This window comes from Orcinus orca, chromosome 18 (assembly GCF_937001465.1).
Source record: "Orcinus orca chromosome 18, mOrcOrc1.1, whole genome shotgun sequence".
In the NCBI taxonomy this organism is placed as follows: domain Eukaryota; kingdom Metazoa; phylum Chordata; class Mammalia; order Artiodactyla; family Delphinidae; genus Orcinus; species Orcinus orca.
Genome location: NC_064576.1, coordinates 19745661 through 19817749, shown reverse-complemented (window position 1 = coordinate 19817749; position 72089 = coordinate 19745661).

Sequence of the window (72089 nt, the reverse complement as noted above, 5' to 3'; positions counted from 1 at the left end):
AGGCCTGTTTCAGGTTTGATGGTAAAGGAGAAAGCAGAATACAGAAGTTGGGCAGTATGTATCAGTAGACCAGGAACAAATAAGCACTAGATGGCCTGGTGGTAGGCAGTATGGCTTGCCAGTTTATCTGAACTTCTCTTTAGATTTCTCCCTGCATACACCTGAACTGACCAACAAATACGATACCTTTCTTTTTGAGGGGCTAAGGAGCATTTGAGAGCTGTACCAACTTACTTGTATCCTAATCTGGTCTTTGAATTGTTTGTTTGCTGTTCAGTGGGAAATTTAGGAGAAATCAGTCTCAGCTCTGGTCATTGTTTTGGCTAATCTTGCATCTAGATGATACTTTTGCAGTCTTCCCTACTCAACAAGTCAGTTTGGAATACATAAATCCAAATTATTACTTAAAGCTCTGAATTGTTTCCTTGTATTTCACCTACATCATTACTATACATGTGGCAAAAATTTGATTGGAGAATTCTTAAAATAGTAGTCTAGAATTAAGATTAAAATTTTTGGAGCTTCCCTGGTGGTGCAGTAGTTAGGAATCTGCCTTTCAGTGCAGGGGACACGGGTTCGAGCCCTGGTCCCCAAAGATCCCACATGCCACGGAGCAACTAAGCCCTTGTGTCACAACTACTGAGCCTGCGCTCTAGAGCCCGTGAGCCACAACTACTGAGCACAGCCCACGTGCTGCAACTACTGAAGCCCGCGTGCCAAGAGCCCGTGCTCCGCAACAAGAGAAGCCACCACAATGAGAAGCCCGCGCACCGCAACAAAGAGCAGCCCCTGTTCGCTGCAACTAGAGCCCGTGCACAGCAACGAAGACCCAGTGCAGCCAAAAATAAATAAATAAAATAAAATAAAATAGGTAAAACATTAAATAAATAAATATTTTTGAAATAAAATGCAGAAAAATGTAAAAAGAAATAGTATGTGTCAGCTTTATTAATACCGAAGCATTGATCATTAATTGATTAAATGCAGCCATTTACCAGCATTGACTTCACAGTTCACTTGTGACTCTTTTTAAACTTTAAACAAATGGAAACGTATAGAATGTGTTCTTCTATGTTTGGCTTTTATCACTTAACATTAGATTCATGGGATTTATTCATTGGTGTATACTGAAGTTTCTAGTTTATTTTCATTCTACGCAGTACTATTAACAATTATGTGAACATAACCCACTTTATTTAGCCATTCTACTGTTGAACATTTATTTTGTTTACTTGTTTTTTTCCTAGATATTGACTATAATAATAACGTTAATATGAACATACTAGTATATATAGTACATATCTCTTGGTGAGTACTGTACACATTTTGATGGGAGTATATATAGGAAACAGAATTCTGGGTCACAGAGCATGGTATGTTCAACCTTGGTAAATAATACCAAAATACTTTGTAAAGAAGCATGCTCTTTCACATTCACAGCCTATAAAGTCGCCATTGCTCCACATTCTCTATGTTTAATGTTTTTAATTCTTTTAATTGAAGTATAGTTATTTATAATGTGTTAGTTTCAGGTGTACAGCATAGTGATTCAGTTATACATATAAATATATTCTTTTTCAGATTCTTTTCCATTATAGGTTATTACAAGATATTGAATATAGTTCCCTGTGCTATACAGTGGGTCCTTGTTTATCTATTTTATATATAGTAGTTTCTATCTGCTAATCCCAAACTCCTAACTTATCCCTCCTTCCCGCCCCCTTCCCCTTTGGTAACCATAAGTTTATTTTCTGTGTCTGTGAGTCTCTTTCTATTTTGTATAAGTTCATTTGTATCATTTTTTAGATTTCACATATAAGTGATATCACATGATATTTGTCTTTGTCTGACTTAACTTCACTTAGTAAGGTAATCTCTAGGTCCATCCATGTTGCTGCCAGTGGCATTATTTCATTCTTTTTTGTGGCTGAGTAACATTCCATTGTATATATGTACCACATCTTCTTTATCTGTTCATCTGTTGATGGACATTTAAGTTGCTTCCGTGTCTTGGCTGTTGTAAATAGTGCTACTATGAAATTTTAACTATCTGGTGAGTGTGTAGTGGTATATCAATTTTACGTTTATGTATATCTCTCTGATGGTTAATTGGATTGAAAATCTTTTCATATACCTGTTAGCCATTTGCATATTCTCTTTTGTCAAGTGTTGTGCAAGTCCTAATTTTCTATTTATTGACTGGTCTATCTTTTCTGTGCTGATTTGTAGAAGGTCTTTATATATTTACAAACCTTCAGTTAGTTATATGCATCATATCACTTTTCCCCTAAATCCCTGTCAGTCACAGATCTTTTTGCCATTACCATAGTTCTGCTTTTTCCAGAATGCCGTGTAATTGCAGTCATACAATATGTATTCTTTTCAGACTTGCATCTTTCACTTAGCGATATGCATTTAAGATCCATCCATGTCTTTCATTATTGATAGCTTATTTCTTTTTGTCACTGAGTAATATTCCATAGTATGAACATGTCACTTGTTGAAGAGCATGTTGGTTGCTTCAACTTTTTGGTGATTGTAAGTAAAACACATGCAGGTTTTTTGTGGGCATAAGTTTTCTAATGATTTGGGTAAATACTGAGGAGTGTGATTGCTAGGTTGTATTGGAAGACTGTGTTTAGCTTGGTAAGAAACTGCCAGATTTTCTTCTAAAGTGGCTCCTAGCATTTTGCATTTTTACCAGCAATGCACGAGATTTCCTATTGCTCCACACCTGAACCAGCAATTGTTATTTTCAGGTTTTTTAATAAATTTAATCATTCTAATAAGTGTGTAGAAATATTGTTAGATATACATTTTTTAATATTTTCTTGCATACAGTAAACTCTAAATTATTTTTAACACTTCTACTCCATGTGTTTTTTTTTAATAAATTTATTTTTTAATTTATTTTTGACTGTGTTGTGTCTTCATTGCTGTGTGCAGGCTTCCTCTAGTTGCAGAGAGCGGGGGCTACTCTTCATTGCAGTCCATGGGCTTTTCACTGTGGTGGCTTCTCTTGTTGCAGAGCACAGGTTCTAGGCGAATGGGCTCAGTAGTTGTGGCTCGCGGGCTCTAGAGCACAGGCTCAGTAGTTGTGGCACACGGGCTTAGTTGCTCCACGGCATGTGGAATCTTCCCAGACCAGGGCTCGAACCCATGTACCCTGCATTGGCAAGCAGATTCTTAACCACTGCACCACCAGGGAAGTCCCCTCCATGTGTTCTTAGTATCTATTTTTATTTATGTTATTCTGAAAACAAACATGAGATTTCTGGATCTGTAGTCAGACTCATTATCACTTGCCATAATAATCTCATTAGTTCCTGTGCTCATTTTGTCCGTTTTGCACAGTGAGACCTGGTTGCTTAATACAGCACATGCAAAAAGGAGTTTCTGATACCTCCTATCAGGGATCCCAAAAATATGAATCTGGGAATTTATATAGAAATTTCTATGTATACATATTGTCACCTCTCCTCAAGAGAGTGAGAGAAGTCTAATTTCCCTAATGTAAAGGAATCTTCTCTAGGAGAAAAAGCAGAGTCCCTAGTTTACAACTAGTTGGAATGCAAATGAATGACTCTGACGTTTATCCCCCTTTGAAATGTAAACACATACCTGTGAGGAGATAATCTTTGTATCCCTCTAGGGGGTCTCTGTGTAATCCCCCTTTAACTTCCTAGGCTTGTCTCTGAAACCAGATATCAGATTTCTTTGCCTGGAACATAACACACTACCTCTGCAGAAACATGACAATATTCATACTGCATTTTTCTATTATTAGCTCAATTTTGCATTTTTCTTTGTACAATTATATCATCTGAGAATTTGTACAATTTTATTCCATTAACATATCTATATCTCTTAAGTCTTTTTCTTGCCTTAGAGGACTGGCTTGGAAATTTAGTACAGTGTGGAATATAATCAGTGATACCAAGCCATTCTTGGTTTATTACATTTTCAGAAGAAAAGGCTTCAACTTTGCACAATTAAGTAGTATGGTGTTAGAGGTGATTTCTTTTGTAGAAACCATTTCCTTCTATTTCTAGTTTGCTGTGACTTTTTAACATATACAGATGTTAAATATTATCAAACGCTTCCTCCATGTATCAAATGACCTTATACTTTTTGCTTTTATTTGGATGTTATACTGATTAACTTTTCAAAGGTGAAATCAATTTTAGACTGAGCAAGCATTGTTATAACTCTATTTGAATAATGCTAGATATAATTTGATAATATTTTGTTTAGAAATATTCATCTATGTTAATGAGAATAATTGTCCTGTAATTTTTCACTTTTTACAAAGTCCTTGACAGTGTTTGGAAACAAAGTTATGCTGAATGCGTACAACACTGTTGGAAATGGCCTTTTATATTCCTGGAACAGTTAATAACATTTTAAAATTAGTAGAAATCCCCAGCAAAATTAGGTGACTTTGCAAATTTCTGTTAATAAATTATAATTAGAATTTTAATTACTTAAATGGATAAGGGATATTTTGATTTAATATTTCTTTTTTTTTTTTTTTGCGGTATGCGGGCCTCTCACTGCCGTGGCCTCTCCCGTAGCGGAGCACAGGCTCCGGACGCGCAGGCCCAGCGGCCATGGCTCACGGGCCCAGCCGCTCCACGGCATGTGTCATCCTCCCGGACTGGGGCATGAACCTGTGTCCCCCGCATCGGCAGGTGGACTCTCAACCACTGCGCCACCAGGGAAGCCCTGATTTAATATTTCTTTAATATCAGTTTTGCAATTCATTTTTCTAGAAATCTATGTATTTCATCAAAATGATAAAATATGTATTGTTATAAATTTATTTAATAATACAATCATATATAGATCTAATATTTATAAGATTCATAGTGGTGTGCAATTTATTACTTTTTTTATAATTATATATGTATGCTTTTCCTCATTTCTTCATGATAACTTCTATGTTTTTATAAAGTATATTTTTGGTTAGTATCATCTTAGAATTGTCATTCTCACTAGTCATTCAAAGAGGCAAAATTGTAATTTTTTCTATTTGTTTTCTATTTTATTGTCTGCTATTACAACATTTATTAAATTCTTCAGAATTTCTCTGGGTTTCATTTTGCTCCCTTTTTAATTGATATTTCATTTAGCTCCCTTTTTAATTGATATTTAATTGATATTTGGTCTTTTTCAGTATAGTTTCCTTCTCATTATTTAGTAGTGAGAGTTTTTTAGATATTTCAGATAAAAGCCTTTTGTTAGAGATAAGTATTGAAAATATTTTCTAATAGGTTTTGGCTTGCTTTTTTATTTTCTTAACAACATCTTTTTTGTATTTAAGTGAGGTTTATTGAGATAGAAATAATATGCGATAACATTAAACCTTTTATGCCAGAGCTTGTTGAGTTTCAACAAATGCTCACAGTCATTTCTCAAGAATGAACTAGCACCACCATCAAGAATTAGAGTATTGGGACTTCCCTGGTGGTTCAGTGGTTAAGAATCTGCCTGCCAGTGCAGGGGACACGGGTTTGATCCCTGGTCTGGGAAGATCTCACATGCCACGGAGCAACAAAGCCCGTGTGCCACAACTACTGAGCCTGCACTCTAGAGCCCGAGAGCCACAACTACTGAGCCTGTTTGCCTATATCCTGTGCTCTGCAACAAGAGAAGCCACCACAATGAGAAGCCCGCACACCGCAACAAAGAGTAACCCCTGCTCACTGCAGCTAGAGAAAGCTCACGTGGAGTGACAAAGACCCAATGCAGCCAAAAATAAAAAAAATAAATTAAAAAAGAAGAAAAGAATTAGAGTATTGCCAGTGCCTCAGGAAGTTCCCTAATGTCCCTTTGTCCCCTCCAACACCTCAGCCTTGATCTCTTGCCCTGTAATTTTCCTTTTCAGAATGTCAGTATTTGAAATTATACTTTATGTAGCCATTTATTCTCTAGACTTTTTCATTTAATATAAAGATTACAATAGTATTTATTCATGTTCTTCCATTTATTATCACTTCATTCTCTTATTGATGAGAAATATTCCCATGTTTTGACTTACCACAAATTGTTCTTCCATTCTCCACTTGATGGACATTAGAGTTGTTTCTGGTTTGAGACTATTATGAATAAAGCTGCTTTCAGATGGTTTGTTGAAATGACATTTCTCTTTGAATTTTATCTTGCCAGCTATATTAAAAATTAATTGGCCATATATATATATAGAGAGAGATTTCTGTATTGTCTTTTTTTTTCTATTGTTATATATGTCTGTAATTATGCCAATACAACAAATTTCTTGATTGCTTTAAGGATATGGTAAGATTTGAATTAAATAGGGTGAGTCCTCCAAATTTGGTATCATTTCTTTCAATTGTTTTGGGTATTTTTGGTCCTTTGCTTGCTCATGTAAATTTTTCAGTGTTTCCAAAAATGCCTGCTGGGTCTTTGATTGGCATTGTATTGAGTCAACAGATCATTTGGAGACAGTTGACATCTAACTATATTAAATATTCTGATCCATGCATATATTTCTCCATTTATTTAGGTCTTTAATTTTTTCAGCAATGCTATGCTTTGCAGCTTTTGTCCTACAAATCTTCCAAATATTTTGTTTGATTTACCCACAACATTTCATGTTTTTATGCTGTGGTAATGGTATATTTTAAATTTTAATTTCCAGTTGTTTCTTATTATTTTATAAAAATATAGTTGATTTTGCTTATTGGCCTTGTGCTCTGTTACTTTAATAAATGCACTTCTTAGTTCCTAATAGCATTTTAATAAATTCTTTAGAGTTTTCTGTGTTAACGATTATGTAATTTGCAAATAGATTTTGGTTTTCCTTTTCAATCTGCATAGATTGTATTTGTTCTTTCTTATTGCACTGGTTAGGGACTCCAACAGTGTTTAATAGCCTTCGTCATTCATTAAATTTTCTTGATTTAGGAAAGCTTTCTGTCTTTCATTATTAGACGTGATGTTAGCTGTAAGATATTTTTAAATGCCTGTTCTCAGTTTGAAGAAGTTTCCTTCTATTTCTAGTCTATTGAGATAATGTCAAATGTTACATATGAAAAAATGTGGAGGTAATATATGATTTTTTTTTTTTTTTTGGCCAATATAGTTTACATATCTCTCTGGAAGGCAGTGGACTAGGGATACTATTAAATTGGATCATCATAATCAATTCAAAATACTGGATTAGAATAATCTGGTACTGAGCTTGAGTCACTAAATAGTCTGCTTAATATTCTTCAAGAGGTATAATCCTGAAGGCTTGGGTTATTCACTAGGGCCTTCAAGGTTAGCACACTTGAAATCTATTTTTATTCTGGAAATTTTCATTAGGAAAAAAAAACAAAAAACAAAAACTTTTCTGCTTCTTAACTCTTGATTGGGGTCATCAAATGGCCCAAGGAGAAATATAGTGCCAGATACCTTGATCACCTTTTTAGTTACCCTTCTTCCTTAGGTTTTTAAACCTTTTATAAATCCTAATTACCTTATTAGCTCTGTGATGCTTTCAAGTAGATGAAAATATTTCGTCCTGGTTTTACAGTTAATATCAGCAAGAGGGGTTGATCTGAAGCAGCCTAGTCTGTAATTACTAGAAAAAGAACCTAAAAATACTTTGAAAACAGAAAAAAGACATCTCTATGATTAATGCAGAAATTATTTATATTTTATTCAAATATCACTATTAGGATATTCTGGCTACAGTATTCTAACTACAATAGCAGTCTGCAAGATACAGCTTCAATTATTAACTTTCAATAGTAATTTTTTAGAACAATTGAAATATATAACATACACCAAATGTTTGATATTTATTTTGCATTGAAATTTATATTATTGATATTATATAATGAAAAGATGTACATAGTGATATTGTATAATGAAAAGCAGATAAGTAAATAATAAATGAGAAATGTAATTTTAAGTCATTTTGATACCACTGAAAGGATGAGAAAAGTTATGCAAATCAACTAATAAGATAAAAACAGCTTACTTTGGCTTATCTGCCATTACTTTCCTAAGGCTTCTGGAACAAATTATCACAAACTTGCTGGCTTACAACAACAGAAATGTACTCTCTCTCAGTGCCGGGGGCCTCTCGTCCAACATCAGTGTCTCTGGGCAAAGATCAAGGTATCAGCACAGCCACACTCCCTCTCTACAGGCTCTGGGGAGAGTCCTTTCCTTGTTTATTCCAGCATGTGGTCAGTCCTTTACTTGTGGCCACAGCACTCCAGTCTCTTCCTCTGTGAACAAATTGCCTTTGTATGTGTCAAATGATCTCCCTCTGCCTTTCTCTTAAAAGGATACATGTGATTGTATTTAGGGACCACCCAGATAATCCAAGACAGTCTCTCCATCTAAAGATCTTTATCTTGATTGCATCTGTAATGTCCTTTTATGTTATGTAAGGTCACATTCACAGGTTCCAGGAATTAGGAAGTGGATATCTTTTGGAGGCCATTATTCAGCATATCACACTTCTCAAGGCTGCCAAAATCAGGAAGAAAGATTTACAATAATGATGTTTTACACATTGATTTTATACCACTGTTTTAATAATGTGCCATGACATTGATTTATTTCATTGTTTCTATGCTGGAAATTATGAGAGAAAGTAGAATTGGAAAGATGACATACATTGATGATATATAATCAGACTTTATATTAATATAGTTATGAAAACATGACTACATTTTGAAAAACATTTAAAATGTTCATAGGAAATATTTACTGTAGACCTATGATTGTAAATAATTTCCATTTAAAATCAACCTCCTTAGACTTATCTGGAGGACTAGATTTTCATTATCTCTCTTGTCAAGCATTATGTTATCACTGAAATTTAAGAAATAGCAGAAGCCATTCAGTTCAACACTGAAGTTCCAAATATTTCTCAGTTGTTCTGGTTTAGATTATTCTAATTTTTTACACTTAATCTTGGAGCCATTTCTATTTTCCTCTAATCATTTTATTTTATTAGTTTTATAAAATTTTATAAATTTTATAAAATTTTATTAGTTTTATAAAATTTTATAAAATTGAGACATATTTCAAATACCATAGGAAAATGCAGAAAACAACAGAACTTCATGTGTTACTTAAAACACTTTTAGTTTTGCGATCTTGAGTCTGATAATATGGTTCTCTCTCTTAATTACTGAGTATATACTGGAGAGGTCCAGAGAGGTGTAGGAGTCCAGTTAGGAAGGGTTTACAGTAATTCAGGCAAGGGATAACTAAAATTCAGAAGAGAAAAGTGTTGATTTATATGCAAAGAAAGGATGCAGTAAAGTAATATTTATTAAATGACTCTGACAATACTTTATAATGGATTGCTTATGGGGGATTTGGTGGTGTACTTGCCTGAGATAGAAAACTCTGGAAAAGTGTAGGATTTTAAATGATGTGAGAAGAGATTATGATTTTATAAGGAGCATGCCAAAATTAGTCTTTTGTTGGGATATCTATGGGGTGATATCAAATAGGTAGTCAGAAATATAAGTTTGGGTTACAGAGGAGAGGTTTTCTATAGAGATCTAAATTTGATAAGACAGAATACCTGAGTTTGAAGCCTGGCTTCACCCCTTACTGTATGTAAAGTCTTGGACAAATTATTTAGGTTCTTTGAGTCTAAATTTCCTTTTTACAATGACAGATAATACATGACAGATAATAAATGATACCTACTTCAGATATTTACCATAAAAATAATACTTAGCAAATAGAAGAAGAGCTGTCTTAGAGTTAAAATGCAGTAAATGTTAGTTCTTAATATATCGTGATGATAACAGTACATTATGGAATGCACATTTCACTTTCATTAAAAAAGAAAATTCATGTCAAAATGAGCAGTAACTAACTATTTAAGTTCCCATGAAATAAACAAAGTAGTATTAATCTTTTCAAATTGTATCAATCATATTGATATGATATCAACCATATATCAATATATTAACTACTCTGTTATTATTTATGGGACATTTCTGAATCACTAGCAAGGCAGTTTTTTTGTTAAATGTATAGTTATATGTAGTTATAAAATGTATTTTGTACATTATATTATTCTACAATTTACTTAACCCTTTTTAAAATTTATTTTTTACTGATATAGTGGCACTTTTTTATTTAGCTCTCAATTGTTTCTTATATGTACATAAATATATATATAATTTTAGCATTATACAAATACTTAGTGCTGGTTTCTAGTAGATAATGTTTATCAAGCTAAAGAAATTCTGTCTTATTGACTTCTTCAAGAGAATATTTTGACTTCTTTTTTTTATAACTTACTATTACTGATTTATTATAAAGGATGCAAATGAACAGCCAGAGGAAGAGTTACATAGGGTAAGATTGGACAGGTTGCAAGCAGCTTCTGTCCCCATGGAATTTGGGGTATGCCATCTTCCCTGGCACATCAATGTGAGAATATTTTTACTTTAAAATGATGTACAATTGATTTATTTCTCTATTTCATTTGGATTTGAAAACATATAAAATATTTTAGTAAATATTAAAAATTGATAAGTTGTCAGACTATTCAGTTAGTGAAAAGAAGTTGAAGAAAAATGTAATGCCATATAGCAGGTCATTGAGGACTATTACAATTAATTAAACAAACTGGAGTGTTTGGATTTCATCTCCATCTCAAACAGTAGAATCATCACTTACAGTTTATCTCTGAAAAGTTAAGGAAGCTCTATAAATAAATAAATAACTACTAGTAAATAGTATTTTTCTCTTCTGTGCTCCGTGGTGTATTCAGTTATTACATAAGATCAACAAGTACTCAGTTACATACCCTGCCAAAGGAGGTAGAGTACTTAAGTTTAAAATAATGAAATTTACACAAGAATATTTATTGTAAATATGTTATACACCTAGCCCCTCTATGGCACCAGAGGGAAAGCTACTTATGCATATTTCTAAACGTCAAAAAATACATTAATTTATTAAGGTCATGGAATTTAAAACTGTCTAAAAATTGAGCTTTATATTTTTCTAATATTTTCACATGTTATGGCAAATATATATAAATAAATATTATGATTATATACGATAGCAAAATTTTACTTTACCATTATCAATTATTGTTGAAATTTGTTTGCCGATTTTGGTTTATTCCAGCACAGTTGTCAACACTACTCTCCTTTTTAACCCAATTTGAAATAGTTAAAAATGTAACTTTAGGGCTTCCCTGGTGGTGCAGTGGTTGAGAGTCTGCCTGCCGATGCAGGGGACATGGGTTCGTGCCCCTGTCCGGGAAGATCCCACATGCCGCGGAGCGGCTGAGCCCATGAGCCATGGCCGCTGAGCCTGCGCGTCCGGAGCCTGTGCTCCGCAACGGGAAAGGCCACAACAGTGAGAGGCCCGCGTACCAAAAAAAAAAAAAAAAAAAAATTTAACTTTAGAAATAGTAGTGATAATATGACCTTTATTTTATTATTGTGAAAAGATCTGTCCTTTACTGATTTTATGTGTAGCATATAAAGTGGTATTTGTGCAACACAAAATAAATAGATTTTGCACTTAGAGATCTTTAGCTAAGTAACAAAAACTAAACGCAATTCAGACCTAATCTAAAACCAATAAAATAAATCTACAGCCCATTCCAGGTGAAGTTCTTTTGACAGTCACTTAGTGACTTGTGAATAAGCTAAATCCAGTGTCGCTCATTAAAGACATGGATAAACAATGGCTTAAACAGTCCTAACACACATTAAAGCTCCAACTGAAGGTAGGAAAGGATTGGACAAATTAAATTTTAATTGACTAGGGATCACTTATGTCCTTAAGGACTTAGACCTTTAACTCTTCAGTTGTAGAACTACCTGAGCCCACTTGTTTTTTCCTATTTTGCCAAGGAACTTATCTTTTACAGATTTCTGTTCCTTCAGAAAAATTTGGTAGAATAATATTTTTTTGATAACATTTTGATTATCTTCTAATCACTTTGTGTTACTTTCCTACAGGAGCAAATATGCCTGTTATAGTTTGATTTCTGTCACTGTTCTCGGAAAATGAACTTTACAATAAGACTATTGTTGATATTTGTGTCAGTCATATGTAAAAATGTAACTTATTTTCAAGAATGATATTCTAAATATCCATGAAGCAATCATTTTCTTCATATTTATTTTGTATGCAAATTTAAATATAAATAAGTTATATCAAGAAATAAATTAATGCAGTGGCATATTGTGTAGATGATCAGCATGATGATAAGTCACTTGGCCAGACCATTTTTAAGATCATTATAAATGCAAAGAGCTTTGCCTGCCAATACCAGTGAAACTGTATGTTACTGGTCTAAGTTTAGTTTTAGATTCCTGGAATGCAACATCTTCAAATGGGACAATAAATAGGCATATACCTATTAGAGTACACATAAATTAAATTTTATTTGTCCTTAGAGATAACTACTTTAAAAAGACATTATTATTTGAATAATAATGAATTCAAATAATATGAATATTTAAAATATGAATATTTTAATCCCTATTACTGTGATGTTGTTAATGAAGTAGACTTCATAAATTTTCAGAGTTAAATTAAGAATACTCAGTTTCAGAGTTAAGAATACTCCTCGATTCTCAGCATGTTGTCTTTGGTAGGCCATCACATATCTTACTTATTAGTTCTTTCATGATAACACCCAGGTTGGCTATACTCCTCTCCTCATTAAGAACAACGCGTAATGAACATCCTTGAATATGTGCTCCTACAAATGTTTGTGATAATTTCTTTGAGATGTATATTCAACAGTGGATTGTTTGGTTCATGGGTCATACAGATATTTATTTCCACTAAATACTGTCTGTTTTCCGTAAAACACCAAATAGGTTGTACTACTACCTATAATGCATAAAAATTCTTGTTTTCTCACATTCTTAATAATACAGTTCAATATGTATATTTTTAGTTCTGTCATTTTATGGGCGTAATGACTGTAGTCATATCTAATCTCATAGAATTCTAATATTTTAAAATACCTAGTATGCACAGTTGTCTGTACATTTCTGTTTCAGAGTTTATTTATCTGTATATACTCCAGTGTGAAGCATAGAATACATTTGAAGAGTTCCTTAAAAATGAAGTGAGAATTTTGATTGGGATCTTAGTGAATTCCTAGATTTTGGGGGAGAATTTAATAATCTTTTTTTTTGTTATATCTTTCTATTGATAGGCATGGGATATTTCTCTGTCCAAATATTATTTTATGTCATTATATGCATAAAGACCATGTGCATTCTTCCAGTTTGATTCCTGTATATTTTATAGTTTAAGCCACTGCTTTGAACTGTAATTTTTTTATAGTTTAATCTGTGCTTATTCTTAATTTTTTAACATGTATATTTGTATCTGGCAATCATGTTGAATTCAGTTAATTCTGATAACTTGTCTATCAGAAATGCCATAGAAATGTCTTAGCATTTCCACATTGATGGTTATATTATCTACAAATATTGGTGTTTTGATTCCTTCTCTTCTAATTCCTTTGTCTTTTACTTACTTTATGGCACTATCTAGGGCATGCAATCATGTGTTTTTTCCAAGCCTTTTCTCTTGAAATGATAAGGTTTTGCAGAAAAAGATTATGCAGTCTTCTGTATAGAAAAAGAAATGCACAAACACATGCAAGCACAAAATGATAGCTGATATTAGCAATTTTTAATATATATAAATTCAGATAATTCCTCTATTTTCAATAAGTGATAGCACCTCATGCATTATTATTTATCTTTCTCTTTTTGTCTACCCACCATTCCCACTTCAGAGGTATCTGTTATCGTCCAATTTCTGAGACTTTTTGAACTTCTTCCAAGTGCATCAGTTTACTTCTGGGCTTCCTGCATTGATAGTTACAATTTTAGGTGTAATTGAAACACTTAGACATTTTCTATTTACATCTCTGCTTGTAATTTCAAAATAAATTTACTGTCCTCTATCTCATCGTTTTTGGCCTTGAAGGTAAAAACAAATAATGGATTTTATTGTCATTTAATAATTCATAATAAATAGATGTAACTTGTTTTCAACTCACCATTTAGAATAGAAATCTATGGTCCTGGGTTTTCTTACATGACCAGCATCAGTAATTAAGCAGACAAATGATCACAGAGATACCACATATCACCTATTGAAATCATGATACATGCTTAAAATGGGGATTACATACACTTACAGGGTAGTTATTTTAAATATACAATAAAATGCGAACTAGGGATTCAGAATATTATTTATTCCTGGATTATCAAGACCCTGTATTCCTAGCATAGAGCTTTAGAGGGAAGATGAATATCCTCCAAATTCTGATTAAAATACTCAAAAATTATTAATTTTATAAATAATGTCAGAAGAGGATTAAAAAAACTCAAAATATAAAGCAAATGTATAGTTATACATATATACATAATGTGTATATGTATGTTTATATATTTATTTGTATGTACTTTATATATCAAACATTAAAAATGAAGAAGTAAAGCAGAAAGATAACTGATCATGTGATAGTGCCTGGATCGAAGAGTGATATATAATTTCGATGGGCCATTTGTGTTTACTACTAATAATTGATATATAACATGCCTTCTTTGATGCCTTTAATAACCAGTGTTTTAATGCTGGGTTTAATCTAATGTAATATTCTTTTGCAATAAATGCATCCTCTTGTATACTGCTATTTTGAAAAAAATTAGGAAATGAATATCATTTCCTAATTTTCCTTAAATTTTCATTTCTTTGAGAACTCTTCCATAAATCTTAATTCTCCACCTGGTATATCAACTGAGATTTTAAAAATTTTTTAATGTTTCCATTTAGTAGTGCCTCTATATCATGTCTTTGCAATTGAGTAATTTATTGTTTATATTTGGACTGACTCACGTGTTTTCGTTGCTTATTAGAAGTGCCCAGTCTTGCCTGAAATTTATTTAAATTGGAATTATTCCGTTTTTTGGGAATAGCCGTGGTGTTTATTTTTTTCTGTTTTGTTTGGAAGATTTTATTTATGTCATTTTTCCCTGTGACTTTCCATATACTTTTCTAGAAAAAAAATGCACAAAAACAAAGAGAGGAAGTCCTCTGTTGTTTACTTAGAGACTCTGAAGCTAATTTACAATACTAGTACCAGTAATTTGAACACTAAAACAACAGTACCGAGTGGGCACGTGTGCCTGGGGTGGGCGGTGTTGGGGCGTGTCCTGGGAGGAGCCTGGGGGCCGGGCGCACCCGAGCTGCCAGCCTGGGGTCCGGGAAGCTTTCTTGAAATAATCAAAAATAAATGATCTTGCCTGCGGGAAAAAAAATAACAGCAGCAGTACTATTATATATTTTTATACTAGCATGTAGCTCTTTAACATGAAGCACATAATTCTCCAGAGGAAATACAGTATGTTTTTATCTAAGATGATGTTACATATTATTGGCAACTCATGTCATTAGTAGGTATTGGTCTCTCAAGTAAACAATTCAACTTTTGTATTGTCTTCAATGCAGAGTATCATAGTTAAGTACTATCATTAATAAGGATTTGGACATTAAAAGTATCTATCACAAAGAACAGCTCTCTCAATTATATTTCTCTTATGTTTTTAATGGAGATCTTCTTCCTAAAATGGAAGTAGGTACCCAGGTTTATTTAATTTATTTTCTACATATAACAAGATAGTTCTTTTTCAAAATCAGATTACAATGTGTTCCCAGAACATAGTGGCCATGGTTTAGATTTGTCATTAAAATGACTGAATCAAAGTTGACTTTATAAGAAAAATACAATGATTTTAATGTTTCTGTTGGAGACAAACTTAGCATTTGAATGTCACTAATATTGCCTGTAATATACTAAGTAATGTCATAGAAGAAAACACTTACTTGAAATAATCTCTACATGGAAGCTTTTGGAAGAATGGCCTTTCCTCCTAAAACTTAATTAACAGCAGCAAAAAAAACAATAAAGTCATTGGAAAACAATAGGAATTTGTAATTTAATGTTTATATCCTGACTCTTCAATTTACTTGTATTGGTTTAGTGATGTACTTTTCCTATATGATAAGGATTTGTTAATAATTCAAAAATATTTTATCAGTAAAATTTTCTGATGTGTTGTGATACATTTTAAGGTATGTTACTATATTCACCTATCAGAACTAATGAGCACACTTGTACAGGAAAAAAATGATTCTATTTATGATAGCAGGTGTTAGTAATAATAACCACTATTTTCTCCTTCAAACCTATCCAAGGAAGGGACACTGATGAAAATGCAAACAAGCATAAATAATTACATGCTTACCTGGCTATTTAGAAAAATATGATTACGGGAATATAAGCAAATGTTCAGGAATACAGCACCCATTTAACTCATGATAAAATTTCTTTCCTATGAGAATATTATTGCCTTTGGTCACTTTTCTAGCCATTCAGTTTATCACACCAACATTTTCTACCATTCTGGTATAATCGAGTTCTGAAATCTCTTATGAGCCTTCCAATTCAGGATACACAGGAATCCCCCCCCCCCCCCGGATTCCAAAAATAAAGAAAAACACTCTCTAGGTAGTGTAACTATTGAGGCAACATTCAAATGTCAAAAACTCTCTTCCATCTGAGGACTTGCAAGACTTGCATCAATTTGGCAAACTAAAATTACACCACCACACAAACCAGTTCAATCCAATTATAATAACTTTTCAGAGTATGCTGTATTCTTATTATCCTGAGTTCCTCTGTGGTTCTCTTCCATGTCCTCCCCAATATTTCTATTTGACATTTGAAAATTCTTCTAAATGTTAACAAACGCAATTGCATCCACATTTTCATTCACATATTAACTAAAACTCTTTTGTACTCTTTTTTTTTTTTTTTTCTTTTTGGCTGCACTGCACGGCAGGACCATAGTTCCCTGACCAGGGATGGAACCCGTGCCCCCTGCAGTGGAAGCACAGAGTCCTAACCACTGGACCACCAGGAAGTCCTTCTTTTCTACTCTTGAGGTGCCCCTTGGTCTGCAGTCTTCTTAGCATCTAGAGTTCTTTTCTCTTGATGGCATGAGTTTGGGACGGTGTCCTCCCATTGCACTTCTATATCATTACTCTTCCACCTTCATATAAAACCATTATTCTTCTGGGTCACATGTTATCCCACTTAATCACCCTCTTATACATATATGTTATCATGTAGGAACTGCTTCCATTAAAAGCTTTAATAACCAACTAAAAGTGTTATTTTCTAACTCCATATCATGTCATTAATATAAAAATATTGATATGATATAGCCAAAAATCTCAACCTTTAATGCTTTAATTACCTTAACAGCAAGATCATTTTATACATTATTTCATGAACCCTTTCAAGTGTCTTGTCAGCAACAAGTAATTGCTTTATTTCTGAGATCACTTATTCAGTCATCCCACTCTTTGACCACAGCTTTCTATACTTCAGATCATTCCTGCAAGTTCTCTCAACAGTAACAACCACACACAACAAGCACATACCTTAGGTTCTAGCCATTGTTCTAAGGTTTTCTTAGGTCCTAGCCGGTGTTCATACATCTTGGCCATCTTTCTAAGTGCTTTACAATACTAACTTACTTAATTCTCAAACGCCATCGTGAGGTAGGTGCTATTATTACTAGGGCCACTTTGAACTTGAGGAAACTGAGACAGAAAATTAAATCACTTGTTACTATGTTAATAAGGGGCAGAGCTGAAATCCAAACTGATGCAGCATGATTTAGGATTTGTGCCCTGAATTACTATAGCTAATTACTCTTATACATTGAAAATTCAAGTCTATAGGGCTGCTTATATGTCATCCTTCTCAGTTCTTAACCATTCTCTGGCCAATACCTTTACACTTGTACAAATATCAGTATGTTTCCATCACAAAGCCTGGCAGAACTTGAAGCCAAATTTTGACTGTGCATTTATATCTTTGGATTTATTAATAATACAATATAAATCACTTAATATGCCCATGCTCTTTGTTTTTTCTTTTAGTAAAATTAGTAGCATATCTTTCTCTTAGCTACTCAAAGTTTTGTTCCTTCTTGTTATTAGCAAAATATATATACAGTTAGCTCTGTATCCATAGGTTCTGCATCCTTGGATTCAAGCAAGCTGTAATGGAAAAAGAAAATTTTTTAATTCCAGAAAGTTCCAAAAAGCAAAACTTGAATTTGCTGCACTCTAGCAACTATTTACATAGCATTTTCATTTATTTACAACTATTTGCAAGTATTAACATTGTATTAGGTATTTTAAGTAATCTAGAGTTGATTTAAAGTATATGGGAGGATGTGCATAGGTTGTATGCAAATAGTATGCCATCTTATATAAGGGACTTGAGCACCTGTGGATTTTGGTGTCTGCAGGGGTCCTGTAACAAAACCCCCTGGGGGTACTGATATATGTGATATATGTGTAGTATATATAAATATATACTTTTCCTCAGTTCTCCATCTATAGCTAATATTGTACAGATTTATTTTGGTTATTTTTAAGTATTATTTACTTTTATTATCTCAAGGATTAAGGATATTCACATATGGAAGATTAGATCATCATATTCTTGAATGGTTATAATTGTTATTTATCTGATACAGTAGTGGTGTCACAAGTAATGTAGTCATTCTTGTCACCCTTGGATATTCCTGTTTGGACAAGTTTCCAGCCAGATAATTGGTTTCCTTCCTGAGTTAAATTCCTCTGCCTGTGATGTTCTTAAAAGTGAAAATGTTTAAGACAGCTTATTAATTAGTGTCTATCTATCTGTGTATCTATCATATATCTACCTAGTGCTCCACTTTATAAGCATACAAACTTTTCACTGTAATTGTAGCTTGTCCTTCATTCTGACCAGCCCCATTGAGATCTGTTACTGAGTTTGGCACTGTAAAATCCTGCCTGTACACTTAGGTTTCAGCCCAGTTATAAATTTGACTATACGTTTTGCTGGTGTAGAGACTGTTGTGCAGCATGAGACACTGTGGAGCATCATCGTTAAAATCAATGAATTGACTTCTTGTTACTTGTAATGTCTGTCCAGCCAAGTATTATTTGTTCCACTAGGACTAAGGGAAAACATTGCAAAAACTAAACATATCCGACTCCAAATCTAATTTTAAGAAATAGTTGGAGCTCTCCCTCCATCAAAACTCTATTCAACATTAAAGCGAAATTACCTGGTTTGAGCAGGTATTTTCTCCTTCAGGGCGAAAATACTAATGAGGATGAAGTGTTTTAATAACAAAGAAATGATTATACCACCAAAAAAGACACAAACACAGAGCTTTCAGCCTCCAGGAAGAAAAATAATGAAGTAGAGTATGTGAATAATTGTTTCTCTTCAGTATATGCATAGCAAAGTGTTTTCCCAAGGAGTATTTGGAGAGAGAAGTCCTGTGATATATTAACTGTCAATTCTCTCTTGATGCTGACTGGCCCCTACAACGCAAACATACTAAGGAACCAAACATGTCAAGTGCTTTGTGACACTTGTACATTGTGAAAGTCACTTATAATTAAAAGCACCAAGTGGAAATGTAAAATATATTTCTTAAATTGTATTTATAAATAACAGTTGTTTCATATGTTATTATTCAAACTAATAATTACCCAGATTAGCTGAGATTAAGTCTTTTGAAAAGGAGCCTCTATAGTGAACAAAAATATTAATGAATGAATTTTAGTTGTTTGATTTCCAAAAGTGGCATTAACCCTCAGGAAGGCTAAGTTTTTATCAAAATGTACAGATTTGGGGGCAATCATACTCTGTGTTTTAATGCACACTTAATAATAATAATAATAATAAATGAAGTTGAGGATCCAGTATGTAATATGAATTATCCTAAATGTGTTTCTGTAATGAGGAGATATTGTTAGTCCATTTTCCCTGAGGAAACTGGAAGATGGAGCACCTAAGTGATAAAATCATATTGCTGGTACCTGGCAGTGCCATATTACAAATCAACATTTGACTGAATTCAAAGCCTGGAAACATAAACATTGATTTATAGCACATTTTAATATTTTACAAAAATTAGTTTACATTGGTGAACATATCTACAATTTAAAGATCTTTGATTTATTTTAATCAAAAATTTTTAAAAAATTACTGGTTATGGTTTACTTAACCTAAAACAATAGCTGTCTTCTTTCTTTGTATTGTAAGAAAAACAAAAAATACTTTACATATGTATTTTTATTGACAGTAGTATGTGCAATGTTTCATTAAGAGCCTCTTGTTATAAAAAGAACTTTGAAATACCTTGTTTAAGCATTATACGTGATATTTAACCTAAAAAAAACCCTGTAACAAATAAGTTTGAAAGAGTAAGTGATTCATATGCCTTGATCTGAGAATTTGAAAGCAAATTATTTTGCAAAACTTTTAAAGGCACATTCCTGAAAAAAAAATGTGTACATAACAAAATAATGGAAAGTAAAGGAGAGTATTTTCTGGCTTTTCTTAAGATGTGATTTTTTTTTGTAACTGCTTTGTTGAAATACAGTTCACATGTTGTACAATTCGCCCATTTAAAGTCTACAATACAAGTTTTTTAGTATACTTACAGATTTGTGCAACCATCACCACAATTGATTGAAGATGCTTTCATCACCTCAAAAAGAAACCCTGGACCCTTTAGCTATCACCACTTAACCACAGTTCCCACCCCAGACGTAAATAATCACCAGTCTACTTTCTGTCTCTATAGATTTGCCTATCCTGTATATTTGCTTTGAATGGGATTATGTAATATCTGGTCTTTTGTTTTCTTTCCCTTAGCATAATGTTATGTAGGCTCATCCATGTCTTAGCATGTATCAGTACTTCCTTCATTTTTATGGATGAATAATATTCTAGTGTATAGATATACTAAACTTTGTTCATCCATTTATCAGTTAATGGGCATTTAGGTTGTTTCCAGCTTTTGAATATTATGAATTATGCAGCTGTGATCATTTGTGTACAACTTTTTACGTGGAAATAATGTTTTTATTTCTCTTGAGTATGTTCCCAGGAGTGGAATTGCTGGGTCAAAAGTTAATTCTATGTTTGACATTTTGAGGAGCTGCCAGCCTGTGTTCCAAAAGTTACTGTTGCATTTTATATTCCCACCATCAGTGTGTGAAGATTCTGATTTCTCCACATCTTCAGTGATACTTTTTTATGATGACCATCCTAGTAGGTATGAAGTTGTACCTCATTGTGGTTTTGAATTGTGTTACACTGATCACTAATGATGTTGAACTTCTTTACATGAGCTTGTTGGCCATTTGTATATCTTCTATATATAGATTTTTGGAGAAAAATCTATTCACATATTGCTATTTTTAGTTAGGTTATTTGTCTTTTTATGATTCAGTCATAGGACATCTTTATATAGTATGTATACAATTCCTTTGTCAGATATATGATTTGCAAATATTTTATCTCATTCTGTAGGTTGTCTTTTCAGTTTCTTCATAGTGCCTTTGAAGGACAGAAGTTTCAATTTTGATGAAAGTCCAATTTTTTTATGTTTTGATCAATATGTAAATATCAAATATATTGCTATATACTAAAACTATACAGTAAAATGAAATTGTAAAAATACCATTTTAAATAAATGTAAATATGAAATATTTAGGGATGAATATGGCAAAATATATGCAAGCAGACTGAAACCTTATAAAGCATTGTGGTTAAAATTTAAAGAACCAAATAAATAAAAAGATATTTTCTCTTCATGGACTGAAAGACTCCATACTGTTAAAAATAAAATTCTCTTCAATCTCTTTTTAAGAGTCAAAGAAATAACTAGCAAAATTTTCACAGGATTTTTTTGTAGAATTTGACAAGATCATGCCAAAATTTGGGACAATTCAAAGAAACAGAAACAAAATAGCACTAACAAAAAGTAACAAGTGACTTACTTTCGAGATGTTTTATAAAGCTATAGTAATCAAGGGAGTGAGAGTAGTGGCATCAATGGTGATAAATAGATCGATGGTACAGAAGAAAACACCAATCAATAGATTGGCGCAGATATAGTTAATTGATTTCCAACAGGTGAAAGGAATTTAATGGTGAAAGATTAAATTTCAGTACAATGCTGGAACTGTTGAACATCTATATCAAAGAAGTGAGGCTTCCCTGGTGGCACAGTGGTTGAGAATCTGCCTGCCAATGCAGGGGACACGGGTTCGAGCCCTGGTCTGGGAAGATCCCATGTGCCGCGGAGCAACTAGGCCCGTGAGCCACAACAACTGAGCCTGCACGTCTGGAGCCTGTGCTCCACAACAAGAGAGGCTGCGATAGTGAGAGGCCGGCGCACCAAGATGAAGAGTGGCCCCCACTCGACACAACTAGTGAAAGCCCTCGCACAGAAACGAAGACCCAATACAGCCAAAAAATATATATAAATAAATAATAAATTAATAAATTAAAAAATATAATAAAAAAGAAGTGCACCTGTTTCATACTGTGAGCTATACACAAAATTAAATCAAAGTAGACCATGGACATAAATGTGAAACAAAACTTCCACAAGAAAACATAGGAGGGCTTCCCTGGTGGCGCAGTTGTTGAAAGTCCCCCTGCCGATGCAGGGGACACGGGTTCGTGCCCCGGTCCGGGAAGATCCCACATGCCGCGGAGCGGCTGGGCCCGTGAGCTGTGGCCACTGGGCCTGCGCGTCCGGAGCCTGTGCTCCACAGCGGGAGAGGCCACAACAGTGAGAGGCCCGCGTACCGCAAAAAAAAAAAAAAAAATTTCGTGATTTAGGATTAGGCAAAGATTCTATTGCAAATAAGACAGCAGAGTGATTATGTTGGATCATGTGGTGTATATATGTGTGTATATATATATATATATATATATCTTTATTCAAATATCACAATCAACAAATTACAGTTTTGTTGTATATCCTTAAAAACAGAGTTTGTCGTGTTTCACAACGCACAGGGATTGGGGATGTTAGCTGGTGTTAATGGAATCTAAAAATGGATTTTTAAATCACTGAAATTATTACATTATTGGTTATTTCAATCTGATAACATGGTATACTTTCTATTTATTTAGATATTCTTTAATGGCTCTCAAAATTTACATATAATCTGTTTGATGTAGTAAAAAGGTATATGCACTCTTTTCTCAAAGTCATATCAATCTGTATAACCCACCATCAGATAGGAATACTAGATACATTAACTTATGATAAAGTATCAATGGGTTTTATTCTCACTACATTAAAGATATCATATCTTCCTATATTGTATTTGATATGTTCTTGTGATACTTAAATTTTTTTTTACCCTGACTGCTGCTAATATTTTCTCTTCGTACTATATTCTTCAATTTTAAAATATGTTTAGGTGTGGCTTTTAAAGTTTGTTTGCTTTTTCCCCTGTGATTAGTGCATTTTATCTTTTGTAAAAATTTTTAGCTATTTTTCTTTAAATTTATCTTTCTCCTTTCCCTCTCCATCTGAATTATTGATTCAAAGTGTATTAAGCCTTCTCTTCCCCTTTTTATCACTATTTCATTCATATTTTCTGAAAATGTAGATCTTTATAATTCTAGTTGTCTTGAAATAATTTATAGTAATTTAATTTTATCACACAAAACATTACCAAGGTAACCAAACATTCTCAAGCAGAAGCTTTATTACTTTATTACTTATTTTATCAATTGTGTTTACATCTTCAGTTAGAATTTGTTCATACAATTTTTCAGGCTTTTAGAAATATGTTTTATCACATTTTCTCTGAACTTTTATATGCTATCCTGACAGATAGCTTGCCTGTCATATTACAAGAAATGGAGAACACATGTATAATTTATCATTGCTGTATTTTTGGCTAATTCACTTTGGCAGGTACTTTATGAATATATGTAGCTTTTAATCTTACTTTACCTGGTTATGTTACTTAGGTTTATCTAACTTTTTCAAATATATAGATACCAAGCTAATACTTGTACTGCAATGATCTGCTTGAATATTAAAGCAGCAGTCCCCAACCTTTTTGGCACCAGGGACCAGTTTCGTGCAAGACAGTTTCTCCACAGATGGGAGGCAGGTATGTTTCAGGCAGTAATGCAAGCGATGGGGAGCAATGGGGAGCGGCAGATGAAGCTTCGCTAGGTTGCCCGCCACTCACCTCCTGGTGTGCGGCCCAGTTCCTTACAGGCCATGGACCCATACAATTCCGCGACCTGGGGGTTGGAGACCCCTGTATTAAAGCATATCCAAAATTGTTTTAAGGGGAAAATTCTGATTTATCTGTCCCAGAGCAATGACAATGTTCAGTTACCAAGAAGAAATAAATTATTATTTCACAGTAGAACAGCCAACCTATGACCTGCCTCTCTAGTTTTCAATATTTCTCCTTTGAATTAATTTTTATGTTTATTTGTTGTTGGTTTATAAATGTGACCTTAGTTTGCAGAGTTCTAGATTTAAAAAAATAGTTTCATCCCCCCAAAAATATGCATTTGGAAATTTAATGATAGGCAGGCAGGATTTTGCAGGAACCATAAGAAAACCACATAGCTTTGAAAACTTATTGGCAGGGACAGGAAGCTAATATAAGTTGACAAGAGATTTGCGTGAAAACAAATGGTGGTATTGCAGAAAGGAAAATAATTTACAAGTCTTGGGGATTTACTGCATACAACTTGAGGTAAACTTAAATCAAACTTTAGCGTGTTAAAAACAGTTCACCAAATAGTAAGACCTTTCTGAGGAAGAAACTTAAAATTTCCTGAAATGATATGAAAGTTGGTCATCTGAAATCAGTTAATTTATAAACATTATCGTAATGTTTATAATGCAAATTCGCCAAGTGAAAGTATATACATGTATACCTTAAATCAGAAAAAAAAAATTGAAAATGGTTCCATTTTGAGTGCTACTGAATTTACTAGAAAGTTAATCCCATTTTTTGCTCTTTTATTCTTTTTGAGCATGTACATTTTTTCCATATCTAGTTATCCTATAAAATAAGAAAGCTAAAGTCAAAATAAAAATAGTTGAAAGAATATATGAAGCATTATCACTGTTTTATTTCACATCTAAACCAGAGCAGACCTAAATGATATATCTTCACTTATGGTAAAAAGAGAGCAGCTGCTGTAACTTAATTATCTTGCCCTTCACAGCAGCAGCCTTAATTAGGACACTGCTAATTAATGTAGTGTTATTCCAGAGGGCTAAATAGAATTAACTTCTTTGAATTTGACCTGAAAGGATAAGTCATGAACTGTACAATTTTGAGAACTTGAAAGGCTCAATTTAAAAATTCAACATCTTTTTAAAACATTCTGAAAAAAATAAAAATGCAAATTTCCCAGTTTACAAAATACAAGGGCATTTCCTTAATAACCCAACTGTCTTCTTTAATCAATAAAATATATTCTCACTAACTGTAAATATCTTAATATTTGCAAAATTTAGCATATGTAAATATACTGAAATAAGTTAATGTAGACCGTAAAATGTGTTTTCATTAAACTATGTAAATCTGCTAAATAAACAAATTCTAGTACATCACGTTAAATCCCACTTACAATTAAAGATAGAAAATTCTAAAATCATATTTTAAGTAGAAACCTCATTTTGATATACTATAATTAAACACCCAGTAGGAAAGGAAATAATTTAAAATCCCATCAAATCAAGTATGCATCATATTTCACAATGCCTGAAATTCCACTCTCTCTCTTTTTATAGGATGTGGCAGTTGTAGTTAGTAAATATAAACTTTACATGTTCATAGGTGACGTCTAGTCTTAATCAGCCATCTGCTTTTCAGAAATTATTCAAGACTATAAAGAAATACCTGGCACACAGAACCAAACTCATTAATGTATTTTTAATTAAGAAAACATTATAAATGCCTTTTAAAACAGCCTCACCAGGAATATATCCATATCCATATAATATGCATTTAACCTTATATATATTATACATATATATAATATGAACATCTGTCCATCTATCATCTGCTCTTTGGTTGCATAATTCCATGAAGGAAGAATAAAAGGTACTTTGTCTTATGCTACATTTTGTTGGTTTTATTAAACAATTTGGACACAGTCTTAGAGTAGATGAAAATTTAGAACTAAAACCATCATGATTATATTTGAATGAAGAACATTAGTTATGAAGCTCAGGGAATTTAATTACACTTTCCTTCCCAACCCCTCAAAAATGCTCCAGCAAAACAATATGAACAACCCATTACTGATCCCGCAAGAACTCAAATCTACATTTGTGGATAGATGCATATTTTATACCTTATATCTTTAAGAGGCCACTCAGGGTCCATACATATCCAAATTATAACAAAGACTAGTTGGAAAACTAAAAGAAAGTGCTTCGAAAGTAAATGTTCTTTTTCTCACAACAGTGTATGTTTAAAGTTTTAGTTTTGTTGTGCTGCTGAAAATGTTTATATTTCTGTCATTATTCAAGACCATTGCCAGTGTTAAGATTCCCAGATTGATAAAGGTGAGAATAGACTTCTAATGAATAAGGAATATAGGCCCTTTTAAAGTTATAGTATGTGAAGTTGCCGTAAGTTGAAGCTGGATTATATGAACCATGTTTTCCCACAATGAAAACATAATCATATATGTTACCTGTTATATATACTATTATATGTACATTATAATATTTTTAAAGGACTGCATAAATTTTATGTAGAATAAAAATATAATGTACTTGCATACTTTATGAAGTGGCTGAATTTATCAAAAAATAGGTCTAATTTTATAACTAAATAATTTAATGTGACATGTTATGATTAAGAAACACTCTGATTACTTTCTTCCAAATATTGTCCAATATTTGAAGGAAAATAATTGATTATAAACCAACAGTAATATTAAAACTCACTTTTTCTGTGATATAAGCATAAATATAATCAACTTTGAGGGTACTTTGTGGAGAAATGATCCTGGCAGGAAATAAATGGCATACTCAAATGGAATTACTAAGGAGAATTTAATGAAGAGGCTTTTTACATAATAGTGGGCTGGGTTAAGATAAAGCAACAAGGAATATCTCCCAGGATGAATCTTCTACGGGAAAGTTAGTACTATCCCTAGACCTGAAGGGAGCATTACCAGAACCTGGAATGATTTGCAGTTAATCTGCCTAGTGTGCTGTGTTTGCTGTTGGAGGAATACAATCATCACCACCCCATAGCTCAGACTAAAGAGAAAGTTGAGAGCTGTGAATGGATATACTCCTAATGAAGGCCATATTGCTTCACTATCAGCTTCTGTTGGTAAATACCCAATTTTGGCTTTATGGCTGAACCTGATTGAAAGTCAGAGAGCAAGGGAGACTCTTTATGTAATCCCTAAAGATGTTGGAGCAGAGTATACTGTGGAGAAGAATAGGATAGAGAGAGAATTTGGGATAAATGGAGAATATTCCAACTCAACGTGGCATCACTTTATTACTTTCAAAATTCTTATATTCTTTTTTTGTTGAATTTCTGAATTTTATTTTTTATACAGCAGGTTCTTATTAATTGCAGGGAAAGGAAAGCTTCCAAACTCATTCTACAAGGCCAGCATTACTCTGATAATAAACCAAAGACACCACAAAAATAGAAAATTGCAGGCCAGTATTGTTGATCAACATATATGTAAACATTCTCAAAAAATATTAGCAAGCCAAATTCAAGAATACTTTAAAAGTATCATCATACATCATCAAGTGGGATTTATCCCAGGAATGCAAGGGTGGTTCAGTAGTCACAAATCAATCAATATGATCCATCACATTAACAAATTAAAAATAAATATTATATGATTATCTTAATAGATGCAGAAAAAGCGTTTGACAAAATTCAGATCCATTTAAGATAAAAACTAAACAAAATGGATATAGAGGTAACATATCTCAACATTATAAAGGCTATATATAACAAGCCCACAGCTAACATCATACTCAGCAGTGACAGCTGAAAGCATTTCCTCTAAGATCGGGAAAAGGACAAGGATGCCAACTCTCTTCAGTTTTATTCAACATAGGTATTGGAAATCCTAGCCACAGCAATTATACAAGAAAAAGAAATAAAGAGATCCCAAGTTGAAAAGGAAAGAGTAAAACTTCTTTTTGCACATGGCATGATACTATATATAGAAAATCCTTAGGATACCACCAAAAGACAATTCGAATTCATCAGTGAATTCAGTAAATTTGCAGGATACCAAATAAGTATACAGAAGTCTGTTGCATTTCTATACACTAACAACAGACTATCAGAAAGGATAATTGAGAAAACAGTCCTGTTTACAACTGCATCAAAAAGAATAAAATACTTATGAATAAATCTAACTAAGGAAATGAAAGACCTGTACTCAAAAAACTATGAGACACTGATGAAAGAAATTGAAGATGACACTAATAAATGGAAAGATATACTGTATTTATGGACTGGAAAAATTAATATGTTAAAATGACCATACTACCCAAGGCAATCTACAGATTCAATTATACCAATGGTAGTTTTCATAGAACTGGAACAAATCATTCTAAAATTTGTATGGAAGCACAGAAGACCCCCAGTAGCCAAAACAATCTTGAGAAAGAAGAACAAAGCTGGAGGTCTCAACCTCTTTGATTTCAAACTATACTACAAAGCTACAGTCATCAAAACAGTATGGTGTTGGCACAAAAACAGACACATAAATCAATGGAACAGAATAGAGAGCCCTGAAATGAACCCATGCTTATATGAGCAATTAATCTATGACAAAGGAGGCAAGGATATACAGTGGTTAAAAGACAGCCTCTTCAGTAAGTGATGTTGGGAAAACTGGACCACTACATACAAAAGAGTCAAACTGGACCATTTTCTTATACCATGTAAAAAACAAATTCAAAGTGGATTAAAGAGTTAAATGTAAGACTCAAAACCATAAAACTCTTAGACGAAAACATAGGCAGTAAGCTCCTTGACATTGGTCTTAGCAATATTTTTTTGGATATGTCTCCTCAAGCAAAGGCAACAGAAGTAAAAGAAATGAATGGAACTACATCAAACTAAAAAGTTTTGCACAGTGATGGAAACCATCAACAAAACGAAAATTTTAGCTAACTGAATGGGAGAAGATGTTTGCAAGCCATATACCTGATAAGGAGTTAATATCCAAAACGTACAAAGAACTCATACCACTCAACATCAAACAACATAATTTAAAATGAGCAGAGGAACCAAATAGACATTTTTCCAAAGAAGACATACAGCTAGCCAACAGGCACATGAAAACATGCTCAACATCACTAATCATCAGGGTAATGCAAATCAAAACTGCAGTGAGATATCACCTCACACCTATCAAAATGGTTGTTATCAAAAAGAGAATAAATAACAAGTGCTGGCAAGGAGGTGGAGAAAATGGGACCTGTGTGCACTGTTGGTAGGAGTATAAATTAGTGCAACCACTATGAAAAACAGTATGTATGTTCCTGAAAAAATTATAAAGAGAAGTACCATACAATCCAGCAATTCCACTTCTGACTATTTACCTGAAGAAAACAAAACCACTAATTCAAAAAGATATAGGTGTATGAGATTAGATCACTCCCTAACACCATACACAAAAATAAGCTCAAAATGGATTAAAGACCTAAATGTAAGGCCAGAAACTATCAAACTCTTAGAGGAAAACATAGGCAGAACTCTCTATGACATAAATCACAGCAAGATCCTTTCTGACCCACCTCCTAGAGTAATGGAAATAAAAACAAAAATAAACAAATGGGACCTAATGAAACTTCAAAGCTTTTGCACAGCAAAGGAAACCATAAACAAGACCAAAAGACAACCCTCAGAATGGGAGAAAATATTTGCAAATGAAGCAACCGACAAAGGATTAATCTCCAAAATTTACAAGCAGCTCATGCAGCTCAATAACAAGAAAACAAACAACCCAATCCAAAAATGGGCAGAAGACCTAAATAGACATTTCTTCAAAGAAGATATACAGACTGCCAACAAACACATGAAAGAATGCTCAACATCATTAATCATTAGAGAAATGCAAATCAAAACTACAATGAGATATCATCTCACACCGGTCAGAATGGCCATCATCAAAAAATCTAGAAACAATAAATGCTGGAGAGGGTGTGGAGAAAAGGGAACACTCTTGCACTGCTGGTGGGAATGTGAATTGGTTCAGCCACTATGGAGAACAGTATGGAGGTTCCTTAAAAAACTACAAATAGAACTACCATATGACCCAGCAATCCCACTACTGGGCATATACCCTGAGAAAACCAAAATTCAAAAAGAGTCATGTACCAAAATGTTCATTGCAGCTCTATTTACAATAGCCCGGAGATGGCAACAACCTAAGTGCCCATCATCGGATGAATGGATAAAGAAGATGTGGCACATATATACAATGGAATATTACTCAGCCATAAAAAGAAACGAAATTGAGCTATTTGTAATGAGGTGGATAGACCTAGAGTCTGTCATACAGAGTGAAGTAAGTCAGAAAGAAAAAGACAAATACCGTATGCTAAAACATATATATGGAATTTAAGAAAAAAAATTGTCATGAAGAACCTAGGGGTAAAGCAGGAATAAAGATGCAGACCTCCTAGAGAACGGACTTGAGGTTATGGGGAGGGGGAAGGGTGAGCTGTGACAGGGCAAGAGAGAGTCATGGGCATATACACACTAACAAATGTAGTAAGGTAGATAGCTAGTGGGAAGCAGCCGCATGGCACAGGGATATTGGCTCGGTGCTTTGTGACAGCCTGGAGGGGTGGGATAGGGAGGGTGGGAGGGAGGGAGACGCAACAGGGAAGACATATGGGAACATATGTTTTTGTATGACTGATTCACTTTGTTATAAAGCAGAAACTAACACACCATTGTAAAGCAATTATACCCCAATAAAGATGTTAAAAAAAAAAAAAAAGAAACTGAAGACAGCTCACATTTGAATAAAAATCATAAAATCAAAAAAAACAAAAACAAAAAGATATAGGTAACTCTGTGTTCACTAAAGCATTATTCACAGTAGCCAAGATAGGAAAGCAACCTAGGTGCCCATGAATGGATAAAGAAGATGGTATATAGATATAGATATGGATATAGATATAGATATAAATACACACACACAGAATGGAATACTACTCAGTCATAAAAAAGAATGAAATGTTGCCATTCAAAGCAACATGGATGGACCTAGAAGGTATTATGCTAAGTGAAATAAGTCAGACAGAGAAAGACAAATACTGTATAATTTCAATTATATGTGGAATCTAGAAAACAAAACAATGAACAAACATAACAAAACAGAAACAGATTTACAGATAAGGAGATCAAACAAATGGTTGCCAGAGGGGAGTGTGGTGGGGAGAGGAGAGAAACAAGTGAGGAATATTCAAAGGTACAAACTTCTAGTTACAAAATTAGTGAGTCACTTGTATGAAATATACAATGGGAGGAATATAGTCAATAATAATGTAATATCTTTGTACAATGACAGATGGTAACTAGACTTATCATGGTGATCATTAGAAAGGTATAGAAATATTGAATCACTATGTTGTATGCCAGGAACTAGCGCAGTGTTGTAGGTCAATTCTCCTTCAAAAACGAACAAACTCCTAGATCAGATTTGTGGTTACCAGAGGTAGGGGTTGTGGTAGGAGGAATTGAATGAAGGTAGTTAAGATACACAAACTTCCTGTTATAAGATAAATAAGTACTAGGGATGTAATGTACAACATAATTATGATTAACACTGCTGTATTTTATATATGAAAGCTGTTAAAATAGTAAATCCTAAGAGTTCTCATCACAAGGAAAAAATTTTTTTCTTTTTCTTTTATTTTGTGTCTGTATGAGATGAGAGATGGTCACTAAACTTACTGTGGTCATCATTGCATGATATATGTAAGATCACTATGCTGGACACCTTAAACTTATGCAGTGCTACATGTCAATTATATCTTAATAAAACTGGTAGGAAAAAATTTTTAATAAAAATGAAAATGCCATCTGCACATTTTTGGTGATGGAGCTCCATTTACAGTTCACAAGGAAATGGAAAAATACGGTTGTAGCTTTATCTTCTCAATGTTTTAGGGTCATAAAAGTATCCAAAGAAAACATAGAAGAATGTTTGTTAATAAAATATCTTTATGTTTTTAAAACCCATCCAAAATATTATATTCTACATTTAATAGGTACTGGATCTTTTTATTATCTCTTAAGTTAAAATTGTCCCTTCTGTCTAGCCACTCTACCAAAAGGCCAAAGATAAGCAATAACTTGAGAAAAATATTTGATAAAGACCTTCAAAAAACAAACAAAAAAAACCCTGATGGGATTAATATCTACTTAGTACTCCAGATGAATGAAAAATAAATAATACAATAGATATTGCTAAAATTATAACACATTTTATATAATATACATTACTGTTCATTAGACATAAAAATTTGTCACCTTTACTGTCATGTTAATGCATAGGAAAGCAAGAATCAGATATAATTTTTATCCTTTCATATTGCCAAAATATACAATCAATATGTTTGTATTTGAAGGCTGACACAAATGGGTGCTCTCATAGGTAGTCTGGTTGAATATGAATTGGCAGCCTTTTTTGAAGAGGAATTTTTCTAATATTTATCCAAATTTTCAGTTTTTATAAAATGGCAGAAATTCAAGTTGAAGACAAATAAGTTATAATTTTATTCCCTCCAGATTTGCAAAAAATTACAAAATCTAACATGACCAAATTATGGCACACATACAATGCAGTGGGATTATTTCTGTACTGCTATGAAATTGTTAACAGTGTAATCATTTTGTTTAACAGTTTGCCGTCATAAATTTCAAGATGCTAATCCCCTAAACCCCAGCAATTCTACTCTGTGGAATGTATCTTAAATTATGCACCAGATGTATTAAAAAATGTTTAGAACAGCATTATTCATAAAGACTAAATGTTAAATATAAAACCGAATTGTGGTAGCAACATGCAGTGGATTACCACAAAGTAATGGAAATAGATGAAGTACAACCGTACACAATCAGATGCACAATTCTTAGAAATAAAATCTTGAGTTAAATATCCAAGGCACAATGTGATTCTATGTAAATTTTAAAAACCGGCCAAAGTGAACACTATATTGATATATTGATTAGGCATGCATGTAATGGATATGATGTCAAGCTCTAAAAAAAAAAGCAAAGACATAATTATTACTAATGTCAGGATGGTAGTAAACTTGGGAGGACAAAAGTGTGTCTTGATGGAGAAGGTTACACTGGGAGTTTCTAAAGTGGTACAATTTTTTTTTTTTTGGCCATGCCACGTGGCTTGCGGGATCTCATTTCTCTAATCAGGGATTGAATCAGGATCACAGCAGTGAAAGCCCAGAATCCGAATCACTAGACCACCAGGGAACTCCCAAGGGGTATTCTTTTTGATAAGGCACTCATGTTTTACATCTTCTTAAATATGATTGAAGTATTATTTGAAAATAAGATTAAAAGGTGAAGAATGTGGGAAAATGTCATTGTCAAATAGATAGAAGGTGATGGGGATTTATTTTGTACTGCTGCAGGTGGCCGATCTAGTCGCTGGATAAAATTTAGAAGGAATCAAAATTTTCTTTCTTAGAAATAGGGATGTTATATAAATCAGATGTCTTTGTTTGCTGGGAGCATCTTACAGCAACTTGACAGTGTTACTTTTCTAAAAAAATTAGACTTTGCAAACTCATCCATACATCCCATGGTTTCTGGCCTGGACTACTTGCTACAGCCTTTAAATTGGTCTCTCTGCCCCTCATCCTGCACTTCTCATAGTCCTTTCTCTACTCATCTGTCTGAATTATCTTTGAAACAATACATCAAGTCCTATAACCACTGCTAATAAACTAATATGTTACCTATCGCAAAAATAATTTTTAAATTCTTACTATTGCCTAAAAAATACCATACATGATTTCTTGCTTCAGAGAGAGAAAGAGAGAGAGAGAGAGAATAAAAGAAAGACGGGGAGAAAGAGGAGAGAGAAAGTACAGAAGAGGAAGGAGAAGAGGGAAAGTGGAATGAGCAGGAAGAGTGGGGAAGAAGAAAGAACTCACAAGATCTGCACCTTTATGGGTTATTCATATATTATGAGCATTATGTTTGCAAACAAAGGAATTGGATACAATGTAAACAACAACAAAAAATAGTTGGAAGTTATGGGAATTTGACAGAGCAAACGAATGGAGAAAAACATGAGTGTTCCCTAAACACTTTTCATTTCAATTTATAGGTATTTTTTTAGATAAATTGAAATATGTCCTGTTTCTACAATAAGCCAAAGAATTAGCAAGCTCTCAGTCACAATGATGTGGTCTTTCTTTCATAATAAGAGTGGTTTTTAGAAACAATGGAGCATGTTGGCCAGTTACTGTCAGAATGAACAGGTCAATAACAATATTAAAATCAGAATTGTTGATATTGGCAGAGTCTTTTTTGTATCCAGATGGATAATACTAAACCAGCCTATCCATCAGATTAATTCCTTTCATGATAACGAGGTAACATTTTATGGTTTTTCATCTTGACAAACACATCGAAATGCTGTTTGACTGAAAAACAATTTTTAAAAGTCATTCTTCATTTATTGTGTTGGTATATGTTTTGTTTTTATGTTTGCTAATGCCTGATTTCTCCTACCTTCAGGCCTTTTCATTGCGATATGATTTCTATAGGTTATGGTAGATTCTGGGGTTTAAATTTGGGGCTGGTGTCAACATTTTTCTTAGCAAGTCTGAGTATTCCTGGCCTGGCCTGGCCTGACTCATTTGGCATTTGCAGACCAGCGCTGCACAATCACGGTGATCGGTTATCTATATCACTCTTTCTATTTTTATCTGACTGTGCATTATTGTAATATATCCTGCCTACCTCATTCATCTATTCCCATCATCCATAATTTATTACGTGACTTTTATTCCTATGTCTTTAATGATTTCATTATTTTATGTATTATTGGAAGTTCACTAAAAATCTTATTTGTATGTAGCTTGGCGTTTATTGGGGTTCACACTTGCAAATAACCTCATGAATGAAGGGCACAGGTAAGAAAAGTAACAGTAGAAACATGAACATGTAAAAAAGCATATGGAGTATTTTCCTTGGCAAATGAGGCTATTATTTTTATGTAACATTACTGACACTAAAATGGTTAACTAGAGTTGTTACATGGAATAGTCCTAAGGAAGCTGAATCAACATATTCAGAGCACTGTGGATACACTAACTGAAATAGTGACACATTTTACTAAATGGACCAAAAAATCCCTCAAAATAACTTGACTGATTTTTTTCAGGGTCTAAGTCATTTGTATGGGAATATTTACTCTTAGAATATAAACATCTTTCAGGTGGGAACCCATTCTAATTCATCTCCTTATCCACTCTAACATCTAACACATTAACCTATAAATCATTTAAAACAGTATTCTAAGAACTGTCATTATTAGCATTAATAAAGCAAATAAAGGAGATTTATTGAGCTCTACAATGTGCCAGACACATGTTTTGCATGCTTTAATTAATTTAAAATTCATAGCAATTTTATTAAGTAGGTTCTGTTATCAATCTTATCATACTAAGGGTGTTTTGTAACATGCTGAAGTCATATAGTTAACAAAATCACAGTAAATTGCATGCTGTGCTTAAAAAAGGAACTCTTTGCAACGTGAATTTCCAAAAGAGAGTTAGAGGCACTTTTGAACAATACTGAGTTGACTGGGCAAAAAATGGGAAAGGATGAGCTATCATTATCCCTTCATTAAACTAGCTGTATGGGACTCTGGCCAAAGTCAGCATAATGAGGTAGTAATAAAAAAAAGTTGTTCTGACCTTTCTCCTGGTTGTGCTTTTGTTCTGAAAATTTGATATTATTTTTTCAGTAGGAACCTGTTTATAATCAGATGGATTTTTAAAAAAAAAAAACAATGCAAGTAATTACTTTTTGTTGTTTTTGTTTGTGTGTGAACTATAATTTTACTTATCTTAAATGAATCAAGTAAATGAATTTTTTCAATAGATAAGGGAACACAGAAAACGATGCGATTGCCAAAGAAGGACGGCAGTATTAGAAATGAGATGATAATGCTCAGCCAGAAACTCTTTACTGTCTTGAACAGCTTAGGAATTAAGACTCAGTTTTAAATAAAATTGATGTTGAAAAAGTAAAATATTGTCTTTGACATTACTTCATATGTAGGTTATCAAAAAAGAATTTATATAATTGCTGGATGTGCATATTAAACGAGTTTCCTATTTAGCAATGAATGGCTTAATCCAAAACCGAGGTATCATTTTTTCTTCAAATGAATATCAACTTTTGAGCCATGTCTTTGTTCTTAAATAATTGAAAAGAAATTATCTCTTAATTATTATATCAATTATGCATTTTTACTCAGCTCATTGTAAACAACTATTTAATCAAACTTACGCTAAATCATCGTTATCCAGGAACAATAGCCTAGTGAACTGGGATGAACATAATACCTATTAATATTTACTGAGGTGCTAAACCCTATTTGTTATTAATCATTTGGCCTTTGATAAGTTATTTAGCATATTTGACTCTTGCTTCCTTCACATATGCAATTCAGGGATGAGATTTTAAGCACTGAATAAAATGTTTGATTATCAATTCCACAAATTATTGGGAACACCTATTTTCCCCCAATTTATTAATCACTCACACACACCATGCACATCCTCCTACACACAGATCATGGTTTCATAATTCATTATGAGTAGACAGATATCACTGACAGAGGCCTTAATAAATCTTTGTGGTTTCATTGTGTTCTCAGTTAGCATCCATCATGTCATGTTTGATTTTAGGGTGCAGATCCATTTATCAGTTGTTTCGTGAGACCAGGTTGATTGTAAGGGTTAGCTTTCTTCTAATATCAGATAACCATTCAATTAAACAATATTTGTTCCTATCTTTTTAGTTAAATATTGACATTCACTGAACTTGTTCCAAGTTAAAATTATCATCATACTTTGACCCTTATATTTTAAGTAAGGCCCTTTCAGCTCTACAATTCCGATACAAGTTAACATTTAACAGTTACTTTGTATAACTCTACTAAATTTGAAAAGGGTTTGAGCCTTTAACATACACTGGTATCAAGTTTAGATTCACAGGCTTGTAATTTTCTTCTTGTTATTTATTTTTGGTATATCTGTATATACAGACATTATTAAGTGTAGTTTGATGGTCGACAGGCTTCTTCTATCATCCTTTGAAGTTTTGTCTTAATTTTGAATCAATTCCATAGATTCTCATCTCCTTTTAATAGTTGTGTGAATTCAAATTTTAGGACTATGAAAGTAAGAAATATGTTGCATACAACCATTTCACATGTAGGTCTGATGCATTTCTGGTAATCAAATGAAAATTAACAAAGTTAAAATTAAAGGTCAACTGTCATCATATTTTCCAATATACTGTCTAAATTTAAGGAAAACATATAAATGTAAATTGTTGATCTCTCTGCCTCTACCGTGACCTCATTTCTGTCTCTTTTTAACACAACATCCTGAGTGTTCTTATATTAATACTTTAATCCAGATCATGGTTACTCTTTCTTATCAAATCCTGCCATCACTTCCCATCTCATTTCTTCTTGTAAAGGACTATAAGATGTTACACTATTTGGCTTCCCATAACTCCTTGAACCTACCTACTATTTAGTTCTAGCCATCCTTTGTTCATTGCAATTTCTCCTTAAAAATTCCTAGTAAACTCCCCACTCAGGGAATTTGCACTGTTTCTTCCCTCTGCCTGGAATACTTTTCTTTTTTTTTTTTTTTTCCAATTTCTTCATGGTTTGCTCCCTATTATACTTTCAATTTTTGCTGCAGTGTCAGCTTCTCAGTGATAGTTTCTGTACTCTAAATAATATCTTAGTGACACTTCAATATTTCCTATCCTTTTTCCTACCTTATTTTTCATCATAGAAAGTACCATCTTCTAATGTACCGGACGTCAGGTTTTGGGGTTGCAAGTCTGGTTGTTGTTATTTTTAACCTTGATTTCTAATTACTGTATTTTATCTGAAGCTGGAAAACATAAGCAAAATCAAACCACTTCATTTATGGAAAGCCAAGATGTGTGAAATTATATTTGTATTTTTTGTTATAGATTTGGATAATAAAGATCTTCCATATGGCACATTTTTTTCTTGAACCAGTCATCCTTTCATTGTGTTCATGAGCACCAATTTGATAATGTTAGAACATCTTGTTTAAGCCTTTCTCAGTTGGAGAAAATGTTCATATTCAGTGAAACAAAGCAATCATATAAATATATTTTGAATGTTTTCTGGGCAAGCCTGCTGTACTATTTTAAAAAGAAACATAACAAACAACTAAAATATTGAAAGTATTTCCATTTTTAAGACCCATTATCATTGAGAGTATTGCTAATAACCTCGCGGTCTTTAGTTGAAAATGCTTGTATATGCATGGTTGATTGTGGTAACTGGCATTCTACTGCACACAAAAATGAAAGTAGAGTCCACCATTTCAAGGACTCAAATTGAGTGGCAGATAGAAAAATGTTCTCCATTATTTTCTGGGTGATTACCTTGTAAAGTGCTATGGTAAAATATAGAATGAAGGAGCACAGAAACCAGACTACACTGAAAACATAATAAGTAAGTGGGAGAAAGCTGAACAAGCATATGCTGCCTTAAGAGGAGGAGATAAATTGTACACTTACAAGCTGCACTGTGTCTAGGGGACTGGGAAGAGTTCCGTTCAGAAAGCTAAGCAAAGCTAAAATTCTGAAATATCTTTATAGTCATAAAAAAATGTATAAAATGCTGAAGTCAACTGGGTAATAGTGGCAAATACATTTGCATTTTAGCTAGTTGATGAAAAATTAGAAGGAGTTTTACTGTAAAAAAAAATGGGAGTTAGTGATATTACATTAACTGAGAATGTCTTTTTTTTTTAACCAATCCCATGAAATTGCTTAACTCCCTCACTCCACAGCCCTTTACTCTGCGCCAGAATGTCAATTCTTAAAAAAAAAAGCAGAAAGAATAAATTAATATAATGTGCCTGCTCTTGCTTAAACTCACTAAATCAGTCTAAACATTGTTCTTTTTGAGCTGGTTTACAGTGGTCCAGTGCTGGGATATTCAAAGATCCATCCTTAGTTGCAACAGAGATGAGCTCTATTCCCCTTTAAGAATCATTCTGTATTTCTGCCTAGTTTCCATATTAGGCCTCACCGGTCTGCTTCCCTATCTTGTAGAGACCTTGGTATGTATGGACACAACCATTCGTACATTTGAAAAATCAATTATAGTGTACCTAAAATATGCCAAGTTACGTGGTAGCTCATGAGTGAGTTTGTGCATGAACCCTTTAAGAGCAGAGTCTTGGTTTCCCACAGCTCTCAGCTCCTGGTTGTAAGCCCCACAGGTTGGGATTTCCCTACCACTTGTTGCTTGTCGCACCAGGGATGTGGGTTCTGACTAGACCACATCTGTGCCCCTCCAACCCATCTCAACGTGGCCTTTCTTTATTCCTTAGTTATAGAAAATCTGCTAGTCTTCAGGTCATTCTCAGAAATGGTTGTCCTACGTATAGCTGTAGTTCTGGTGTGTCCCTGGGAGGTGATATTAGGATCCTTCTACTCCACCATCTAGATCCAGACCCAAAATTTAAGCAAAATTTAAATAAGTGGAGAGATAAACTGCTCATGTATTGGAAGACTTAATCATTTTAAGGTATTATTTCTCATAAGTTTATAGTTGACTTGTGAACAACGTGGAGGTTTTGGGTGCCAGCCCCCCACTCGGTCGAAGATCTGCATATAATTTTACAGTCAGCTCTCTGTATTCGTGGCTCCACGTTCACAGATTCAACCAACCTTAGATTGTGTAGTACATGTTTATTGAAAAAAATCTGCATATAAGTGGATCTATGAAGTTCAAACCCATGTTGTTCAAGGGTCCACTGTAATTTATTAATTCAATATAATATGAATTATAATCACAAAAGGATTTTTTTCCTAGAATTAACAAGCATTTTTACAATTTTAATGGAAATACAAAGGACCCAGAGTAGTCAAAACAATTTTGTAAATAAAATGCATATTTGGAGGACATACACTAACTGATCTTGATGTATACTTTAACAATATAATAGGGCAGTATGGTAATGGAGTTAGGATAGATATGGATAAAGTAAAACAAATTGGAATTCAGAAATAGATCCACACATATGAAAAATTGATTGGAGAAAAAGACGAAATAGAAATTCGATGGCAGAGAGAAAGTATTTTCAACAAATGGTACTGGAACAATGGATACTTACTTTTTCAGTTCTTTTTCATCTTTGACTTGTTTCTCTCGATGCTTTCTCTGCCTTTCACCATTTTCTGACTTAGGTTTTTCTTTTCCACACTTTCCATCACATTCATTTCAATACTTAGAAATTCTAACATTCCTGGCAACACTGATACAAATTCAAAACAAAACAATAAACAAACATAGTGTAACTGTTAATAGTAATGAAATTGTTTCAAAGAGTATGGCTGGGACTAAACAATTCAGAAAAAGCAAGAATTCTAAACATAATCATGGAGTGTAAGTGACAAAACTGTAGCTTCAACACACTTGTAAACAAAATTGCGCATCTGATCTTGTTTCTGTTGCCATTGCTCTTATTTTATTTTGCTTTGGAACCTATTGTTTTCTGAAAGTGTAAATACAGAAAATAACAGCAGAATGTCTGATGTCGAGGTGCTGATGAATAACAGCCCTCACAGGGGTTGCTCAGCGGGGTTCTGTGAAACACATCCTGAGAATACTGCTTCCCTCTCTTCATGTAATACACTTCCATGTATTGCAAATCAAGCTCTGAGCCAGAAAGCAGAAATAGAGATGAATAAGAATCTTTACTACCATCGAGGAAGTCATCCCGTAGATCCATATACAGGAAAGTAAACCAACAATTCACATGTAGTCAGTGAGGGAAATGATATGATAGAATCATTAGGACTTGATAGATTAGGACTTAGGAACTGTGGCAGCCCAGACAAAGAACAACTGAAGAATATGTAAAGAATGTGACGTACTGTGCTAAAAGGTCTGGAGTAAAAACAAGGCTACTAAACATGAGTGTCCTTGAATTGATCCCTTAAGAAAAGTGGCCAGCAGCCAACTGTTGAAAGGATTGGAGAGTACCACTATGTTGCAGACAATGGACAAGCTAATATATGTCTATTGTATGTTGTCCTTTAACCCTTGCAGCAAATATGTGAAGTATTTGTTAAATGATGCCTAGAGAAGTTAAGTAATTTTCCCAAGCTGCATCCATAGCAAAATAGAGATTTAAATCTACTTTTAACTTACACCAAGGGCTGACTTCTTTTCATTACACTAGGGATTCTTAACTGGTTGATTTTATCCCTCAGAGTACATTTGGCCATGTCTGGAGACATTTGGTTGTCACAACCGGGAGAGAGATGCTACTGGCATCTGGTGAATAGTGGCCAGGAATGCTACTAAACATTCTACAATGGACAGGCCAGTCCCCACAGCAAAGAATTATCCATACCAAAATGTCAATAATGCCAAAGGTGAGAAACTCTGCATTATACCATGCCACGTAGAGATAGATAGAAGTGCTTTCTTTAGGCAGAAGGGAGAGTATGTTCTAAGGAGATGCAAGAGAACATTACTTGAATAGCTACAGTTGAATGCCATGATAAAAAATCTGAAATGTATCCTAATATCAATATGCTACTGGAGAAAATGCCAATAATATGTTAAACTTTTCTTCTAAATTAGTTCCTCTACAGACCTAGAGGGTACATTCATATTGCTGCTATTAAATTGTTCTCCTCACATTCATTTCAGGAAAAAATCAGAAGTTACAGATACATACACACAGAAACACACACAACATCACCCCAATATAAAAATAAATGTCAATATAATCAAGAATTGCATTTTTTTCATGAGATTGTAATTCCCAACAATTAATAGTGTTAAATATGTTTTGTAAAACTTTAAAAATACTTGGTAGTATTCCTTCTCAGAGCACAGTATGTGAAGTCCTGTTCATCTACTGCAAAATCCTGAAAGCAGTTCCATTTACAGCAAATGTTCTGGACTTCCACACCAGGTAGAATTTATAGAATGAGCAATGATGCAAGAAGAAGCTTAATCAGTTCATTTCCGTGCAACCAGTACACACAAAGGATATGGGGGAAAAAAGAATTTTAAAAATATTTAAGGAAAATGAAGATGGTAAAAAGCTCATCCTGAACATTACAGATTGAATCTACAAAGCCAGCCAAAGAGTAAGCTCTGATGGCACATAGACTGACCTCTAACAGGCTGTCTGCTGCAGCGCATTACCATGTAGGAAGCTGACACAGTTTGGGATTTGGTGAGAAAGAAAGAAATAGGTAAATGTGATGCATTCTTATAAATATGATCATCATTTTTCCAAAGGCAACTATTAGCAGCCCCATAAAGAGTATTATACTTTTGATTCATATATCATGTGATAACGATGGCTGTTAATGATATTATACAGTTATCCACATAATAGTTCTTCCTAATTTTTCCCTTAAGAATATAGTGCTTGGCTTAAAGCAAAAGTTTGAAATCACAAAGCCTCCAATACTTTAAGAGATCTTAAATTAAAAATGAGCTAATTACTCAATTACCCTGTTAATTAAATTATTTTTTATCTCTCTTCCTCCCACCCCATCTCTCTTTCCTCTCTCTCTCCTTCCCCCCATTGTGTGTGTGTGTGTGTGTGTGTGTGTGTGTGTGTATCTGTAAACACACTCTGGAGGTGAAAAGGCTATTTGTGATAAACATAAGTTGTTGGAAATTGAGATATTATCCATTAGCAATTTCATTCACTGTAATACTGTAATGATTACAAATATATTCATACCTCAGGAAAAATGTGTATCTTTTCTTTATTTCCATTTAGGATTTTAAGTGATCCATCTCAAAAAAATACAAATTCTTTTTTTTTTTTCAATCACAGCTTTCATTGAATTCTTACCAGGTGCTGTGTTAGGCTCTGGGGCTGCATATAAATGTTGGTTCTCTTTGTTGTTTTTTTTTTAAATGGAAGTATAGTTGATTTTCAATACTGTGTTAGTTTCATGTGTACAGCAAAGTGATTCAGCTATACATATTTATATATTATTTTTTAGATTTTTTTCCATTATAGGTTATTACAAGATATGGAATATAGTTCCCTGTGCTATACAGTAAATCCTTGTTGTTTATTTTATATACAGTAGTGTGTATCTGTCAATCCCATACTGCTGATTTATCCCTCCCCCCTTTCCCTTATGGTAACCATAAGTTTGTTTTCTTTGTCTGTAAATCTGTTTCTGCTTTGTAAATAAGTTCATTTGTATTATATTTTCAGATTCCACATATAAGTGATATCATATGGTTTGTATATGTCTTTGACCTACTTTGTATGATAATCTCTAGGTCCATCCATGTTGCTGGAAATGGCAATATTTCATTATAAAAAAGGGTAAATTCTTAATGGTAAATTGATTTTTATTCAGTCTAGGAAGAGTTAATTTTTCCAAAGAATTTTTTTTTTTTTTTTTTTGCGGTACGCGGGCCTCTCACTGTTGTGGCCTCTCCCGTTGCGGAGCACAGGCTCCGGATGCGCAGGCTCAGCGGCCATGGCTCACGGGCCCAGCTGCTCCGCGGCATGTGGGATCTTCCCGGACCAGGGCACGAACCCATGTCCCCTGCATCGGCAGGCGGACTCTTAACCACTGCGCCACCAGGGAAGCCCACAAAGAATTTTCGAATGAGAAAATATATATATATGCTACAGTTTTGCCCATTTAAATATTTCTCTTAGGCAATTGTTTATTTCTACATCATGTAAGTTAAGTATTTCCCCATTAATTTTGTATCTTTGTCTATTTAAGGATCTCGTTAAACTCTGTCCAACAGACACAAAAATGTCAGATTCATTTATTTTTTAGGATAGATGGTTTCTCAAGAATATAACATTAGTAATGATTATGTAGAACAATTATGAGATTTTTATTCTAACAGTAACCTCATGATTATTATACTACATGCCAATTTCAAAAAACAATTAAAAGTCCTCTAAAACATTAAATACAACAAAACTGGAAAATATAAACTAGGTGTAAAAATGTGTGTTTTTATAATAAAGTACAGCTTTAGGACTAAATATAGAGAGAAGGAGTGTTATAATAAAATGTCAGCTGTTAATGGACATAAAGAATATTGTTTAAAATATTTAATTACTTTGGACACTAAGAGGATGAGATTTTTAACACTTACAACATCATAAGTTTAACACATCATACTTGGGAAAGGGAGCTGGGAAAAAACCCTCTATTCCTGAGGAAGGGACAGATCACCATGTGAGCCCAGAATTACAATTGGGGGATCCTCAAGAGCTCTGAGAGGTCACACTCCAAATTCCAGGGAAAACTGTGATCCCGAGAGGGAAGCTTAATTAGAGAATTAACCAACACCCATCAGAGTGGAAGCAGCTGTGAGTGGTACCAAAGTGTGGGAGAGGTGTTCACTGACACCCATGCAAAGAGAAGACCTAAAGCTAAAGGGAGAGCAGATAGAAAAGTTTTTGCAAACCAGTTCTACTCTAAACACAAGTTAATGCTACAGAAATTTGAAACCTTTTGTGCACTGAAAGTATAGGTAGCAAAAAACAAACACTACATTGAGCTGAATAACAATATAGCATTGTATCTGTGATCTTTTTTCATAGCAGTCAGATTAATTACTAGGAATGCATCATATTTACCTCCATTTTGCTCCCCAAGCCCCAAACTGTCTTAGCTTTCTAAATGGTAATGAGCTTACAGGTGACAGTCTATTAGATGTCAGTCTGTATGCCATGAGAAGCTCACTCATAAGCAGACCTTTTCGATTCAATCTTAATCATCAGAAGGACTCTTTGATTGCTTTCATTTTTCTTCTTTTGACTTCATCTCAATGTGTACTGGTAGCACTGAAATGAACGAATTGATACTCTTCTTGGATCATTCACTGCTCCTGTAAATTCCACCTAGGGTGGAATTCCAGGATCTTTTTTTTTTTTTTTTGTAAATGAGATTAGTGCCAGGATTTTACATTCATTGCTAATGGAGATTATCAAAATTTAAAACTCTTTAAAATAGTACACTTGGGCTTCCCTGGTGGCACAGTGGTTGAGAATCTGCCTGCTAATGCAGGGGACACGGGTTCGAGCCCTGGTCTGGGAGGATCCCGCATGCCGCAGAGCAACTAGGCCCGTGAGCCACAACTACTGAGCCTGTGCATCTGGAGCCTGTGCTCCGCAACAAGAGAGGCTGCGACAGTGGGAGGCCCACACATCGCGATGAAGAGTGGCCCCCGCTTGCCACAACTAGAGAAAGCCCTCGCACAGAAACGAAGACCCAACACAGCAAAAATTAATTAATTAATTAATAAAATAGTACACTAAGTGAACTGGGAGAATATTTTTAAAGGTAACATGTATGACAAAAGTCTTGTATCTATGATGCTTTTAATTTGTTCTTATTTTTTTAGGGTTTTGAGGTAGAAGTTTAGATTATTAATTTGAGACTTTTCCTTATGCATGTATTAGTGTTACAAATTTCTCTGGCAGCACTGCATTACCTGTGTCCCACAGATGTTGAAATATGTATGCCATTTTCATTCAATTCGATATATTTTTAAAACTTTCTCTTGAAATTTCCTTGTTTTTCCTAGATTAGAAATGTGTTGTTTTGTTTCCAAGTGTTTGGAGATTTTCCTGTTATGTTTCTGTTATTTATTTCTAGTTTGATTTTATTGTGGCTGGAGAACACATTCCGTATGATTTCAAATTTTATGAATTTGTGGAGTTTTATTTATGGCCCAATATTTGGCCCATCTTGGTGAATGTTACTTGAATATTGAAAAAAAAAAGTATTCTTCTTGCGTAGAATATTCTATAAATGTCAGTTAGATTGTGTTGGCTGATATTATTGATCTGTTCCTATAAAATTCCTGATTTTCTTGGTAGTTATCTCAGTTGTTGAGGGAGAGGAGTTAATGTCTTCAATCATAATTGTGGATTAGTCCATTTCTCTTTTGTTCTATGGTTTTTCATTCACACATTTTGCAGTTCTGTTTTTTTGGTACATGTACCTTTAGAATTGCTATCCTTCTTGTGGATTGATCTCACATGGCAGAAAAGAGTACAAGGACTCTCTGGGGTCCCCTTAATAAGGCACTAATCCTATCCAGGGCTCCACCTTCATGACCTAATTACCTTTCAAAGTCCCTACCTCCTAATACCATCACATTGGGGATTACATATGAATTTGGGGGGGACACACATTGGGAATTACATGTGAATTTGGGGGGGGACACACACCTTCAGTCCATTGCATTACCTACTCTTCAGATCTTAACAGAGACCTCACTTCTTCAGAAAGGACATTTCTGACCTATATAAAAAATACTCTCCATACTTTCTCTCACTCATGCCTGATCATTCCCTTCATAGGATTTGTCGTAATCTTCAGTAATTTACATGCATGTATCAAGGATGTATTATTTCTCTTTTCCATTTTAAAGTAAGCTCCATGAGTGCAGGAATCATGCTTTTATCATTTGTGTCTGTATTCTCAGTGCTAAACACAGTGCCTGGCACCAAGGAAACATACATTAATTGAATTAACATTTACTACCAATAACAGTATAAAGATATATACATGGTTTGCCTCATAATAGATATTTTATACTCTTTAAACTTTCTAAAACAAAATTTAATTTAAAAACTGAAAGTGATGAATGTGAATGACAGTTTGTAGATTTTGCTTGCACATGTAAGTAACAGAATCATTTAGGTACATAAAAATTCTCAAAAACATTCTTAATTAGTTAACATGGATGTCATTGCAAGACACACCTGCGGACTTACATAACAACATACAGTACCTCATTCCCTAGTACTAACTGAATCACAGTAGTCCTAGGCTACTCTCACACAGTGAATTTATATGCACTTATGAGAACAATTTGGTCACAGTCTTCAAGCAACAGGAATGTTTCTGTATGATTTTTAATTATATGAAATAGCCATAAGAAGTAGCTTCATTCCTTTATTGGGATATACAGGGAGATAATTTATCATCCATCGTATGTTTATATGATTTTGGTATCAATGACTATAAAACACCTTAAACACCATTTACACATATTCCAACAGAGCTTACTTTTAGTGTTGTTAACCTGTAGTAGCTAAAACTTTTCTAGCTTTGAGTATATGCTTCATCTTCCCTGTCTTGTAAGGATGATTCAATCAAAGAGCTTTTTTACCTGCACAAATTGGAACAATTTCAGAAAAAGGAATTTTTTCCTCCTTTGTTGCTACTGCCACTGTGATAGAAGCTACTGGTGACAGTGGAGAAGCCACATTTTCAGAATTCTCATGCTGGAGCAGTGGGAGAGAAAATGTATCAGCAAGATCCCTTATCTGTCACAACCCCAAACGGTTAGACAGGTGCAACAGTTATTTGTTCTTGTAAATAAAGATACCAGCAGTCCCCCACTGTTAATGTGATTATAAAATTCATTCCTGTAAAAATGCCTGAGTTTCCTTGAATCCCTGTGGAGCCTCCCAGCATGACTTGTGAGAAGCATTTGAAGTGGATTTAGTATTTGTTTAGAGACTTCTGCTCAGTGCTAATATTTCTTACATCTGCAATTCTAGTAGAATTACACTACATGTACACAGAAATACATACACGTTGATCTTTTCTAAAACCTAGCTCAACTTAGAAATTAGCTTAACTACAATTAGCAGTAGCCTTGAGAGAAATTCATGGGGAAGTCTGATTCATCTTAGAGACATATTTAAACAAGACATATCAGTAACGTGTTGTTGGATTCTGTTTGCTAGTATTTTGTTGAGGATTTTTGTATCTATATTTATCATTGATATTGGTTTGTAATTTTTTGTAGTATCTTTGTCTGGTTTTGGTATCAGTGTGATGGTGGACTCATAGAATGAGTTTGGGAGTGTTCCTTCCTCTGCAATTTTTGGAAGAGTTTGAGAAGGATGGGTGTTAGCTCTTCTCTAAATGTTTGATAGAATTCACCTGTGAAGACTTCTGGTCCTGGACTTTTCTTTGTTGGAAGATTTTTAATCACAGTTTCAATTTCATTACTTGTGATTGGTCTGTTCGTATTTTCTGTTTCTTCCTGGTTCATTCTTGGAAGGTTATACCTTTCTAAGAATTTGTCCATTTCTTCCAGGTTGCCCATTTTATTGGCATACAGTTGCTTGTAGTAGTATTTTATGATGCTTTCTATTTCTGTGGTGTCTGTTGTAACTTCTCCTTTTTCATTTTTAATTTTATTGATTTGAGTCTTCTCCCTCTTTTCCTTGATGAGTTTTGCTAAAGGTTTATCAATTTTCTTTATTTTCTCAAAGAACTAGCTTTTAGTTTTATTGGTCTATGTTATTGCTTTCTTTGTTTCTATTTCATTTGTTTCTGCTCTGATCTTTATGATTTCTTCCTTCTACTAACTTTGGGTTTTGTTTGTTCTTCTCTCTCTAGTCCCTTTAGGTGTAAGGTTAGATTGTTTATTTGAGATTTTTCTTGTTTCTTGAAGTAGGATTGTATTTCTATAAACTTCCCTCTTAGAACTGATTTTGATACGTCCCATAGGTTTTGGATCATTGTATTTTCATTGTCATTTATCTCTAGGTATTTTTTGATTTCCTCTTTGATTTCTTCAGTAATCTCTTGGTTATTTAGTAATGTATTGTTTAGCCTCCATGTGTTTGTGTTTTTTACGTTTTTTCCCTGTATTTGATTTCAAATCTCATAGTGTTGTAGTCAGAAAAGATGCTTGATATGATTTCAGTTTTCTTAAATTTACCAAGGCTTGATTTGTGACCCAAGATGTGATCTACCCTGGAGAATGTTCCATGTGCACTTGAGAAGAAAATGTAATCTGCTGTTTTGGGGTGGAATGTCCTATAAATATCAATTAAATCTATCTGGTCTATTGTGTCATTTAGAGCTTGTGTTTCCTTATTAATTTTCTGTCTGGATGATCTGTCCATTGGTATAAGTGAGGTGTTAAAGTCCCCCACTATTACTGTATTACTGTCGATTTCCTCTTTTATAGCTGTTAGCAGTTGCCTTATGTACTGAGGTGCTCCTCTGTTGGGTGCATATATATTTGAATATAGACACAAAAATCCTCAACAAAATACTAGCAAAAAGAATCCAACAACACATTACAAGGACATACACCATGATCAAGTGAGATTTATCTCAGGGATGCAAGGATTCTTCAGTATACACAAATCAATCAAAGTGATACACTGTATTAACAAATTGAAGAATAAAAACCATATGATCATCACAATAGATGCAGAAAAAGCTTTTAACAAACTTCAACACCAGTTTATGATAAAAAGAACTCTCCAGAAAGTGGGCATAGAGGGAACTTACCTCAACATAATAAAGGCCATATATGACAAGCAAACATCATTCTCAATAGTGTAAAAGTGAAAGCATTTCCTCTAAGATCAGGAACAAGACAAGGATGTCCACCCTCACCACTATTATTCAACATAGTTTTGGAAGTCCTAGCCACGGCAATGAGAGAAAAAGAAATAAAAGAATACAAATTGGAAAAAAGTAGTAAAACTGTCACTGTTTGCAGATGATATGCTACTATACATAGAGAATCCTAAAGATACCATCAGAAAACTACTAGAGCTAATCAATGAATTTGGTAAAGTTGCAGGATACAACATTAATGCATAGAAATCTCTTGCATTCTTATACACTAATGATGAAAAATCTGAAAGAGATATTAAGGAAACAATCCCATTCACCATTGCAACAAAAAGAATAAAATACATGGGAATAAACCTACATAAGGAGGTAAAAGACCTGTACTCAGAAAACTGTAAGACACTGATGAAAGAAATCAAAGATGACACAAACAGATGGAGAGATGTACCATGTTCTTGGATTGGAAGAATCAATACTGTGAAAATGACTATACTACCCAATCTACAGATTCAGTGCAATCCCTATCAAATTACCAGTGGCATTTTTTACAGAACCAGAACAAAGAAATCTTAAAATTTGTATGGAGACACAAAAGACCCTGAATATCCAAAGCAGTCTTGAGGGACAAAAACGGAGTTGGAGGAATCAGACTCCCGGACTTCAGACTATACTACAAAGATAGAGTAATCAAGACAATATGGTACTGGCACAAAAACAGAGATATAGATCAACAGAACAGGATAGAAAGGCCAGAGATAAACCCATGCACCAATGGTCAACTAATTTATGACAAAGGAGGCAAGAATATACAATGGAGAAAAGACAGTCTCTTCAATAAGTGGCGCTGGGAAAACTGGACAGCTACATGTAAAAGAATGAAATTAGAACACTTCCTAACACCATACAGAAAAATAAACTCAAAATGGTTAGACACCTATATGTAAGACTGGACACTATAAAACTCTTAGAGGAAAACATAGGAAGAACACTGTTTGATATAAATCACAGCAAGATCTGTTTTGATCCCCCACCTAGAGTAATGGAAATAAAAACAAAAATAAACAAATGGGACCTAATGAAACTTAAAAGGCTTTTTTTGCACAGCTCAGGAAACTACAAACAAGATGAAAAGACAATCCTCAGAATGGGAGAAAATATTTGCAAACGAATAAGCGGACAGAGGTTTAATCTCCATAATATATAAACAGCTCATGCAGCTCAATATTAAAAAAAGAAACAACCCAATCAAAAAATGGGCAGAAGACCTAAGTAGACATTACTCTAAAGACATACAGATGGCCAAGAAGCACATGAAAAGCTGCTCAACATCACTAATTATTAGAGAAATGCAAGTCAAAACTACAATGAGGTATCACCTCACACCAGTTAGAATGGGCATCATTAGAAAATCTACAAACAAGTGCTGGACAGAGTGTGGAGAAAAGGAAACCCTCTTGCACTGCTAGTGGGAATGTCAATTGATACAGCCACTATGGAGAACAGTATGGAGGTTCCTTTAAAAACTAAAAATAGAATTACCATATGACCCAGTAATCCCACTACTGGGCATTTACCCAGAGAAAACCATAATTCAAAAAGACACAGGCACCCCAATGTTCATCGTAGCAGTATTTACTATAGCCAGGACATGGAAGCAACCTAAATGCCCATCAACAGACTAATGGATAAAGATGTGGTACATATATACAATGGAATATTATTCAGCCATGAAAAGGAACGAAATTGGGTCATTTCTAGAGACGTGGACGGATCTAGAGACTGTCATACAGAGTAAAGTAAGTCAGAAAGAGAAAAGCAAATATTGTATATTAACACATATATGTTGAACCTAGAAAAATGGTACAGATGAACCGGTTTGCAGGGCAGAAATAGAGGTACAGATGTAAGGAACAAACGTATGGACACCAAGGGGGGAAAGTGGCAGGAGGTGGTGGTGGTAGTGGGATGAATTGGGAGATTGGGATTGACATATGTACACTGATATGTATAAAATAGATAGCTAATAAGAACCTGCTGTATAAAAATAAATGAAATAAGATTTTTTTAAAAATAGATATACCAGTAAAAACTCAGTTTGAACTGATCAATTGCATTAAGGACTTTAGAGATAAAGTATATTGTTTCCAAATCAAAAGAAAAGGCTGGAATATTCTCTAGCAGTAATCAGAGATGCCTCTAGTACTTAATTTCCAGACCTGAAACACTGAATATGTATTATTAAGCATAGAGATATGTTATAGAGAGTCATGTACTCTGTGTACAGAGAATTATGAACATTCATTGTAATCAGTTATCTTTTGCCATAGATATCCAGGCTAAAACCTAGTTTTTCTTATACAAGTAGGTATATTATAGAGTTTCATAATATAGTATACCCAAACCCATCAGTACTTCATGAAAAAGTTTCATAAAGCTTGTAAAATATCTGAAATGTTCTAGAACAACAGACATAACTATGTACTTCACTGGCAAGGGACCTCAGGATCCAAGGAACAATTGGGTGGTGAGTTTCCTGGGTACCAGGAATGATCATGTCCATTGATATCTACCACCAATCAGGATGCTCTTTCTTTTTGAAAAACATTAATTTTAGCAAAATTACATTACCAAATATAATTATTCTTACAATAATTATATGTGTAATAATGCCTTGATTTATTTTATCTTTTGAAGAGATACATGTTTTTAAGTGAATTGAAATGTAGTTTATTTGTCTTTAGGAATTGATATACACATGAAAGTCTTTGAGTAAGTGTGAGCAAATTTAGTTTAGCCATTCATTCATCCATTTATTCAAAAATACTTTTATGTGTCTGTTATATGCCAGTCACTGTTCTAGGCTCTTGGACTTGAACAAAATAGGCCAAAAAAATCTGCTTTTCTGGCACTATAAATTACATTGGATGGATAATAAAAAGTAATAAGAGCTATATGAAAAGTAATAGACCATTGTATGAGGGTATGGAAGGTAATTTTAAATAGGGTAGTCAAAGTAAATCTCATTGAGTATATGACATATGAGCAAGGATGTTTGCATTACATGATAAATCATCAAATATAGAAAACTTTTGAGTGAAATTTATGATATAAGTTAAGTTGACACTGCTTTGTACAAACATCTCAGCACCAAACATGTAAGTTAAACCTTGGAGTTGTAAAAGTATTATTTTTCTCAGGATAGAAATGTTAGTTTGCCTTACACAGATATACAATATATATACTTATATATACGTATGTATATACGTACATATGTAGTATATATAATTTTAATTTCTGGATAGGCTACAGATAGCATTTTATGGGACAAAAGTTGGCAAAATTACTAACAAAGTGATCATAATTATGCAAGTGCAGTTTGAATTTACCTAATTTGAACTGGCATTGAATATTCATCATAGATTTTATGGTGTACAAAATGCAACTGCCAAATGGAAGCCAAAGCATACAAACAAAACAAAGCCTTGGGACTCTTAGATCTGTGTAGTAATTGATACATTAATTGATGTGAACCAGATTGGAAAGTTCTTCACTTTAAAAAATTAAGTACCTAAATAATTAAAGAAAACATGTCATGGTTGAACAGTCTCCTTCTGTTTAATAAATGTTATTTTACAAAATATTGGGTTATTCATATTTTATAGGGGTAATGTACTTTGGCTGACCAAGTAATTAGAGATAATATTTTATGCCAAGTTTGGAATAACACAGACATAGAGAATTTCAAAAGATTTTAAGCAAATTTAAAAAATATATATACAAAGTTTCTAATGGAAAGTTTTTTTTAGACTAGTAATAACTTAGAGCAATTATTACAGACTGAATCACAGATACACGTGAATTAACTTTCAAATGTAATTCTGATTGTAATGTTGCTAGTATATCATCTGTATGACACATTCATCAATGAAACCCTGTATACTCAAACGATAAATTAAAACATACCAACTAACAAGGTGTGATTTAAGATTCAAAAATAAAAACAAAAAAAAGAACTGAGCCATACATTTGTTAATAAGCCCATAACCTAACTAAATTTTTCAGAGCAATTCAGTCTGTTTGGTTTAGGGTTTCAGGTATGCAGCATCAGGCTGTCAGAGCTATATCAGTTCATTTTATTTCACTAAGCAAGAAGAATATCCACATTTTCATCTCCAATCTATCAGCATTTAGCCATTGTTTAATTCAGTACAAACTCTGATGATCTCATTCACTCAAATATAACATTTCTTTGTAAATTTCCCAAATTTTATCAGCAATCTGAGGTTTCTTTTGATTTCTAGAATCCACCAACTGCTGGGCATTTCTAGTTTGTCCCCCTGCAGTCTTCTCAAATGGAATTTGTTTAAAAACAAAAACATATGAATCTTTATCTTCAAGACCCAAACTACCAACCCCTCAAATTATGTCTTAAGTATTTTAATTGCCACCCCACCCTTATTGTCTATACCTACTCTTTATTTTTGCTTCATCATGTAGAAGATAACATTGTTACCTACTTTGACTCTCATTTTTAAAAGAAACTCTAAGCATAGCTTTTCCTTATACATAGCTTTTCCCCAATCTGAATAATTCACCATTCTGCAAAGTGATCAATCTTTGTAAACTTCCACAGCATAATTTTCTAATTATTGCCTTTTGGTTTGCCTCCACTGAACTCCTTGCATCTGCTATGACTTCTCTGCTCCCTTTTTGCCTATTTTACAAATAATTTTATTTAAGACTCATTTTAAATTAAACTTTTTATTACACCATTTTATTGACCACCAAATGTGAAAGTAATTTCCCTTTACTCCAGAATCATATAGATTTTTATTCGCACCTTTTACAACATTGAAATTGGCAAGATTTAAACAGAACATATGGGGCTTCCCTGGTGGCACAGTGGTTAAGAATCCGCCTGTCAATGCAGGGGACATGGGTTTGAACCCTGGTCCAGGAAGATGCTGTGGAGCAACTAAGCCCGTGCACCACAACTACTGAAGCCCGTGAGCCACAACTACTGAAGCCCGCGCACAGCAAGAGAAGCCCCCACTCACCACAACTAAAGGAAGCCTGCATGCAACAATGAAGACCCAACACAGCCAAAAATAATTAATTAATTTAAAAAACAAACAACATATGGAAGGAAGACTGCTCATCACACTGTTCAAGCTATTCTCTGTCATGGAAGATGAAAAATTGGATAGAATTTGTGTCTCTGAATTTTAAAAGAATTTGCACATCCAACTACAGAGTGAATTAGACCTAGGCATGGGCACTCCTGGAGAAACTAAAAGATGGCAAGCAGTTAAACCAGTAATCCTCAAATAATTATTTTAATCAGGGCAGGGGAAAATGGTTTTCTATTAATAAGATGTGTTTTTTTCCTCTTATATCTAAATTAGCCATTTATAAGTACATTTATTATGTAATTTTCTGAAGCAGGTATTTTGTTGGAGAAAAGGCATATTAAGCAATTTTAACATTTATGTAATAAATTTAAATCAAGTTTTACAGGTGAATATCATACTAATTTGTAATATCCTGATTCAGATGTTCAACTTGTGATTGTGTCTGGGTTTTGATAGGATTTTTCTTTATTAATAGACCATTTTCTTTTAGAGCAGTTTCAAGTTTAAATTGAGCAGAAAGTACAGAGAGTTTCCATATACCTCTTCTTCCTTTACCACCCTTCCCGCACCTCCACAATTACCCCTCTTATTAACAGCCTGCATTGTTAGTGTGGTGCCATTATTGGATTGGACAAAGGAATAATGTCATGTATCCATTGTTGCAGTATCAGACAGAATACTTTCACTATCTTAAAACTGCCCTGTGTTCCATCTATTCATTCTTACCTCCCTCCCACTGAACCCGTGGCAACCACTGATATTTTTACTATCTGTATAGTTTTGCCTTTCCAGATTGTCCATAATTAGAATCATATGATACGTACACTTTTCAGACTAGCTTCCTTCCTTAGCTTAGAATTCATACATTTACGGTTCCTTTATATCTTTTCCTGGCTCAATAACTTATTTCTTTTCATGGTTTAATGAGATTCCATTGTGTGAAAGTACCAAAATTTAACCATTCACTATTGAAGGACATCTTGGTTGCTTTTAGTTTTGGGCCATTATGAATAAAATTGCTATAGACATTCACGTACAAATGTTTGGGTGGATATAAGTTTTCAATCATTTGGATAAATATCTGTGAGTATGATTGCTGAATCCTATTGTATGACAGTGTTTAGCTATAGCTTTGTAAGAAACTGCTGTAACTATGTACCAAAGTAGCTGTACCATTTTGCATTCCCAGAAGGGAATGAACGAGAGTTCCTGTTGCTCCACATCCTCGTGAGCATTTGGTGGTGTTTGTTTTAGATTTTAGCCATTCTGATAGGTCTGTAGCACTATCATGTTTTAATTTGCCATTTGCTAAAGACACATGTTGTTGAGCACCTTTTTGCATGCTATTTCCCATCATCCTTTTTAATGAGAGTTGTGTTCAGTCTTTTGTCTTGTTTTGGTTTTCGTTTGGTTTTCTTATTGTTGAGTTTTAAGGATTCTTTGTTTATTTTAAAAACAATAACTTTATAAAGGATACAAGTCTTTTATCAGGTATGTGTTTTGAAAATATTTCTCCCAGTCCATGGTTTCTCTTTTGTTTTCTCTCTCTTAACAGTCTTTCTTGTAGCAAGTTTTAACTTTAATAAGCTCTATCCTATCAATTTTGTCTTTCGTGGGTTGTATCTTTCAGTTTTGTGTCTAAAATTCATTGCTAAATCCAAAGTCACTTAGACATCCTCCTATGGTATCTTAGAGAAATTTTATAGATTTGTATTTTATGTATAGTTCTATGATACATTTTTAGTTAATTTTATGAAGGTGTCAAGTAAATGTCTAAATACTTTTTTTTCATATTCAGTAGGCACCTGCTGATAATTTATTAGTTACATGATTATATTCACTTTTTTGCACATGGATTTTCAGTTGTTTCATTGCCATTTGTTGAAAAAATAACCTATTTTCCATTCAGTTGCTTTTATCCTTTGTCAAATCTTAGTTCACTATATTTGTGTAGGTCTCTTTCTGGGCTTTCTATTCTTTTCCATTGACCTTTTTGTCTGCTCTTTTGCCAATGCAACACTGTCTTGATTATTACAGCTTTATAGTCAGTCTTGAGATAAAGTAATGTCAGTCCTGACTTTTTTCTCCCTCTTCACTATTGTGTCTGATATTCTGGGTCTTTTGGCTTTCCATATAAACTTTAGAATTACTTTATCAATATCCACAAAGTAACTTGCTGACAGTTTTATGGGGATTGCATTGAATCTGTGGATCAGTTTGGGAAGAACTGACCACTTGACAATACTGACTCTTATTAACCATGAACAGGGGATATCTCTACATTTATTTGGGTCTTCTTTGATATCTGTCAACAGAATTTTATAGTTTTTTTCATATATATGTTGTGAATATTTTACTGGATTTATACCAGTGTGTTTTGGCAGTTTTTTAGTGCTGCTATAAATGGCTTTGTGGCTTTAATATCAAATTCCGATTGTTCATTCCTGGTATGTAGGAAAGCAATTGGCTTCAGTATATTAAACTTTTATTCTGCAGTCTTGTTACAGTCACTACTTGTAGGAATTTTTGTTGTTGATTTTTTGAGATTTTCTACATAGGCAAGTATGTCATCTACAAAGAGAGATTTTATTTCTTCCTTCCCAATCTGTATACTTTTTATTTCTTTTTAAAAAATCTGATTGCACTGACTAGGAGTTCCAGTATGACGTTGAATTGGAGCGGTGAAAATGGATGTCTTTGTTTTGTTACTGATCTTAGAGGGAAAGCTTCTAATGTCTCACAATTAAGTATAATGTGAATTGTAGGATTTTTGTAGATGTTCTATATCAAGTTGAGGAAATTCCCCTCTATTCATAGTTTGCTGAGTTTTTATCATAAATGCATGTTGGGTTTTATAAAAGGTTTTCTTGCATCTATTGACATGATCATATGACTTTTCTTCTTTAGCCTGTGAATGGGAAGTATTACATTAATTGATTTTGAATGTTGGACAAACTTACATACTTAGAATAAATCTCCTGTGGTTGTGGTATATAATTCTTTTTATATGTTGTTGTATTTGACTTATAAATATTTAGTTGAGGATTGTTGCATGCATATTCATGAGACATACTGCTCTGTAATTTTCTTTCTTGTAGTACTCTGTATACATTGTCTATAGTCCTATTCTGTATACATTGTCATATGAAAATGATGACACTAAGCTAAAGAAATATTTGTATTTGCTTCTTTACAGCAAGCTCCTCTTTGGTGTCAGAATAACCTATCCCAAGCAGACAGAAGAGAGGAAGGAATATGTTAGCTCTCCAAAAAGGCTTCTCTCTATAGAAAACATAAGAAATAGAAAAATAATTCTGGAAACCATTATATAGATTAATTTGTCAAGTTAGTGCACTAGTTCATGCTTGAAAACTTACATATTTTTGAACTCAAAGGAGTAAAGTATAAATTTTATGAAAACTGAAAAAGGCATAGTAATAAAAGAGGAATGTATCTGGGAGCCAGAAATAGAACAGAAATACTTAACAATGAGCTGGGTTGAAGCCATGTGTTTGACGTTTTCCAAATTCAGAATAACAAATGAAGGGTGGGAGTGTGGTTCCTAAGGTATAAAAGGAATTAAGCAAAAGTTTTTTAACACATATGGTTATGTGATGCCAGGTAGACTTAGTTAAGATAGACATCTGGAAGAGCTCATGAAAGGTGAGGGATGCAGGAAAGAATGTATCCATCTGTTCACATGCCAAATGGGATGTGTCTTTATCTCAAGCAAGGGAAAGCAGGAGATAGGTAACAATACGATATGGCTTTCAGGGATGAGTCACAAACCCACTGAATTCCATGACGAGATGTGACACATCCTCAATACCACTCCTGGGAAATAATGCTAAAGGGAGATTTAAAAGCTGATGCTTCAAAAAAAAAGAAGTAAAAAAAAAAAGAGCTGATGCTTCAGTGGGCACAGGAAAAAAATCACTAGACAGTGAGAATTGAACCAAGAGGAAGAGAGAAAAAACAAAGGAAAGGAAGAAACAATCTCTCACCTATCAAAGAAAATACTTCCCATCAAAATGAACTTTCAGCCTCAAATGCCAAAGCTCATGAAGAAATCCAGTGCTAAAAAGATAACCAATATAGTCATCAGTCAGAGAGTTAATCTCTGATCTTTCTATAGGAAATTCATTTTATATACTAATCTAACCAAGAACTTAAAATACATATGTGCAGAGATGGAAAAGAGAATTTTTATTTAAAAAGCAATATTTGTTTATATAAAACAAAAAGGAGGAGTCTAACAAAATCTTGTTAATAGCAAATAAACTTACGGAAATTGCAGAGAGTTCCCAGATGAAGAGGTCTGTGGCGGTAGGAAGTCTCATCATCCAGGATTGCTACCCTCCGCATTTAAAACCAGAGACTCAATTCCCCTAGTTTATGAGTATCCACACCCCAGTGTTTCATGTGAGCATTCAATTTTCCTGACCTTTGTGTAAGATCATACAAGTAAGCTGCATAGTGGAATGGACATCAAAAGCTCTGTTTTCAGAGCCTAGTCTTTTTTTTTTTGGATTAGTTTTTATTGGAGTATAGTTGATTTACAGTGTTGTGTTTCTGCTGTATAGAAAAGTGAATCAGTTATACATATATCCACTCTTTTTTAGACTCTTTTCCAATATAGGTTACTACAGAGTATTGAATAGAGTTCAAATTCCTTGCAGCCACTGATCATGTGCCTCTTGGCCATGTGTATGTCTTCTTTGTAGAAATGTCTATTTAGGTCTTCTGCCCATTTTTTTATTGGGTTGTTTGTTTTTTTAATATTGAGCTGCATGAGCTGTCTGTGTATTTTGGAGATTAATCCTTTGTCTGTTGATTCGTTTGCAAATATTTTCTCCCATTCTGAGGGTTGTCTTTTCATCTTGTTTATAGTTTCCTTTGCTTTGTAAAAGCTTTTAAGTTTCATTAGGTCCCATTTATTTATTTTTTATTTCCATTACTCTAGGAGGTGGGTCAAAAAGGATCTTGCTGTGATTTATGTCAAAGAGTGTTCTTCCCATGTTTTCCTCTGAGAGTTTTATAGTGTTCAGTCTTACATTTAGGTCTTTAATCCATTTTGAGTTTATTTTTCTGTATGGTGTTAGGGAGTATTCTAATTTCATTCTTTTACATGTAGCTGTCCAGTTTTCCCAGAACCACTTGTTGAAGAGGCTGTCTTTTCTCCATTATATATTCTTGCTTCCTTTGTCATAGATTAGTTGACCATGGATGTGTCGGTTTATCTCTGGGCTTTCTATCCTGTTCCATTGATCTATATTTCTGTTTTTGTGCCAGTACCATATTATCTTGATTACTGTAGCTTTGTAGTATAGTCTGAGGTCAGGGAGTCCGATTCCTCCAGCTCCATTTTTTTTCCCTCAAAATTGCTTTGGTTATTCAGGGTCTTTTGTCCATACAAATTTTAAGATTTTTTGTTCTAGTTCTGTAAAAACTGCTATTGGTAATTTGATAGGGAATGCATTGAATCTGTTGATTGCTTTGGGTAGTATAGTCATTCTCAGAGTTTGAGTTTTCCAATCCAAGAACATGGTATATCACTCCATCTGTTTGTGTCATCTTGATTTCTTTTATCAGTGTCATAGTTTTCAGAGTACAGGTCTTTCACCTCCTTAGGTAGGTTTATTCCTAGGTTTTTTTATCTTTTTGTTGCAATGGTGAATGGGATTATTTCCTTAATTTCTCCTTCTGATCTTTTGTTGTTAGTGTATATGAATGCAAGAGATTTCTATGCATTAATTTTGTATCCTGCACCTTTATCAAATTCACTGATTAGCTCTAGTAGTTTTATGGTAGCATCTTTAGGATTATCTATGTATAGTATCATGTCATTTGCAAACAGTGACAGTTTTACTTCTTTTCCAATTTGTATTCCTTTTATTTCTTTTTCTTCTCTGATTGCTGTGGCTAGGATTTCCAAAACTATGTTGAATAACAGTGGCAAGAGTGGGCATCCTTGTCTTTTTCCTGATCTTAGAGGAAATGCTTTCAGTTTTTCACCATCGAGAATGATGTTTGCTGTGGGTTTGTCATATATGGCATTTATTTATTTATTTTTTTGCGGTACGCGGGCCTCTCACTGTTGTGGCCTCTCCCATTGCGGAGCACAGGCTCCGGACACGCAGGCTTCAGCGGCCATGGCTCATGGGCCCAGCTGCTCCGCGGCATGTGGGATCTTCCCGGACCGGGGCACGGACCCGTGTCCCCTGCATCGGCAGGCAGACTGTCAACCACTGTGCCACCAGGGAAGCCCATAGCCTTTATTATGTTGAGGTAGGTTCCCTCTGTGCCCACTTTCTGGAGAGTTTTTATTATGAATGGGTGTTGAATTTTGTCAGAATCTTTTTCTGCATCTACTGAGATGATCATATGGTTTTTATTCTTCAGTTTGTTTATATCTTGTATCACATTGATTGATTTACATGTATTGAAGAATCCTTGCATCCTTGGGATAAATCCCACTTGATCATGGTGTATGATCCTTTTAATATGTTGTTGGATTCTGTTTGCTAGTATTTTGTTGAGGATTTTTGCGTCTACGTTCATCAGTGATTTGGCCTGTAGTTTTCTTTCTTTGTGACATCTTTGTCTGGTTTTGGTATCAGGCTGGTGGTGGCCTCATAGAATGAGTTTGGGAGTGCTCCTTCCTCTGCAATTTTTCGAAAGAGTTTGAGAAGGATAGGTGTTAGCTCTTCTCTCAATGTTTGATAGAATTTACCTGTGAAGCCATCTGGGACCAGGTAATTTTTTTAAAGCACCACATGTAATTTTAACACATAGCCAAAGATGGAAACCATATTACTAGACTGTTGGAATCACAAGATGAATCTCCAATTTTGCATTTGTCAGTCCTTCTCTAAAAGTAAGATAAAATTCTCTGGAAAGCAATTGCCTTGTTCAGTCTTTATTTAATCTCCTAGAGAGCTACATGCTACAGTGTTCCCAGATGTCTGCATGTGAAAATCACTCAAAGGCTAAAATTTGAGGCTTCCCTTTCCTTTTCCAGTGTAACTCCATATTCTTGTCATGCTTATTAACTGTCATACTTATTACTAGTGTGCAAACTTTGTAGACTGCAATTTGGTCCTTAGGCTCCCTGACATAAAAAGGTCTAGTTGATGCAGTTAAAGCACTTTAAATGCTCAGCACACCATCCATTCCGTCTTCCCCTCTTTGTTAAACCTAAACTAAGTTATGAAACTGAGTAAGTGAAAGTTAAGTGTAAACCTTTTCTTAAGGAAAAGTTAAAGTATTTATTCTCTAATTTTCCAGAATAAATAATATGAGATCATTGAGAAAATTTAGTAGGCAATCCAACTCATGTCACTGTAAGAAAAAAAACTTTTTAATGATCCTCCATTTCAGAAAGTCCCCCAAATATTTTCATGTCAGCATAAACCAGAGAGCTTCTTAAAATTGTAAATTTCAGGATTATGAATTTAGATTCTCTTGGGTTGAGACATAGAAGTCTGTATTTTGCAAATCCCACAGTGATGCTGATTGATGCCAGTTTGAGGAATTAATGGTTCATATACCTCCACTTAAAAAAAAACTTTATCATTTTAATCCCATCACCCACAAAATTAGATGTTATTTTAATCTGTTGTGTCTGGTGGTGCTGTTTGTACCTACCTATTATTAATTGCATTTTATATGTCAGGCACTAGATAAAAACAACACATTATAAAAATTGTTTTGTATATTATTATACCATCATTAGGTAAGTACTGTTACCCTTTTTTTTTTTTTTTTCCGATACCTGGGCCTCTCACTGTTGTGGCCTCTCCCGTTGCAGAGCACAGGCTCCGGACGTGCAGGCTCAGCGGCCATGGCTCATGGGCCCAGCTGCTCCGTGGCATGTGGGATCTTCCTGGACCGGGGCACGAACCCATGTCCCCTGCATCAGCAGGCAGACTCTCAACCGCTGCGCCACCAGGGAAGCCCACTGTTACCCTTTTTAAAAATCATTATGAAATTGAGGTTGAAAGTTTTGTGTGATTTACTCAAGACCTCAGAGCTGGTGATGAGCCTGTATTGACTCTAAGGCCTATGGCTTAACCCACAATAATCTATTTTTCCCTTGGGTCAGTACCCCACATGTCATCACAAAATGGGTTTATTTGACAAATTGGCAGAGTCTCCTGCCCATACTTCATTAAACAGGAGTGTTACCTATAAATATAACAGGTCATTTTATAGCCATTGATAGTGTAAAACTGCCTCTTTCTTCATGTAAATGCTGAAGTGGCAATGTGTAATCTATGTAATCTGACTAGAAACTTGTCTAGAAAATAGTTAAGAAACGTGTACTTAGGAATAATTTATCACTGATATTTTCATCTACATATAAATAATTATATTGCATTAGCATCAAGAACATATTAAATATATTTGAAAAATACAATTTGACAAATATTTAAATACAAATTTATTGTTAATATAAATTATGGTGAATTCAATAATCACTCAAAATTGACTATAACAAATTTATTTTTAGACGATAGTAGACAGATATTTTGAAATATTCTTCAGCATGGTGTTAGTATCTTCCAGTGATGATATATGTAATTATTATATAAGATCAATAAAGCTGATAGCTTTTAAATCTTGGTTTTCTTTTCAATATTGAGAATTACATTGAGAAAATTTAGTTATAAGGAGTAAATAAAGCAAAAATAAAAGTAGGAACATAATGTCATAGCTGAAGATTGAGGAAGTGCTATATACTCCTTTTCCTAAGACATTTATAGAAAAAACATAAAGACGTATCATAGTTAGCATGAGAATTGTCTAAAATCAGCTATAGCATTTCACGAATTTTTTTCATTTTTAAATTAATTGAAAGAGTTTTGATTCCTTCAACTAGGGATGGTCAAGCTCCTCTAAATAATAAATATGAAGCTAAAAAGCCTACAAAAATGATGACAAATTCCTTTATTCTAAAAAGTGATTTATCAAGCTATTTTGCCCTTGTAACAAATATTGAACCTAAATAGCAAGATATTTGAAGTTGAACAATTTCCCAATATTTTAACATGAGATTCTATTACACTATTTGATATATATAATTGAAAGGGAAGTAAAATAAAAATCCTCTTCCAACAAATCCCCATCTGTGTCAAAGGAATTTAAATCAGAAATTTCATCCGAACATGAATATTGCTTTTATTGCAATAATAACTAACACTATTCCCAAGCCTTGAAGCATAGACAGATACATATTCGGAAATATCATGAATTGAATTAGACCAATATATGTTCAAGAACAAAACAATTCTCTAAAGATCTTGGAAACATAATAATCCAACAATAAAGTCACCTGTACCTAAGTATATTTTTCTGGCATATCTTTAAATTGAATTGTGGGAGGAATCTTTTGTCGCTATTGCAAATGTAAAACAATTTGCTATCTTAGAACACTCTTTTGTTTTTATTTCTTTTCTTCCCTTTAGAGTAGCTTACTAATGTGTAATCAGTGACTTTCTGTTATTGGACTTATTAGCAAACATCTTGACACAATTTCCAATATGTGTGACTGATTTATTTCTAAATATTTAGAGTTTTTTCTTTTTTTTTTTTTCCATTGTGTGGATTTTGGATCTTTTCCTTTTTGGGGTTTGCTCTATTTGCCATGTTGTCTCATGACTTTATAGTATTTGTGAACTTTTTAGCCATTACGTCTTTGACTATTCTAAGCCCCACACTTTTTCTTTTCCTCCTAGGACTCTGATGATATAAATGTTAGGCATTTTGTATTACCTTATATACTCTTTTTAAGACTGTGTTTTTTTCCTCTCTGTTTTCTCTTTCTTACTCAGGTTGGATCATTTTTTTGGGTCTGCTTTGGGTTTACTGATTCTTTCCTACTGTTTCCAACATACTATTGGGTCTGTACAGTGAGGTTTAAATTATTTGGTTATTGTGGTTTTTACTTCTGTAGTTTTATTTGGTTTTTCATAACTTCTATTCTTTGCTGAACTTTTTCATGCTTTAATTACTTTCAAGAGCATTTGTAATTGCATGGTGAAGCGTAGGTAGTATGACTTGTTTGAGGTAAAAATTCTGAATATCACCATTGTTTCAAACCTAAACACTCCATATATCTATTAATTAAAATAAATTCTTAAAAAGCATTTGTTTTCACTCTTTGTTTGAGAATTACTAGAGTCCTGTAGTAGAATAACAACTATAGTTTTCTATATAGTTATTTTAGTCATAATTATGTTATAAAGTTTTACATATATATAGTAAAATTTCAGTGTATAAATTGTCTTTTTTCTATACTGAGCAACTCATTTGCTCTTGTATAAATCATTGCATAAAGGGATACTCTAATTTTTTTTCAGAGTTCTTATTAATAGTTGTAGGAAATATGTTGTTAATGATTATGCAGTAAATGAAATGTGTTTTAGGTACAAACTTCACAATGATGTGAAGAATTATGCTGATTTAAAAACTCATGATTCTGATAATCAATGTTCTTTATCAATTCTTACTTTTTAAGTGTTCTCTTCATTTTTGTTGCTCCTCCTCTTCCTTCTTTTCCACCTCTTCCTTCTACTCTTATTGTTTGCTTTGTGATCTAGGTTTAGCCTATAGAATATGTTACACTTGTTACATTGAAAATATGCAGAGGGTTACTGATTATCTTCAGTAATGAAAACATATCTCTACTGGATAGAAAACAATACCTTGATCTTTTAAAAATAAAACTAATAAACATTCTCTCTGCTGCAGTAGCTGAGGCTTTGGCTTTTTAAATACTTTTTACCCATTAACATGCTGGTAATATATGGACAACTTTGTAAAACTTGAAGAAATTCATCCCCTAATGCAATTTTTATACATTGTTTTCTCATCAGCAAGCACTTGTATGCATGTGGAAGTATTTGTTTTAAAATTTTACATGTATTTCATAGGAGAACAATTGCAATGAAATTGTGCATATAAACTATCATCCCTGTTGACTATTTCAAATCAGTTCTCTATTTTTTCCTGATTGAAATAGCATTTATTTATTGTGTAAAGAAAAGAAGAACCTTTTTTTGAAAGTAGAGAAACTTCCTTAAGTATTTAGAGACTAAATCTTCTTTTCAAGAAATGTCTTTGCAATATTTTTTTCTACCAGGCAGTTAGCTAGATATGGAAGTAAAATAATAATAATAATAATAATACAGGAGGTTGAAAGGCTAGGTGTTAATTTTGTTGAGTTTCACTAATCAGCAGTGCTTGCTTCCAGTTACAAGTAACCATTAAACTTAAAGAGGACAAAGCTGGCAAGAATTTTGCTTCGAGCATGTTAGATTCTGAAATAAAATACCCGTTAGTTCACTTCTGATGACCAGATATTTCTCTCTAGCCATTAGGCATGCTAAGGCTTTTACAGGTTCTTGAATGTATTTCATAGCTACTTTGGGATGAAATACTTACCTTGGTAAAGAGTTTATAACATGTGTTCTATTATTAGTTTCAACTCAGTCAATGTAGTTGGGTGTTACGATCATTAATTTTTTCTAAATGTATGTGTTATATCACATAGTTATGGTAAAATTTATATAGTTGTTTTCAGTGGTTATTCAGTTGTCAAAAATGTTCAAATGTGGAAACCAACATGTGAATATTAAGAATAACTTTATAAATTTTAAAGTGCTAATAACAAGTAATTTTTTATACTTCCAGTCTTTTGTCTCTTTCAGATTGGCTTTCAAGGTATATCCTCCATAAACTCCTTCATACATTAGAACTTTTATTTAAGGAGATAGACAAATCCATGGTCTCTTGGTTTCTCTCCCTGTCTCTGTCTCTCTCTCTTTCTGTGTAACTGCATCATTTGATACTTACTTTTTCTGAGTATCTCTCAGTCTTTAAATTCATTTCCTTTGCCTTTCTTCCTTTTTTATAGGGCACCACTTATTTCTAGATCCTTAAAGGTAAGTTCCTCTTAATCTTGAAAGTAAATAAATTTATTCTGGTGCATGGAAAATTTCAGCAAGGACTTCCTTCTGTATGACTTTGCATTCATAAATTCAATAACATTTGCTCCTTTAATAGAATTAATCTATACATCTAAGTTCACATGATAATTAATACTCAAAGGTATGGGCTTTCAAGTAAGAAGTTTTGCCAATCTCTTGTTTTCATTATGTCACATTGCTTTCAATAGAAATGTGTACTTGTTTAAAAAGTGCAGATGTAGTCAAGAACTTGTTTGTAGCATCATAGCTAACAAACTGTTTGAAGTAAACTAAAACTTACTCAGTTGTATTAGTGTACGTTCTAAAAACTCAAATTGGGATATTGTGTATATGGGTTGGAAGGAGAAAAATGGTGTTATTACTTTCCAATTTCAGATAAGGTGCCACCAGACTAATTTCAAAAGTTTTATTTTAACATTTGCTATAATAGAAATTTAATTTATTGTCATTATGTGTTCACTTAAATAATTGTACTTAATATCATTATTTATAAACTAATATTAAATCTGCATAACTGTGTCTTTCTCTAAATAACATAATCTTTTCCATCATTAATTTAGAGTTTGGTGAGAAATGTACTTGACAGTAATGCACCCAATCTTTGGTTCATCGATCCAGTTTATATAAGACACTCAGGGGAAGTTAAATCATAAAAATATGTAGTACGTGCAGTATAGAGAGATGTGATTCAAACAGCAAAAATGGCTATCAAGAAAAAAGAAATACATGCAAATTTTTTTTAAAAAGAAATATATGCAAATATTTGGAGGGTTGCAACCGGGGTTTCATGGTTTGATATGCAGAGATCTTTGCATTCTAAGGAGGCATGTGGCTAGCTTATATAACACTTTTATGAATGAGGATGAAATATGGATAGAATGGAAATGATCAATTCTGGCTTGATGTTATTTACTCTTTTTTCCAGATGACCTTTTTCTTACTATCCAGAAACCTAAAAGCTATTAGGTGTAGTTCTCTTTATTTTTCATTTTTTCCTCACATAATATATGTATAGAAGTTCCATAGAAATACACCCATGACCAACCAAGTCTAAATGAGCAGAAAACTTGATGTGCCGACAACATATATATGTTGGCTGGGGCCCTGGCTCAAGCCGTATTTGACTGTTCAAGTGATAAAATTCTGCCATGTGTGTAATAAAGAGAAACACCATCTGATAAACTTCTTACCCTGAAGGTCACTAGTTTGCCTGAGGATCTGCAAGATTTGAGAAAATTGTTGCTACTCCTTTGCCTACATCTAGAAGAAATTAGTAAGTTAGATAACTAACTGTTACATTTTAAAAAGCCCTATTTTGATTGCTCATGGAGTTAAATAAGCACTAATTTAAAAAATCAAAATTCCCAGGGAAATTAAATCTCTAATATTGGTAAGTGAACTGCTCTTTAAAAGTAATTTATTTCTCAAAAAAAAAAAAAAAAAAGAAAGAAAAGAAAAAAGTAGTTTGTGTTAATGAATAATTAGAAGATAAGAAGAAAAAATACAAAATAAATGTGAGGCTAGCAACTAATGTATATTTATTTGTCATAATACCTTTTATTTATGTTATAATACATATTTTATATACTATTCTTAACATGTGCTAATTGACACTTGATATATGGTAGAAAATAAGGAAAATATTTTAAAGATCTAAGTTTTATATATTAATGTTGGTCACAGTGAATCTAAAGGGGAGAGAATCATAGGCTTATTAATTTGAGTCAAAAGCTTTATGCCTTTATTCTCATTATAAGACCTATCTTGGAAATGAAACATTTTAACTCATACAAGACTTAGAGTTATTTTCTAATAAAAAGCATAACTATTTAAACTTTTTAAATTAGGAAATGACTGTATGTGCCAATTTATCATTATTTTCACAAGATATTTACAGTCATGAAAATATAAGCATATATGTTTATTAAATTATGTTATAATGAGTGATGTTAATTTTAAAAATGTTATGAATTTTGGGAAATGCTGTAAATCTTTTGGGATTAGTCACCTCCCTTAACACTAATTGGACAAATTTTAAAATGTCATCTGACATATTCTTAATATCAACAATGAGTGAGATTATCTATAATGGCACCTTAAATATAATTCCCAAGATCATTTTTAACTTTAAAATTCGAACTTTTAGTAAATTAAGTTGAAAAATGAATAACCCCTGATTACTTGCAAACCTCCTAAGGAAATTAATGTATTTTCTGTTTAGATTGTACTTTTATATCCTTGTCTATAAAAAATGTGATGGCTTTTTGTAAGGCGCTGATTAGGAAGGTTATTTCACTGTGATATAAAATACCTGTGCAATACTAAATTTTTCTACAATATCAGTGTAGTCGATAGCTCCATTAAGAGTTTGAATTGATTAGTTACATACATATAAAGGCATACATCATTATAAAATAAAGCTTATAACTAATAAAAGTGAAATCAAATGCCCTTAGAATATGAAATCTGCCATATACTAAATATATATATGCATATATATAAATGAGTATAATCTGCTCTTTCAAAGATATATGAATGAATAATTCAGACACATATACATATGTGTGTGTATGTCTATATATATATAAGTAGAATATATATTCTGTCTGGGTGGTAGAAGTTTCTTATCACTGACTGGAGAGTTTGTTAACTATTTTGTGCTGTTTCTGCTATACTATCAAATCATTTTAGTAGATATTTCTTACTTTTAAAAATATGAGAATTTCTTCTAGATACTGTTTCAGTTTAGATTTTATCACTATAGATAACGATTGTAATCCTATAGTTGAACATCATCTTTGCACATCAGTTAATTATTGTTAAATATGATATAAAACCCAGTACCCTCTAAGACATTTTCAATAGTGTCTTCTCTAAATGGGGTTCTAATGTGGACACCAAATCCAGCATAATACAAATATCAAGCTGTCTTTTATACGCAAATCATTGTTGCAGTTCCCTAGATAGCATTGAGTACCAACAGATATTGACTCATTCACTTTGTAACCCACTCTGACACAACACTCAGTAGTAATAGTGTATGGAAAAATAGTTATATATATTTGATGTGCTCCATAGTTTTAAATAGACCAACATTACTGTGGGAGATGTGCACTTTATTAAGCCCATAATATGTAAAATAAAACTGTCATGTCAAAAAGGTTTAATTATATTCAGGTAAATTGTATTTAATGAATGTAGCTTAGCAGTATGTATTTTCCAAGATGGACAGCCAAATATTCCTGTTCAGGTGAAAAGACAGTGCAATAACATTCAATAAATTAAGTTCTAAAATGTTTTACTTGGGGAGTTTAAGATACCTTGTAAAAAGTGGCAGTTTTAACACACACTTTACAACATGGCCCCATAGAGTTGTAAATGCCTTTTACTTTATAGTATGTTCTGATACTTAGGATAATAATTGACTAAACCTTTATATAAGTATTATGTGTATGACTCACTGTTGATTATAATATTCCTGGTTATTGTAATAAACTAATCGAATCATTTGGTCTTGTTACAAACAGATGGTTTCTGTTCTTCCCTTGTAGCTTCTGATAGGTTCTCATTATAAACTAAGAGCCAGATATGGAGTTCTCTAAAAGGAAAATAAAGGCAGTTTCAGATGTCCCAAATGCAGGACTTCACTGAGAACTCTTAACCGTTGACACTTTGGAGTACAGGCTTCCCATTGTAAATGAACATTGTCATCATGAATTTAAACCTGCCTGTTGGTTCCAGGGAAATTAATCAGAATCTGGAGGATGATTTTGGTCTAGAAGTTGACTTCATGAAAGCAGATTGTTGATCTAAGATACAGCAGAACAATATCTAATTATGAAGAGATGAATGTAACTAATGAGAGAGATCTAATTGCTTTTCTAGTATCAGTTATTGCATTTAGATTGGTACTGCTGTAGTTTTTTTTGTTGTTTTTTAACATCTTTATTAGAGTATAATTGCTTTACAATGGTGTGTTAGTTTCTGCTGTATGACAAAGTGAATCAGCTGTACATATACATATATCCTCATATCTCTTCCCTCTTGCATCTCCTTCCCTCCCACCCTCCCTATCCCACCCCTCTAAGTGGTCACAAAGCACCAAGCTGATCTCCCTGTGCTATGTAGCTGCTTCCCACTAGCTATCTATTTTACATTTGGTAGTGTATATATGTCCATGCCATTCTCTCACTTTGTCCCAGCTTGCCCTTCCCCCTCCCCGTGTCCTCAAGTCCATTCTCTAGTAGGTCTGCGTCTTTATTCCCGTCCTGCCCCTAGGTTCTTCAGAACCTTTTTTTTTTTTTTAGATTCCATATATATGTGTTAGCATACAGTATTAGTTTTTCTTTTTCTGACTTACTTCACTCTGTATGACAGACTCTAGGTCCATCCACCTCACTACAAATAACTCAATTTCATTTCTTTTTATGGCTGAGTAATATTCCATTGTATATATGCGCCACATCTTCTTTATTCATTCATCTGTCGATGGACACTTAGGTTTCTTCCATGTCCTGGCTATTGTAAATAGAGCTTCAGTGAACATTGTGGTACATGACTCTTTTTGAATTATGGTTTTCTCAGGGTATATGCCCAGTAGTGGGATTGCTGGGTGGTATGGTAGTTCTATTTTTAGTTTTTTAGGGAACCTCCATACTGTTCTCCATAGTGGCTGTATCAGTTTACATTCCCACCAACAGTGCAAGAGGGTTCCCTTTTCTCCACACCCTCTCTAGCATTTATTGTTTCTCCTTGACTTCAGACTATACTACAAAGCTACAGTAATCAAGACAGTATGGTACTGGCACAAAAACAGAAATATAGATCAATGGAACAGGAGAGAAAGCCCAGAGATAAACCCGTGCACATACGGTCACCTTATTTTTGATAAAGGAGGCAAGAATATGCAATGGAGAAAAGACTGCTGTAGTTTTTAATTCTATATGTTATGATGGGCAAATGAGAAAGCAATTGGTCTTTCTTCTAGAGTTTTCTCTAACCTTCCCCTGAGTAGGCTATATTTGTGCAAGATGGAATAAAAACAATTTTTGAATCATATTTTGTTTCACCTCACCTCTCAGAATATAGGAAAATATCTATAAGAAGTCTTAACATCATAAGCTGATTAATTATAAGAGGAATACAAGGATGGTCATTCTCTAGATATATGACATATATTCATTAGCCTGTTTTGTAAATATGCCATAGCATTGGCCAAATAAACGAGGTATCTTTATTGGGTCTCATAACTCTCTCAATCCACATGGGCCTTTGATAGAAGGAAAGTAAGAAACCATTCCTGGAATGAGTTAATATCGTTAAA